Source organism: Anomaloglossus baeobatrachus, chromosome 3 (assembly GCF_048569485.1).
Source record: "Anomaloglossus baeobatrachus isolate aAnoBae1 chromosome 3, aAnoBae1.hap1, whole genome shotgun sequence".
Lineage (NCBI taxonomy): Eukaryota > Metazoa > Chordata > Amphibia > Anura > Aromobatidae > Anomaloglossus > Anomaloglossus baeobatrachus.
In genome coordinates this window covers 642,723,558-642,795,646 of record NC_134355.1, presented here as the reverse complement: position 1 = coordinate 642,795,646, position 72,089 = coordinate 642,723,558, and the positions used below count along the sequence as shown (strand labels likewise).

Below are 72,089 nucleotides of genomic sequence, written 5' to 3'. Positions count from 1 at the left end.
GAAAAAAACATTTAGAGTAGAGATTCCATCTTTATAAAAAAATGCTTAGTACAACGTAGTTCACAGGTAGACCAATGGCAGGTCTGCTTCGTCGCTCTGTACAGACAAGTTTCTCTACAGAGCAAGAAGCAGAGAGATCAATGCCAGCTCTGCTTCATCACTCTGTACAGACATGCGTCTCTACAGAGCGAGAAGCAGGGAGAGCATTGTTAGCTCTGCTTCATCACTCTGTAAAGACAAGCGTCTCTGCAGAGTGAAAAGCAGGCTGACACTGAGGGTATGATTCCACTTGCGTATGACTCGTGCGAGTCTGGCATTGCATCACCCCGCACGGCCTGACACTCTCCTGACATGAGCTTCTCAGCTGCATAAAAATACATGCAGCCGACCTGCTCCTGTCGGGAGAGTGTGCACCGTGCCGGCTTATGCGATGCAAGACTTGCACAGTGACAGTCAAAGTTCAATCGAGTCCATGAGCCATGGAATCGGGTGAACCCTGATGTCACCGCGAACACGGCCGAAAACAGCGAAAGACTGCCGAGTGACGAGCAGTGCAATGAATACCCCTGGAAGTTAACAGGACGTTCCATGATGTCATAGCCAGTCTGTAAGCCAATGTCTGTGCAACATTCACACCAGACTGGTCACATGGCTATGACATCATAGAAGGTCCTTTAGTCAGTGGTGGTCACCCAGGGGCACAGGAATGATCAGACGCGGATGCAAATGTGGCCGGGAGACAGAGTCTGCTGGACGCGTCGCGGGACCTATAAGTATAATCATAATATTTTTTAATAATGTGCTTTTTTTTACAGCCCCTGAACCCGAACTGTAACACGAGCTTCCCAGGAAAGCTTGTGTTCGGGATTGTGTGCATGAACACTATGTATGGACCAATAAACCAAAGTCTTCAGTTCTGTGAAGGTTTCTTAAGCTTATTGTTTCTTGTAGATAACCACACCAGATCACCCACACACACAGGTCCAGACTAGGCACATGTCTACAGTCAGATGCACAATTATACTTGGAACCCATGTCATGTAAATACTGCTGAACCCTCTCTGATGTAGACGATAATGTTGAGACCAATTGGTCTTCCCCAGGTATCCCTGACGTGTGACCCTCCTGAAATGTACAGAACTAGGGATGCCGACTATAGACACAAAAGAAGGAGATACACTAGAAGATTCATGGCGATGATTATTGATGGCAAATTTGGCAAGAAGAAGGAACAAGGACCACTCTTCCTGATTATCAGGAACAAAACAATGCAAATTCTGCTCCAAATTCTGATTCACATGTTCTGTTTGCCCATTACACTGAGGGTGGAAGGTCGACGAATGAGATAGTTTAATCTGTAACTGAGAGCAGAAAGCTCTCCCAAAGCTCTCCCAAATAAACTGAGTTCCTATCAGAGACAAGAAAGTCCGGGACATCACACCTCACAGACAAACAAAGTATAAACTATAGCTGGCATGGGTGGAATGTTTCAACCAGCATAAATAATAGGGGAGCAGATATGACAGGCCTCCCCATAGCATGTAATCAAAGGAACAAGCAGACCAGGAGATATTAACTCTGTTACGGTTGCTGTGGCACTGGAGTCTATGTCCAGATTTCTTGCTACTGCACATGTGCGAGCACTGGAGACTATGTCCAGATTTCTTGCTACTGCACATGTGCAAGCGCTAGAGACTAAGTCCTATCTTGGAGCCATTGCACATGTGCGGGTGACATCATCGCTGACACGAGGTCACATGTCTCTGACACCTTCTATGCCGATTGGCCGCTGGTCATGTGCTTGTGACACGTGGTCACATGTTTCTGACACCTTCTATGCCGATTGGTCGCTGGTCATGTACTTGTGACGCTTTGCTCGGTGATAGGCCAGCGTGACGTCATTCCTGTCGTTCTGGCAGCGGATTGGCTCTGGTGTCCTCCATCTTGGATGAGGCACAGAGTCTATATAAGACCCTGACGCACGCCGCACAGCGCTCAGTCCTCTTGGTTCATGCATGAGAGTAGACGCTCTGTGCACGTTCATCTAGGCATCTCTCTGTCTATGCTAGGTGAGCGCTACCGGCAGGGTAGCGTTCTTATACCTTACAGCTTCGGCTGCAGTCCGTATCCTTACCTTTTAGGGGAGCGGACATAGGCAGGTGCCTGAGGCACATGGTCCGGCTGGGCCTTGTGATTCTACTCATAGGTGGACGTTGCCGCTAGGGTAACGTTCCTTATACTGCGTCTGGCAGTTGTTCGTATCCTCGCACACTAGGGGAGCGAACAGAGGTAGGAGCTTTGTGTGGCTTATGCTGCTGTCCATCTCTTTTGCACCACTAGAAGAGCGGACCTAGGCAGGTGCCATATCTAGTGGTTCGTGTCCTCGCACACTAGTGGAGCGAACGCAGGTAGGAGCTTTGTGTGGCTTACGCTGCTGTCCGTCTCTTTTGCACCACTAGAAGAGCGGACCTAGGCAGGTGCCATATCTAGTGGTTCGTGTCCTCGCACACTAGTGGAGCGAACGCAGGTAGGAGCTTTGTGCGGCTTACGCTACTGTCCATCTCCTGGCACCACTAGAGGAACGGACCTAGGTAGGTGCCATTTCACACTCACTGCCTTTGTCTCTGTGATTATTAACAGAGACCATTCCACACACCCTCCAAGTAAGGGAGGAATTGCCTTATTTACTAATTATATTCCTCTGTGAGTTTAACAGAGGTATTGCACTCTGCCATAGTCTGCAGCAGAGTCTTTGCACGGTGGACCCTGACTGTCTGATACTCCTTTAGGTTTTATTATCAGACAGCCCCCTGTAACAAACTCTTGCTAGCCTGTCTATGAATCAGTACACAGCAGGTCGATGCCTGAATCTGGCTGTGTTGATTCCAGATACCAGAAGAAACATTGGACAGAGTGTCAGAATCTGCAATCTGAACAAAGCCCGAAGCCGTCATGACAGTTAACAAAGTTTGTGGAAAACTCTGTGTGACAGATGTACAATGGCAGTCTTAATGAATCAGGACCATTGGGGTGCCAGTGCCAATGGAGAGAGTGGACGATCATGTGAACACAACTATTTGTATACTTCTGGCCACATTCTGATTTGATGTGTCCAGTCTCAGTCAATTCATTTTTATTGAACATGTCTGTTCAGCACATGACCATATCTATGTAAATAGCATACTTGCAGCTTCATAACCTCCCACTCTCACCGCCGGCACCAGAGAATCCTGACAGCGTGCAGTGTGCACACTGTGAGAATTCAGAAGGCTGCAGTCACAGAGTGACACAAGGAGTGACTGCAGACTCATCACAAATTTGGACAACCCCTTTAATGCTCCTAACAATGTAAATAAAAACATAGTAACCCTTAACTTGTCAGACAGCACAAGACCTTGTTAAAGAGATTTTCCACTACTTTAAAATTAATGACCTTTCCTTAGGATAGGTCACCAATGTCTGACTGATCGGCGTCCGGCACTTGGCAACCCCGCCAATTCCCTACTCTAGGTGTCAGTGGTGGCAGGTGGCCGGAAGTGTTCAGTTCTGGATCTGCTCCGTCTTCTGATAGTGGCAGCAGTTTCCTATTAAAATCAATGAGGTGGAGGGGCAGTACCTGACCGCGGACACCATCAGAGGACGGAGCAGATCCAGAAATAAGCATTTCCGGCCACCTGCACCATAATCAGTCGATCAGTGGGGGTCCCATTGCACTCACATCAGAAGCAATGCGCAAGTGGGACTAAAGCCTAATGATAAGACATTGTCAGTATCACAAATAAACATTTACATTCAGGTACCTTATAGATGATGTTGTCTCTAGTCATTTCTTTCTATTCTTCATCTTGTCCTGACGCAATGATGACTTTTCACATTCACATCTCGTCTCTGCAGATTTCCATCTTCTCCGGTCTTCTGTAACACATCCCGACATGATGCCCCTAAAAGTAGCAGAATGATTATAATACTTCTACTTAAAAATATCTGCCCTACACTGTGCCCCAGAATAAATAACGGCCCCGCACAGTATTCTCTGCACAAAATATGACCCACATTGTCCCTCTTATGGTTCATGCCCTCCATATTCCCTCTCTTTCCAAACTGAGCCTACTGTTTACAGTGTCCTTTACACTGTTCCCTTATACTGCCTAGTCTTTACACTGTGCCTTCATCACACTCCCCCTCCTTGCTATAACCTCACACTGTCCTCCCATTTTGCCCCCTCTCCATACCCCCCCTCCACTACCCAGTCTTTATTCTGTGCCCCTCACATTCTTCTTATCCCTTACTGTCTCCTCACTACCTCCTGTGTGTCCATATTCGTTTCCCCCTCACTCCCCATCCTGCCCACTTGCTCCTCATACCAGGTCACTCTTTATTCTGTGTCCTCAAAATTTCTTTCCAGTTCGCTCCACATCCTCTCTGTCCCCATGCATCACCCCTCATCCTCTCTGTCCCCATGCAACACCCCTCATCCTCTCTGTCCCCATGCATTACTCCTCATCCTCTCTGTCCCCATGCATCACCCCTCATCCTCTCTGTCCCCATGCATCACCCCTCATCTTCTCTGTCCCCATGCATCACCCCTCATCCTCTGTCCCCATGCATCACCCCTCATCCTCTCTGTCCCCATGCATCAACCCTTGTCCTCTCTGTCCCCATGCATGAAACCTCATCCTCTCTCTCCCCATGCATCACCCCTCATCCTCTCTGTCGCTATGCATGAAACCTCATCCTCTCTCTCCCCATGCATGAAACCTCATCCTCTCTCTCCCCATACTGTGTCCAAAGATACTTCCCCACTCCCCATCCTCTCTTCCCACCATACTCTGTCCACAGATAGTTCCCTCCCCCACCTTCTCCCCCCAAACTGTGTATATAGATATTGCCCCCTTCCCACCCTCTGTCCCCCCAAAGTGTGTCCACAGATGGTTCCCATTCTCCACCTTCTGTCCCCCATATAGTGTGTCCACAGATAGTTCCCTCCCCCACCCTCTCCCCATACTGTTTCATAAATACTCCCCTCTCGCCCCATAATGTTCCTCCTCTGTGTCTTCAGCTCCACAGTGGAGCACTTATCAGCATTTCTCTGCCGCCTCTGCGCTGCGGCGCTGGCTTCCGGGTCAGCAGTGTGATCAGCTGACCTGATCAAATGAAAGCCATCGCGCTGACCCGGAAGTCAGCGTCAGGGATCACCGCTTCAGATACAAGGACAATTGAGCAGTGGGAGCCGCGCGCTGCACTTTCTATGAGTGCAGCTGTCAGTGTGACAGCCATGCTCAGAGAATAGCAGCTCCCACCCCGGCAGACTTCCACACCGCCGCATCAGGTAGCCCGACAGCACCCCACCAGCTCCCCCTAGATACGCCTCTGGCTTGTGCCTCCGCTCCACATGTGGCTAATTTGTATAGTTTACAAATTAAGCGGGCTTTACACGCTACGACATCGCTAATGCGGAGTCGTTGGGGTCACGGAATTCGTGACGCACATCCGGCCGCATTAGCGATGCCGTTGCGTGTGACATCGATAAGCGATTTTGCATCGTTGCAAAAACGTGCAAAATCGCTAATCGGCGACATGGGGGTCCATTCTCAAATCTCGTTACTGCAGCAGTAACGAGGTTGTTCCTCGTTCCTGCGGCAGCACACATCGCTGCGTGTGACGCCGCAGGAACGAGGAAGCTCCCCTTACCTGCCTCCTGGCCGCTATGCGGAAGGAAGGAGGTGGGCGGGATGTTACGTCCCGCTCATCTCCGCCCCTCCGCTGCTATTGGGCGGCGGTTCAGTGACGTTTCAGTGACGTCGCTGTGACGCCGCACGGACCGCCCCCTTAGAAAGGAGGCGGTTCGCCGGTCACAGCGACGTCGCCGGACAGGTAAGTATGTGTGACGGCTGTGGGCGATGTTGTGCGGCACGGGCAGCGATATGCCCGTGTCGCGCAACAGATGGGGGCGGGTACCCACACTAGCGATATCGGGACCGATATCGCAGTGTGTAAAGTAGCCTTTAGCCATGTGGACAGAGCCAGAGGTGCTCTTCAGATTTTGCAGTACGCCGTACCGCCACGTACCGCTGCAAAAAAGCACTGGATGTGCTGCCGATAACATGATCTGTATGGGCACAGAATGATCTATTAGTGATTGTTCAAACTTTGTCAGCCTTTTGAATTACTTAAAGGTTATGGCCTCCCTGGGAACCTTGCACAGATCCCTGCACAAGGGTTACATTGTGAATTCTACGGGACTCTAGGAATTCCCACTCCTCAGTTTAGCCAGAGCCAAGGCTGTTGAGACTCATAAAGTCCATTACTTTCAGGTCGTCCTATTGTCAAACATCAGGAACATCAGTTGTTAAATGGCTCCCCAATGGACAAAATAATAAAAGGTCTGATGACACCCAATTTCCATGGTGTCACCAACGGCACTGTGCATATATATACAGTCATGGCTAAAAGTTGGCAGCCACCCTTGAAATTATTTCTCCCAGAAAATTATTATAATCACACATGTTTTATTATGCATAGGTTCATTTCCTTTGTGTGTATTGGAACAGCACAAAAAAACAGAGAAAAAAGGCAAATAGGACATAATTTCACACAAATCCCCAAAATGGGCCAGACAAAATTGTGGGCACTTTTCCAAAATTGTGCGTAAACAACTTTGTCTTCAAGCATTTGATTCTCATTCAAACTCATCTGTGGGAAGCAACAGATGTGGGCAATATGGAAATCCCACCTGAGCCCAAGTAAAAAGTGCAGAGGTTAGCTCAATCATTTCATTGTGTCTGTGTGTGTCACACCAAGCATGGAGAACAGAAAGGGTGCTTTACACGCTGCGATCTCGCTAGCGAGATCGCTAGTGAGCGTACCCGCCCCCGTCTGTTGTACGTCATGGGCAAATCGCTGCCCGTGGCGGACAACATCGCTTACACCCATCACACGGACTTACCTTCCCTGCGACGTCGCTGTGGCCGGCGAACCGCCTCCTTTCTAAGGGGGCGTTTCGTGCGGCGTCACAGCGATGTCACACTGCAGCCGTCCAATAGAAGCGGAGGGGTGGAGATGAGTGGAACAAACATCCCGCCCACCTCCTTCCTTCCTCATTGCGGGCGGCCGCAGGTACGAGGTTGTTCCTCGTTCCTGCGGTGTCACAAATAGCCATTTGTGCTGCCGCAGGAACGACAAACAACCTCGCTACTGACCAGACAACGATTTTTGGTAAATGAACGACGTATTACAGACCAACGATTTTTTCCGCTTTTGCGATCGTTTAAAGTCGATCATAGGTGTTACATGCTGCGATGCTGCTAACGACGCCGGATGTGCGTCACAAACACCGTGACCCCGACGATCTATCGCTATCGATGTCGCAGCGTGTAAATGGCCCTTTAGAGAAGAAGAGGACTGTCTGAGAACCTGAGAACCAAAATTGTTGAAAAATATCAACAGGCACAAGGTTACAAGTTCCAGAGGTCCAGATGTCCACGGTGTGCAACATAATAAAAAAATTTACAACCCATGGCACTGTGGCTAATCTCCTTAAAACTGAAGAAAAATTGATGAAAGATTGCAAATGGCGGATAAGCAGCCCCACCAAGATGGTGGATAAGCAGCCCACTCAAGTTCCACAGAAATTCAAGCCATCCTGCAGGCTCAGGGTGCCTCAGTGGCTACGCGAACTATCCGTCAATATTTGAATGAAATTAAATACTATGGCAGGAAACTCAGGAGGACCTCACTGCTGACACAGAAATAAAAAAGCACACAGCTACAGTTTGCTAAATTCTACGTATGTAAGCCAAATTTCTTCTGGGAAAGTGTCTTGTGGACAGTTGAGACTAAGATAGAGATTTTGGTAAAGGAGATCATTCTACTGTTTAATGAAACCTAAAAGAAAATAACACAGTACCTACAGTCATATACAGTTAGGTCCAGAAATATTTGGACAGTGACACAAGTTTTGTTATTTTAGCTGTTTACAAAAACATGTTCAGAAATACAATTATATATATAATATGGGCCGAAAGTGCACACTCCCAGCTACAATATGAGAGTTTTCACATCCAAATCGGAGAAAGGGTTTAGGAATCATAGCTCTGTAATGCATAGCCTCCTCTTTTTCAAGGGACCAAAAGTAATTGTACAAGGGACTCTAAGGGCTGCAATTAACTCTGAAGGCGTCTCCCTCGTTACCTGTAATCAAGGAAGTAGTTAAAAGGTCTGGGGTTGATTACAGGTGTGTGGTTTTGCATTTGGAAGCTGTTGCTGTGACCAGACAACATGCGGTCTAAGGAACTCTCAATTGAGGTGAAGCAGAACATCCTGAGGCTGAAAAAAAAGAAAAAATCCATCAGAGAGATAGCAGACATGCTTGGAGTAGCAAAATCAACAGTTGGGTACATTCTGAGAAAAAAGGAATTGACTGGTGAGCTTGGGAACTCAAAAAGGCCTGGGCGTCCACGGATGACAACAGTGGTGGATAATCGCCGCATACTTTCTTTGGTGAAGAAGAACCAGTTCACAACATCAACTGAAGTCCAGAACACTCTCAGTGAAGTAGGTGTATCTGTCTCTAAGTCAACAGTAAAGAGAAGACTCCATGAAAGTAAATACAAAGGGTTCATATCTAGATGCAAACCATTCATCAATTCCAAAAATAGACAGGCCAGAGTTAAATTTGCTGAAAAACACCTCATGAAGCCAGCTCAGTTCTGGAAAAGTATTCTATGGACAGATGAGACAAAGATCAACCTGTACCAGAATGATGGGAAGAAAAATGTTTGGAGAAGAAAGGGAACGGCACATGATCCAAGGCACACCACATCCTCTGTAAAACATGGTGGAGTCAACGTGATGGCATGGGCATGCATGGCTTTCAATGGCACTGGGTCACTTGTGTTTATTGATGACATAACAGCAGACAAGAGTAGCCGGATGAATTCTGAAGTGTACCGGGATATACTTTCAGCCCAGATTCAGCCAAATGCCGCAAAGTTGATCGGACGGCGCTTCATAGTACAGATGGACAATGACCCCAAGCATACAGCCAAAGCTACCCAGGAGTTCATGAGTGCAAAAAAGTGGAACATTCTGCAATGGCCAAGTCAATCACCAGATCTTAACCCAATTGAGCATGCATTTCACTTGCTCAAATCCAGACTTAAGACGGAAAGACCCACAAGCAAGCAAGACCTGAAGGCTGCGGCTGTAAAGGCCTGGCAAAGCATTAAGAAGGAGGAAACCCAGCGTTTGGTGATGTCCATGGGTTCCAGACTTAAGGCAGTGATTGCCTCCAAAGGATTTGCAACAACATATTGAAAATAAAAATATTTTGTTTGGGTTTGGTTTATTTGTCCAATTACTTTTGACCTCCTAAAATGTGGAGTGTTTGTAAAGAAATGTGTACAATTCCTACAATTTCTATCAGATATTTTTGTTCAAACCTTCAAATTAAACGTTACAATCTGCAATTGAATTCTGTTGTAGAGATTTCATTTCAAATCCAATGTGGTGGCATGCAGAGCCCAGCTCGCGAAAATTGTATCACTGTCCAAATATTTCTGGACCTAACTGTATGGTGGAGGTTCACAGATGCCTTGGGGTTGTTTTGCTGCCTCTGGCAATGGGTGTCTTGGCTGTGTTCAAGGCATCATGAAATCTGAAGATTACCAAAGGATTTTGGGCCAGAATCTAGTGCCCTGTGTCAGAAAGCTGGGTTTGTCTCCTTGGTCATGGGTTTTCCAGCAGGACAATGACACCAAACATACTTCAAGAAGCCCCCAGACATGGATGGAAACAAAGCGCTGGAGAATTATGAAGGGGCAGCAATGAGTCTGGATCTAAATCCCATTGAACACCTTTGGTAAGATTTTAAAATTGCTGTTGGGAGAAGACACTTTAAAATATGACAGACCGGTAGCAGTTTGCAAAAGAAAAGTCCAAAGTTCCAGGTGAGAGGTATAAGAAGTTTGTGGACGGTTATAGGAAGCGATTGATGCAGTTATTTATTCCACAGGTTGTGCTTCCCTGATTGTTTCATTTTTTTTACATATGTCATACAATCCCAGAAATATGAGATTTCCTATTTAGTGTTAATCTTTATGATCTTTACAAGAGGGCACAACTTACAGGATTCCATGGTGGTGTGTCTTGAGCTGCTCTACATAATTACCTTGTGAGCTACGCTCCTTTGTAAAAAAACATAAAAATGCCGATACAGTTGAAAGCAATGATGATAGAGGGAGCGTTCCGCTCGCTCCATCATTCTCCCTCTACATCTGAGATCTTCACAGCTCAGTTCAGTAGGCGCGATGTTGTCACTTACTCGCGCCCTCTGAGAAGAGCAGTGAAGACTCAGCTGGGGACTATGGCCTGTGCATTATACTATTTTGAGAACTATCAGCTATGCAATATACAATATGAAGGACTATAGGGTGCATTATACTATATGGAGGACTATGGAGTGTGCATTATATTATATGGAGTACTATGGTCTTTGTATTATACTATATGGAGGACTATGTGCTATGCATTATATATGGAGGCTTATGGGGATACATAATACTAAATGTAGGACTATGAGATGTTCGTTATACTATATAGAGGTCTATGAAGTATACATAATACTATATGGAGGATTATGGGGTGTTTATCGAACTGAATGGAGGACTTTGGGTTGCATTATAATATACGGAGGACAACTGGAGGTGGATTATATATGGAGGGCAGTGTAGTGTGTATTATATTATATGGAGGATGCATTATACTATATGCAAGACTATGGGTGGGTGTATTATACTCTATGGTGGACTATGGGGGTTGCATTATATTATATGGAGAACTAAGGGAAGTACATTACATTTAATGGAGGGTTACGTGGGATCCATTATACTACTGTATATGGAATGCTATGTCAAGGCCATTATACTATTTGGAGGGCTATGAGGAAGCATTTATACATTATGGAGGGCTATTTTAGGGCCACTATACTGTATGCAAACAATTATACAGTGTGAAATATTGTGTGGGATCCATTGTACTGTACGGACGGCTGTGTGGAGGACATTATACTGTTTGGAGGCCTAGTGGGAGCCTTTAGGAATGGTGTAAAGTCCATTATACTGTATGTAGGCCCGGTATACTGCATGGAGGGCTGTGTGAGGGTCATAGCTGAGGATTACACTATATTGGGGTCACCATACATTGCTGGGATAATTGAGAGGGTACAGTAAGGTTATTATACTCTGTGTGTGCGTGTGTGTGTGTGTGTGTGTGTGTGTGTGGAGATTACTGTGGAGGAATATACTGTGAGGACATCATACAGTGTTTGCAGGGCACTTTTGCAATGAAAGGGGAATCTAGGAGCTTCAATAGGAGGAAAATTACTCTGAAAGGGCTGAAACGTGACATATGCTCTTATGTGACCCAGCTGAATATTAATTACATGTTTGGGGAGGGGGCCCCAATTAGAGCTTCTGAAATAGAACCCCATGATTTCTATGTAGGCACCATTCCTAGGGTTTTATTAAGCCTCTTTTCTATTTTGAAAAAAAAAACAAGGATAGGGAGTATAACATGCAATACATTTTAGTAAGATATAAATTATAATTGTCCAAATAACAAGGAAAATGTCCTATAAATATGACACAACAACACAAGTTCATAGTTATGGCAAAATAAGTGGTCAATATTTATGGTTAAAGGTGGACAGAATGGTACAGTTTAATAATGATGGTTAGTTTTTCAATATATAGCAGACTGTACATATAACAATGTCAAAGTGCATGTGCACGTGCATATATAAATCTCAGAACCAACCCCAAAATTGCCAAGTTAGCAAAAACATGGTTATTCAATATGCTTCTATTTATGCTAATAAAGTGCCAGTGCATATATAAGAATCTTTGCTCAAACCAAGGAAATGCCCAAGGCTACTCAGAGAGTGCATATCCACCTGCCCCCACAATATTAGAACCCAACGTACGTTTCGCTTTCTAACAAAAATGCCATGTAGTGTAGACGGCTTCCTCAGAGAGGACCATTCTGTCCACCTTTAACCACAAATATTGACCACTTATTTTGCTATAACTATGAACTATAGGTGTTCACTGTCTCTTTGTTTTGGTGTGTCATATTTATAGGACATTTTCCTTGTTATTTGGACTCATTAAAATTACAATTTGATACCTTAATAAAATTTATTGCATGTTATACTCCCTGTCTTCTGTTTTTTTTTTGCTATTTAATGTAGAGTTTATACATACATCTTATTGGCCCATCTAATAATGTGCCTATTTGGATTAAACAAAATGGTACTTGTGGAATTTTGGTTATTATTAAATCTTTTCATTTGTTTTGCTTTTCATTGATGTTTTTATGCCAAAAAAATAACACAAGCAGTTCATGAATTTTGCGCAAAGTAAAAAAATGATCTTTATCTTTGTCTTTAACATTTTTGGAACTTTTTAGGTTGCCTATTCCTCTAAAATGTTCCAAAAATGTGCGCTAAAATTCCTGGAGCACATAACGTCACTCAGGGGAGGGATTCTAAAATTGCTGAACCAGGTGGAAACTCTGCCCACAATGATGAACATAAAAGAAAAGAAAGATAAATAAGAATAAAAAAGAACAAGACGCAAATGAAAAAAAGGCGAAAAACACCAAAAAAGTGCAAATGCAGTAATAAATCTGACCCAATGGATATGTAATGAGTTTAATCATAGTCCCTGGTCATGATCACTGCTGTTTTCCCAGCTCTAGGCCCAGGTCATCACACTAATCTCCCAGGCAAAACTTTACCCTTTGGACCTTTTGCAATTTGCACTGAACTCCCAAACATAATAACTCAGCTGCTTTTTCCTGCCTATATAAATTCATGTCCAAGGCAAAAGCTCATTCTCTCCCTGGGACGCAAGAAGAAACGCCAGGATTGGCATACAAGGGAGATAAGGAGCTCCTGAGAGCTGTCACAGCTCATCATGGGCACGAGGACGCTCTTGCTCCTTGTGCTGTTCGCCAGCAGTTGCATCTTAGCTCGTAAGTAAATGGATCCAACTTCTGGAAATAATTATTTAGGGGCTTCAGATTTATGGGACCACCTTAAATTTAATGGCAAAATATAACTATATAAAAAAAAAATATTCGAAGAAAAAAAACAACACAAAAATAGGTGATAAAAGCAGTTTAATATATTTTTTGTGCTGTATTTCTCTAAAGGATGCAATGTAATAATTAATCACATTTTTATTTAGATTATTGTATGTTTGTTAAATTTCTATGTAATTTATTATTAAATATACATTTGGTATTTTGTTCATTTATTATATATATTTATATAAATATACACATATATATATATATATATATATATAATAAATGAACAAAATACCAAATGTATATTTATATTTAATATATATTTAATAATACATTAAATATATATACATATATATTTATATATATATATATATATATATATATATATATATATATATATATATATATATTATTTTTTTTTTCTTAATTTTTTTTTCTGGTAAATATATACATTTTAGTAAAGCATCATAGTAGAAAATATTCTATTAAATATATGACTGTAAATAAATAAATAAGTAAAAAATAAATATACTATAGTCTTTGCAATAATTGAAAGAAGGCAGAGGCATCCTCTATATACTATATATATATTTTAAAAAATAATATATATATGTGTATATATATATATATATATATATATATATATATAAACACACACATATAAATACACATATAGAGGTAGAACTGTATATATATATATATATATATATATATATATATACTCTATGTCTGCATCATGCAATTATTGGGTATACAAATATTAAAAGCAAAGGTTACACCTAACTCTTATTCATATCTTTCAAAACTGTAAATGCTGAATTGAGTTAAAGCGTAAAAGATTATATTAAAAATTGCATTGTTATGTGGCATTATAGATGTCCTTAAAGAAGGACACTGTATGGTTTGATTAGGAATATGATCTGGATAAGATGGTCAGAGATCTATTTTATTTTTTATAAGTTACTTACAATATTTCTATAGTTGCCGTATGGTAATTAATAAATTTGATGTAAATAAGATCTATCCTGCAACTAACAAGTATAGATGGCAGGATGTAAAGTCTATCTAGAGTATATATACACTTGATTGCTCTGTATATAAAAGTATACTTTGGTGCCCTCTAAATACCTCAACACACAGCCATTAATGTCTAAACCACTGGGAATAAAAGTGAGTACATCCCTAAATGAAAATGGCCAAAATAGGCAAAAGTAGCCATTTTCCCTCCATGATGTCATGCAACTCATTAGTGTTACAAGGTCTCAGGTGTGAATGGGGAGCAGATGAGTTACATTTGGTGTTCTCTCTCACATACTCTCTCATACCGGTCATTGGAAATTCAACATGGCTCCTCATGGCAAAGAATTCTCTGAGGATCTGAAAAAAAAGAATTGTTGCTCTACATAAAGATGGCCGCGGTTATAAGAAGATTGCCAACACCCTGAAATTGAGCTGCAGCACAATGGCCAAGGCTATTCAGCGGTTTAACCAGAGAGATGCCTCTCAGAACAGGCCTTGCCATGGTCAACCAAAGAAGTTTAGTGGACGTGCTCATTATCATATCCAAAGGTTGTCTTTTCAAAATAGAGCATGATTGCCTTCTTTCGGATGACCCAAAACACACCTTCAAGATGACCACTAACTTGCTGAAGAAACTGATGGTAAAGGTGCTGGACTGGCCAAACGTCTCCAAACCTAAACCGTATTGAGCATCCTCAACACAAGGTGGAGGAGTACAACTTCTATAATATCCACCAGCTCCATGAAGAAGGAAGAGGATGCAGCAGCTCCTGTGAGGCTCTAGCAAACTCCATGCCCAGGAGAGTTAACACTAGAAGTCCCAGCAATTTCGAGCTTCTCCCTGAAGTCCCGAAAGCGGGTCAAATGACCCTTAGTCCAAACTGAATAGAACTAACTAGAAACTAAATGGCTAAACTCAATGGAAAACAACAACCTCCTGTGGTGCGACAGTAATGGCCTTAATTACAGAACAAAAGATGGTGATTATAGGATGTTAGCTAAAATCCTTCAGGTCATTCGACCCATCTCTGGGTTCCAAAGGTAGAAATGTTAAATGACCCCTCTCTGGGACTTCTGAGGCCGTGCTGGAAAATAATGGTGACCACACAAGATATTGACACTTAGGGCACAAATTCGCTTTTTTTTTTAGGGGTGTACTCATTTTTGTTGCCAGCAGTTTAGACATTAATGGTTGTGTGTTGAGTTATTTAGTGGTCACACCAAATTTACACTGTTATACAAGTTGCGCACTAACTAGGTGTTAGATCATATGAATCCAAGGAATTCTGATCGCCAGGAGCAGTGGCTTTTTACTGATAAACCGGGCTGAGATATACAGTGTATTGTATATATATATATATATATATATATATATATATATATATATATATGAGAAAATAAGTGACAGTCGCACACTGCAAAACCACAATCAATTTTACCTAATAGATATTTTTGGAGGTATTTAGAATATTAAAATGGCCATTGTAATACTAGCCCTGCGCCACTTCGCGGCGCCCTCCTTTGCTTGGTCCTACGCTAAACTGCATCTTTTCTGGGTTTTAAAAACCTACTGATGATATTGTGTTTTTTATTGTTATAATTGATATCATTTTTATATATACCGTATATGAACTAAGATTTTTTTGTATTGCATTTGCAGAAGAAGATGGGACGGAAAACCAAAATCCCAGCTGCTCAAGTAAGATTACACTTTTTTTGGTTGGTGGTGGTGCTGGGAGATTACACTTTATGAATAGCATTGAATACAATAAAAGGGGTGCATAGAAAACCTCACTAATGAAAACCTAAAATATGATTGGGGGTAAATACAGATGAGGTGACTTCAGTCTTGCGTCAGCGCTTCCTTCAGCTTTTGGACTGGACTCTGGTACCGAGTCCGAGTCCTGACTGGTAAACAGCAGGCGGTGAGGTGACTTCATCCCTGGCCTATCAGTGTGGATAATTATTTATTGCAGATAATCTTCCCAGAGATCATGTACTGTGTGCTTAACCTTTGTACTGGAGGCTGGAGGCCATTCCTGCTACCTGGAAGAGATACATGTTGTTCTATATAGGACAAAGTGTGAGAGAAATTGGGAAATGATGGCGGCTACCTCTGTGTAACGTGAGGGAACACTGCCCTCTTGTGTTCACTTGATAGATTGCAATTGATATAGTTCTTATTTTTTTTTTTCGTCACTGTCTAACGGAATTGCTCTAAAAAGGTTATCGAGAAGCAGTAAACATCAGATAATTCACCTCGTCTAAATAACTTTTATTCGGTCGCATTCAGAAAAATGATTGTGAAGTATTTCATAATTTTATATAGGCTAACTTTAAGAGAATGCTGATTTACTAAATCAATACTTATGTCAATCTTAGTAGAGAACCCAAAGATTTTAATCTGAACTATGTAATTTTTTTATTTCACCCGTGGTGGCGCTATAGAGAAATTTACAAATTCCCCGGGATTATAGCTCATCACAAAAGTAACTGTTTATTAAGGGTTTAATGACCAGACCCCCCAAAATTTTTGTTTTGTTTTTTTTTTCCCGGTTTGTGGCTGTTTGTAAAATTCGGTGTAAATTACTTTTTTTTTTCTTGTTTGCATCACAAATATGTAAAAAAAATGTTTGCATCATTTTTTTTTTTATTGTCATTTTTTACATATTGGTCATTTTTAACACCAATTATTTTGGGTTAATATAATTTTACAATGGCTAAACAATATTTTTAATGTAATATATGTGTAAAAAAATGTATTTTACACTAATCAATTTTTTGTATTTTTTTTAGATATGCTTTGATTTTTAATTTCAATTTTGAGGGTTTTTTTTAAACATATGTCCAGCTAGACTTTATTTCTTACATTATTTTTAGAAATCCTATTTTTTTTTACACATACATATATATCCTATCTTTTTTTACGTATATATATATATATATATATATATATATATAAAAAAATATAGATATATAAATATATATATAGATATATATATATATATATACTGCCCAAAAAAATAAAGGGAACACAAACATCAAAATGGTATTTATTTTTTAGAGCAGTACATATATATGTATACATATCTCTCTCTCTCTATGTATATATATATATATATATATATATATATATAGACACACATATATTTTAAAAAAAATCACATTAAGGGACTTTAGTGTAGCATGTGTATTATAATACATTATTATATTATTGTGTCTGATATGGTTAGACTAGGGGACACCTTTGAAATGGTAAAAAAAAAGATTTTTACATTTTAATGGCTACATTTAGTTAATAAAATTATACTAAGTTTTAGTCAGCAATTTTCATTAATTTATTCATTCATTTTCATCTCTCCGATATGCAATTTGCAGCTTCATTCAATTTCACGTTTTTTTTGTGTGGGAGTTTCTCTCTCAGTAATATAGATTGGATGTAGGTTGAATGTTTGGATGTAGGGTCTTTGTATATCCAAGGTGCTGTTATAGTTATTAGCTCATAATTCAGCACAGCTTTTATCCAGAAAAAAAGTGGGAATCCGGCAACTTACCTTCTAAAAATGCAACATTTTGTTATCCAAATATTAAAAATAATTTGGTGCAAAAAAAACAGATAAGCCGCAGGAGTCAAAAACAGACGTATTTTTCCCAATGACTAAGAAATAATATCCGAAATGCGTCTGTTTTTGACGCCTGTGTCTTATCTGTTTTTTTTGTACTACCGTCTATGGATTGTGTTTAATATTTGAGTAATAAAATTTTGCATTTTTAGAAGGTCGGTTGCTGGATTCCCACTTTTTTCCTCCATATTGCACTGTTTGGCATCACAGTGTCCGTGCATTAGATTCTCTATGGGTGAAGGTGAGCTGAGAACTCAGCTTTTATCCTGCACTTACCTCATTTCCTCCTTCTCTACAGCTTGCTTTCTATGCCCTCCTTGAGATTTCCTACTTCTCGCCTCTCCATATTGTGTAGATCTCGGCTCCTTTTGCTATCTCTAACACTGAGAGAAGGGAGGGGAGAGCAGAGAGAGCTGTCAGAACCTGGAGCGGGATCATTGATGGATTTGTAACATTTTTGCTGATGACTCGAGTTCGATAAAATTTTTTTCAAAAGTTCTTCAGCAGAAAATAGTAGAACTTATTTGATGAAGACTATTTAAAGTTTCTTAACTTTGAATTTAAGATGCAAATGAGCAATAAAAGAGATGTACATTAAGCTATACATAGCCATTAAGTTGTCCTACTTGTTATGAGGGTTCCTTGGCAATAAGCTGGTCATTCGAGGAGACTCAGCAAGTGTTCACAATCCAATCACATCAATGGGTTCCCTATACAATACAGGACAGTAGAGGTCCGTAAGAATTAGACGATCTTAATAAGTGCTCTATAATCTCTTCAAGACATGTGGAGCCTGGACCAAGGCCCCTGGATTAATTTTGAATTACATCTTAGCACATATGAAAAATTTTGATTTTTTTTTTTTTATTTTGAATTTTTGAATATTTTTTTTTTAATTGGAAAGCCTCTGTAGACTAAATATTTATCATTTACACTGGCTCTTACATTTCTTTCAGGAGATACAATAAAGTTTAGACATCTTAGGAAATATACTTATAGTTATGACGCTACTACATCCACTAAGGTCACCGGTACAGCCGACTCAGAAAGTGGCTCCAAGTTCAGCTGCAAGGTAAGTGATCAGGGCACCGCCACGTTCTGATATTTTTTCTCCCTCCTTTTCTAAATATTCCGATATTTTGTCTACTAATAGGTAGAGCTAGAAGTACCGCAACTATGCAACTTCATCCTGAGGATAAAAGAGTGCTCACTGGGAGAGGTGTACGGAGTCGACTCCGAGGGCAAACCCATCTACAGAAAGGCACAGAACTCTGACGACTTCTCCACCGCTATGTCCAAGTAAGCGGGAAAGACCATCTTAAGCCTTACTATTAAAATTTCTCTCAAGGATTTCAATTATAAATCAAAGATCAATATTCTGATCTACACAGATGAATAGAGATGGGGGCGCTGTTGCCATGATTTCTATAGGAACAGGATTTGCCAGCAGTGGTTAAAAGTGGTACTGCAAGTGCCTGATAAAAATCAACGTTTCATGATAGAAAAGAGGCATTTTTCAGAAATGGTAGAAGGTGGTATTCTGCATAGTTTAATCAGCAAAAAAAGTTCTACAACAAGAAGGTATTCTTATATGAGATGCTGTAACCCCTTTAAGGACAGTTACTACCGGTACATGTCCGATGGAGGGAAGCACCAGACCTCTATGGTCTTATACTATCATTTTTTTCCTAAAGCTCAGGACAAAGGTTTGTTTTTCCTATTCTTGAAGTGATAACACTGCTTTTTACTCCACATTTACGACGTTTGGTTATGTCCCCCTTTAGGTATGAAGTCAACTTCAGTGTTCAGGATGGGAAAAAGGTCATTTTATATCCCAAAGAAGAGGAGCCGGGGAATGTACTAAATATTAAGAGAGGCATCATTTCAGCTCTTCTTGTTCCAGATGAGACACAAGAAACAAGTAACATGGTAAGAAGATCTAATATGGCCCTGGAATAGTAACCGCAAACCTCTGACGTTCCAGCAGCTGTAAAACTACAACTCCCAGAATGCAGTGCCTGCTGAACAACAAGTGGGAGAACTGCAGATTTAATACAAATGTGCCATGAATTTCACCCCATGCATTGTAAAAGGCAGGGGCATGCATAGAAATCATGGGCCCAGTAGCAGAATATATTGTTATAATATTCACCTGCATCACATAAGGTAAAATGCCAATAAAAGTGCCCCACAAACACTGTATGATACCCCCATAGTGCGTTCCTCCACAGTACCCTCTACACACACAATATGGTGACCCTTCTATACCTCACCATAGTATGGTAACCCCAACACAGTATGATCCCCAACTGTGACCCGCACTCAGCCCCCCATGCACTATAATGCGACTATATACAGTATCGTGGCCCTCAAATAGCCCTCTGTACAGTATCATGGCCCCCACACAGACCTCCGCACAGTATGATGTACCTCACACAATCCTTCACACTGTATAATTGCTTGCCTTCAGTATAATGAACCTCAAATAGCCCTACATAAAGTATACAGGCTCCCTCATTGCCCCCCAAATATTATAATGGCCTCCACAAAGCTCTTCAAATGTTATAATGACCTCGACATAGCCCTCCAAATGTTATAATGGCCCCTCATAGTCTTCCATATAGTATAATGCACCCCCATAGTGTTTCATATAGTATATTGCATCCTCCATAGTCCTCCATATAGTATAATACACACTGCATAATCCTCCATATAGTATAATCCACTCCCATAGTCCTCCATATAGTATAATGCCCACCATAGTCCTCCATACAGTATAATGCATACCGCATAATCCTCCATATAGTGTAATGCACCCCCATAATCCTCCATATAATATAATGCACCTCCATAATCCTCCATATAATATAATGCCCCCCATAGTTTCCATATAGTATAATGTATACCCTATAATCCTCCATATAGTATAATGCACCTCCATAATCCTCCATATAGTATAATGCCCCCATAGTTTCCATATAGTATAATGCACACCCTATAATCCTACATGTAGTATAATGTACCTCCATAATCCTCCATATTGTATAATCCAGCCCCCATAGTCCTTTGGCGACTGCTGTTTTAAAAAAAAACTAAATACATTTTCCCCTCTCTTTGGTTCTCCGCTACTCCGGTGTTCGTGGGACTGTTCTGCACATCTCAACACAGCGGGCGCACAATAGTGACAACATCTTTCTGTGCTGAGACGTCCGATCTCAGATGCTGAGAGAGAAAGATGGAGGAGGGAGCATGTGCGGAGAGTGAAGCACACCCTATTTCATGATTGCTTTTTAGCTTCTGCGATGCCGCCACCCTTGTCCATGCTATGTCAGCTGGGATCATATGAATACTATTTTTATATTGTATTTGTGTATTTTTTTTATTATTAATTCTTCTTTTTCTTGCTCTAAATGACAGGACACTGTATATGGAACATGCAAAAGAGAAATCAGCGTAGGACAGGAAGGAAGTGGTGATGTCTTCGTCCGCACAAACCTGAAGACATGCGACCAGTTCACACCATCCAGAGACTACGTCAGCCCCATCGCTCTCTTTAAAGGACTGGTATGTACATACTGGTATCTGTGGTATGATACTTTTTGGTTTATCAGTCCATTGTTTATAAGATTTCTTATATTTTTCTCCCAAGAATACCCCATTGTCCACACTGGTCAGCAGCAGCCAGACTTGTAGGTACACCCTGGAGACAAAACGAAGACATGTGACCGAGATATCTTGCGATGAGACTCATCTCTTCCTTCCCTTTTCCTACAAGTAAGTAATATACATGATGTTTTATAAAAAAGAAAAATATTTTTCATGCTGGAGCGTTTTTTTTTCCCGAACAATTGTTCATATCCATAGTGAATGCCTATGCTGCAGAAATCCCCTTTCCACGGGTCCCACACATTAGAATGTTGACGAACAACTGAGGGATCACATAAACATGTTACATGATAACCAAAAATGAAGGGAATAGTGAGTCGTTAGGGTGCACTGCAAATAAAAAACCCAGGGATCATGTATAAAGTTGAGTGATAACCAAGCAATGAAGGGAATAGTGAGTGCCTATGCTACAGGAATCCCCTTTCCACAGGTCCCACACATTAGAATGTTGGTGAACAACTGAGGGATCATATAAACAAATTGGTTGACAACCAATAATTGAAGGGAGTAGGGAATCGTTAGGGTGCAGTGCTAAGAAAAACCAAGGGATTGTGTATACAAGCTTGGTAATAACCAAGCATTGAAGGGAATTTGTGAGTGCCTATGCTGCAGGAATCCCCTTTCCACAGGTCCCACACATTAAGGTGCTGAGGAATAATGGAGGGATCACATAAACATGTTGGGTGATAACCAAGCATTGAAGGAAATAGTGAGTGACTTTGCTGCAGGAATAACCTTGACATAGGTACCAAACATTAGGGTGTTGATGACTAATTGAGGGATCATATAAACAAGTTGGGTGATAACCAAGCAATGAAGGGAATAGTGAGTGCCTATGCTCCAGGAATAACCTTTCTATAAGTCCCAAACATTAGGGAGTTGATTAATAACTGAGGGATCATATAAACAAGTTAGTGACAACCAAGTATTAATGTGAATAGTGAGTCATTAGGGTGCACTGCTAAAAAAAACCCCCAAAGGATCATGTATACAAGTTGGATGATAACCAATTATTGAAGGGAATAGTGATTGCCTATGCTGCAGGAATCCCCTTTCCACAGGTCCCAATATTAGGGAGTTGATGAATAACTGAGGAATCATATAAACAAGTTAGGTGACAACTAGTGATGAGCGAGTACCAAAAAGCTTGGGTGCTTGAGGCTCGGGCAGAGCATCCCAAGATACTCGTGTACTCGGCCCGAGCACCGAGCCCAATGTTATCCTATGGGAGACCCGAGTATTATTCTGAAATGACCCCCGGCAGCATGTTGAAACCATAAAATTGTAAATTAAAAAAAAAAACGTGCGTGTGTGTGTATGCATGTATATATATATATACATGCGGAGTGAAGTGCGGGAGGGGCCTTAGCCGAGCGGGGAAGTGTCGGGCTAAAGGCACGGTCATGCTGTGAGGGCCGGCCAATCACTGCAATTCCACAACTAACAGGGCTGTGGCATTGCAGTGGTCTGCCAGCCAATTCCTGCATGAGGGCTGGCTCTCAAAAGAGCGCCAACATGCAGGGATGAAGACCACGAGTACAGCACGAGTATCGCGAGATTACTCGGTACCCGCCGAGTAGCCAGAGTACAGTGATACTCGTGCGAGTACCAAGTAGTGACAAGCATACTCGCTCAACACTAGTGACAACCAATTATTGAAGGGAGTAGGGCATCTTTAGGGAGCAGTGCTAAGAAAAACCAAGGGATCGTGTATACAAGCTGGGTAATGACCAAGTATTGAAGAGAATAGTGAGTGCCTATGCTGCAGGAATAACCTTTCCATAGGTCCCAAACATTAGAGTGTTGATGAATAACTGAGGGAACAAGTTGGTGACAACCAAGTATTAAAGTGAATAGTGAGTCGTTAGGCTGCACTGCTAATAAAACACCCAGGGATCATGTATAAAGTATAAAGTTGGATGATAATCAAGCAATGAAGGGAACAATGAGTGCCTATGCTGCAGGAATAACCTTTCCATAGGTACCACACATTAGGGAGTTTTGGCAAATAACTCAGGGATCACGTATACAAGTTGGTGACAACTAAAAATTCAAAGTTTTCTCTTCCTTAAGATTGATAGGGAATAACTTACTAATTATTGGGGGTGCGACAAAGGAGCTGTATGATGTCCCATCTGAATTGATCAGTGAGTGTGATAATGCAAATCTGAGCTAGAAGGGGGCTTTTTTTTACCTAAGAGTCCCCATCACCTAAATGTACACTACCTACAGAGGAATAAGGAGTAATTAATTAACCTTCTATATATGGAAATAATTAACTTTAGAAATAAAACTAATGTCCTCAGAAGTTGTTGAAATACTTAAATAATTAAAACAATAATATAAGTTACGCAAGAACATAAATACACACACAAGTAAATACTATGGTATATGGCAACACATCCGGGGCAGCTGTTTCTGCCATAGGGCTCTGTAGAAATAAAGTAACTTGGAAAAATGATGGATCAATGCGAATGGTGCAAGTTCCGAGGTGGCAGAGAACAGGCATCCCCTATGTCTTATATCGCCACCTCGGACCTGCACCGACCGGCAAGAGCGCATATGTATAATTTCTAAGTTTTTATATATCTGTCTAAATTTATTTTAGAAATCAGTATGGCATGACGGCAACAGTGTCCCAGAAGTTGAAGCTGGACGATTACTCAAAGACGAACAACAGAGAGTTTACAGGTGAGAAGCTGTATAATTTATAACAGCGTAATTCCTCAATCATCCAGCAGGCGGTGAACCATCTGGCGGTATATATATATACAGATCACTATCACTGCATATATGTGATCCATGTCCCTATATTCTTCGTAGATTCAAAGTTCACAAAAAGCCTGACCTTGGAGGCCGCAGAGTCTCCTTCTTCCAGTGAAGATGGCGTTTTGGAAAACCTTATGGAGCTGCAGAGATTATCATCTACGGAACAGAACCAGCAGAGAGCAAGCAGATTCTACAAATTCGTCACCGCCCTGCAGGTCCTAAACAACGAAACCCTGGGGCCCCTGGTCCCAAAACTGATGCAGCTATCAAGGTATTTACAGAGATTGTTTGGGATAGAAAACCCCTTGTCTGATTTATTTGAGTAATTCCTGCACCAATTAGACAGATCAAACAACATAAAACTCCTACTGGAGATCCCAGCACATAAATACAGCTTACTGACCTCATGAGAGCAGTGTAATACTCCAATTCACCTGAGGAGGCACTGTGGGGAAATTGCACACTTGTTTCTGCATTTCTACTGCTGGTTTCTTTAGGTACCACAGGTGGGTCCTCCTGCAGGACATCTCCAGGTTTAGGTGGGATCCGAGATCAGCCCCCTTTTTTTTTTTATTTTTTCTTCTCACCATCCAAATCCTATATTTTGTTTTACATTTTTCAGTCCATAGAGTTATACGATAGTTAATTTTTTTGGCATGAGCTGTAGTTTTTTACATTTACATTACCATTCTGGGGTCCTACGACTTTCAGATCCTTTTTTATTCTATTTTCTTTTTGTATAGAGCAACCATTAAATAGAAATTCTACCATTTTATTTTTTTTATTCTATTTTATATGGCGATTGCCATAAATCTCCTATAGTTTATATATATATATATATATATATATATATGTATCTATCTATCTATCTATCTATCTATCTATCTATATATATATATATATACTGCTCAAAAAAATAAAGAGAACACCAAAATACAAAATCCTTGTTTAAGTGTTCCAATATTTTTTTGAGCAGTATGTACAGTATATATATGTGTGTATATATATATATATATATATATATATATATATATATATATACAGGTTGGTCCAAAAGTGGCTTATCAAGCATGGTGTAAAGTGAAACTGACCCAGTTGCCCTTAGCAACCAATCAGATTCCACCTTCCATTTTCCAAAGAGTCTGTGAAGAATGAAAAGTGGAATCTGATTGGTTGCTAAGGGTAACCGAGTCAGTTTCACTTTACACCATGTTTGATAACCCTATCACACATACTGTCCACCTACTTTTGGACCACCCTGTATATACATATATATATATATATATATATATATATATATATATATATATATATATATATATATATATATATATATATATTGTATTTGTTTGTACAGTTACACATATGCTATTTTTTTTATTTATTTCTTATTTACATATTGGGAAGAGGAGGGTGATAGGAGCTTTTATATATGTATATTTTTTAAAATATTTCTCATTGTTTTTTGTGTGCATTGAATTGGACATTGAAATTTCCCAAACTAACTGGCAGTGATACAATTGACAGCGTCATCCAAGGAGTTAAACTAACGGGACTTAGTCTTAAATGATGGCTGTAGAGCACAGCTGGCACCTGGGCTATGTAGACTCAGTGGCTCGGTCCTTAGGCTAAGGTCAAAAGTGGGACAATTTTTTTCTCAGTGGTCGTCCATATATCATCCGCGTGCAATCCGTTTTATTACTCACCTGCTGTTAATCTTTTACTGGACCATTTATGGGATTTACAGGATGGATTGTGAGGACTAGTGCTGAATACAAGGCGATTTGTCCACCACCTACAGCAATAATTCCTGATCAAAGATATTCCAAGTTTTTGTATTGAAGTTCCATTCCTGACCACTAGATGTCAGTATTGCACCACACTGAGCCGCATCCCACTGCACCTTTGTGAACGATTTCACAACTTTCTTGCATTTTTATCAATATTATTACTATTATTATTAATGTTGAATATTGTAAGAACGGGTTATATCGATTAGAATTTAACATTTTTTTCCCCTTTTGTTATATTTACAGTCCTATCGCGCTACAAGCCCTGACTCAGTGTGGGACTCCAGAATGTTTGGGAGCGATTCTTCAGATGCTGCGCACCGGGGATGTGTCACCTATACTGACCGATACCGTCACATACGCACTTGGACTTTTGCCGTCACCGTGCACCAAGCGTGTACGAGAGCTTCTGAACATGGCCCAATATACGCAAAGCAGAGCTTCATTTTATGCCTTGAGCCACGCTGTCAGCAGGTCAGTTTTCAATGGTATAACATAGAAAATAGATTCTAAAAATGAAATCTAATTAATAAATATTGATTATATAAGCTCCTATATAAACCTCGTCATATGTATACTCTTAAACGGCTAGATACCCCGTGTCTTATATTATATAGCATGTATAGCATATGATAAACCCCCCTCGAAAAACCATGGCTACCACTTTTGGGGACTTTGAGTGACCATGAACGGCTCTCTGAAGGAATTGGATGAAATGTTACTGGTTGTGAAAGTTCCCCAATTTCACTAATATGTGGGGTCTTGTGTCCCCTGATTGAAACTCCATTAAAATTCTACGAGAAGTGATGGATATAGCTCAGAAAACCACCTGGACAGTTTGCTACAATGTATCAGCGCAGGTAGAATAAAGCAGCTGGGAGAAAAGGAAAAGTGGAAGTTAGAAAGTTTTTTAACTGCCAAAGTTCTAGAGAAGCGAAGCGCAACAGTGACATCTGGTGGTGACTATATGTATTACACATCACTGTAATAAATAGAAAAAAAGGCAAAAGAGGAATATGTCTCTCAGTAATAAACAAATATTATAAAAGAATATCCATTTCTTCCATAACTTATCTCATGCATTGCCAGATATTGATTTGTGGCATGTCCTGCAGATATATCCATAGTTTTGACTATAAATTCTTATTTATATGATGAACAATGCCAAATATAATATCATCTGTGCAGGAATCGCCGCTTAATCCTTTCAATTTCTTATGTCTCCAGCTTCTATGCAGAGAGGAACACAATCACTCCGGAGCTGAGGGACGTCGCTGATTTCATGACTTCCCTCATTGCCAATGACTGCACCGGAGATCAAGACAAAACCTTCCAGACTCTTAAGGTATTGAATGTAAAAAAAAAAGTCAGCAAATTCTGAAATCATTTATAGTCTGCAGATCACTAATTATTGATTTTTTATTTTTTTTTTCACCTCAGGCCATAGGAATTATGGGGAATGTATTGGAAGCAGCAAATCCACAGGTCAAGGCCTCAGTTCTGAGATGTGTCAGGAGCCAATCTTCACCATCGCCATCATCGGAGGTGCAGAAGGCGGCCATTCGGGCTCTACGGAAGATGTCCATCATTGATGATGTAAGTTACACCCACGAATTGCCCTGGTGGCATCAAATAGACTCCTATTAACTGTCTGAGATATAACATGATTGTGAATATATATATATGTATATATATATATATATATATATATATATATATATATATACACATTCATGCTATATATATGTTATGTTGTCATGTTATATATATATATATATATATATATATATATATAAATATATATATATACACAGGGTGGTCAAAATCTAGGTGGACAGTATGTGTATTAGGGTTATCAAGCATGGTGTAAAGTGAAACTGACTCAGTTGCCCTTAGCAACCAATCAGATTCCACCTTTCATTCTTCACAGACTCTTTGGAAAATGAAAGTTGGAATCTGATTGGTTGGTAAGGGCAACTGAGTCAGTTCCACTTTACACCATGTTTCGATAACCCAATTACACATACTGTCCACCTACTTTTGGACCACCCTGTATATATATATATATATATATATATATATACACCACAGCATTGTGTACAGCATGTACTCAAATAATAGGCTGTTGCAAACACAATCTAGTGAAAAGCTATAGAGCTATAATATTTTCACATGTAGTATGGCGCCACCTGGTGGTTAATATGTACAGCAATGTGCACATCCACCAGTCTGAGCTAAGCCATCAGAGAGCATTTTATATCCCTGGTGATTGTTTAACGCTTGAAACACCAGGTGGATCTTTACTATGTGCCCTGTTCTTGTCAGCAGACTTTTTTTTTGTAGCATCATGTAACTTGCAAATACTATTCATTTTTCATGATCTATACAGTGGTAGTGATATGTAATGTAACAGGCGGTTACTTTCCAGTTTTCAGAGATCACTTCTCAGCAGTCTCATTATCAGCACAGACAGGATTACCTTGCATAGCTTCATAGTGTGTAAGGTTGAAGGTAGATTTAAGTCCATCGGGTTCAACACAGTTTATTTACATACAGTATATATATATATATATATATATATATATATATATATATATATACACACCTGTGCAGGGAGGTAGAGGAGGTGAGCTGTGACACCTATTCCGAATATATATATATAATAGATAGATATTTCACATATGCATTTATCTATCTATCTATTTTATATATATATATATATATATATATATGTATATATATATATATATATATATATATATATATATATATATATATATATTCGGAATAGGTGTCACAGCTCACCTCCTCTACGTCCCTGCACAGTGATCTCTGCACAGGTCACAGAGCATGCTCAAATTAATCTCCCTCAAAAAGTCAAGTGACATCTTCAGTCCAGTGTTGCATATTTTGCCTACTGTTAAACAAGATAACCGACCATAATCGTGTACAAAAAAAGTATAAAACAAATCTACCATTAAAAAAAAATATTTTTTGGTGTCATGCCTTATTCTCTTTATTTTGGGAGGAGCTTTCTCCTGGGCTCATTGGCGCCCCCTGCTGAGTAATGCATGTTATCATTTTTATCACAGGCTCGAACTGCACTTGTCCAAGTCTTCCAAGATGGAAAGTCACCGGTCCAGAACAGACTGGCAGCCTACCTCATGCTGATGAGAAACCCCTCACAGTCGGACCTCCGTAAGGTCGTTCGGACCCTCTACAAGGGCGACAATCTGCAAGTGACGAACTTTGTTGCCTCCCACATCGTTAACATTCAGAACTCCCGCGCACCAGAAGTGCAAGAGTAAGTCCAGTAATTATAGCATAGGTCACATTATTAAAACCGAATGCCCATCCTTGAATGTCATTTAATTTCTAGGTCTACAACTATGGGCTAATTAAAGGGGTTGTCCATCTTTGGGGGCATTTTTTTTTTTTTTTTACTTGAATGCATGTATCTGGGGCTGCAAATAACTTTTTGCATTTGGATTTCAATCAAATTTAGCAGTGTTCTCACTAAACAGCCTGTGGGTTTCACTGTCTATTTCTGGCTGCAGAATGAGTTAACTGAGTGTCTATCAGTGAGCCCTCTATACTGGTCTGACTTTTTTATCTGTATTTTCTGAGCTCCGCTCAGCTGATTTATGACATCAAAGTTGAATGTGAATCTTTATGGACTTGGAGCTCTGTATCAGCCATTGTGAATTGAACCAATATATAATTTTGGATTTATTTTCATCACTTTACTCCATTGCTGTCATCATTAAGTCTACTGCGGTCCTCACTCACCTGCCATCTTTATTCCCAGGCTGAAAAGCAAACTAGAAGAGGCCCTCAAATCAAACGGCGTTCCCGCTATAATCCGCGACTTTACAAGCATGTCTAATAATTACCAAATCTCCAAGACTGTGGATGTGCCAGGATTGGGGGAGAATTTAGGATTCAAAGTGGGAGGAAACATCATTTATGATTCTACTGCCTACTTGCCAGCAGAAGTCCTGCTGGAGACCACGCTGAATGTGTTTGGAAAGACTGTGGATATGTTTGAGGTAAGGAGAATGCTTGTAAAGAGCATAGCCACGGATGCCAAAAATGGCATAGCCATATGGGAGCCTGAGACTGTAGTAGTACCCAACTATCATAAATATCTGGGGGGGGGCTGACACAGATTTTGCTCAAGTGCTTCATGTTGTACCATTGGCTATAATTTGCCTAATTATTTAAAGGGGACATTTCACTGGATTTTTTTAATCTAAACTGAGTGCCTCCTCCAATTGCCGCTGCTCCACTGATTCCAGAACAGTTTCTCTTTGTCGGCTATGCTCTTTCTGTCCAAAGTTATGCCCCCAGTAAAAAAGGTGAAAATGTTTTCTTATATTTTGTGGGCGTTTACCACAGAGATTCTGTGTTTTGATTGGCCAGTGTCAGTGGAGATAAAGTAGATGTCACTGGAGGATTTCTGTGGTAAGCTCCCAATTGGTTGAAGGGAATACTTATGCCTTTATATCCAGGGGGGCATACATTTAGAACGGAAGGACACAGAAGAAAAAGGAAAACTGTTCCAGAATCGGTGGAGTGGCACCAATTACAAGCAGTACTTAGTTTAAAATAAAAAATCCGGAGAAAGTTCCCCTTTAAATGGGTTTAAACTTATCACACAATAAGTAATAACTTAACCTATAACCTATCTAACTGTCTCAACACCCACCATTCATGAAAATGAGGGTCCCTGGGTCCTCTGTATAAATGGAGAGATAGCGGTGATGTGTGACCACCTTTACAATCATTAATCATAGGGCTGACAAAGATAGGAAGATAGGGAGCACTGTACTTGTCTATCTCCATATATATATATATATATATATATATATATATATATATACATATATATATATATACAGTATATATATATTCTTATTGATACAGTATAGCTATATATATATATACTTATTAATATTTATTTATCATTAGTTTTTATTATTCAAAGTGTATGTGACCTGATACACTGTACCTATGGGAAAACTATGAAACACATTGTGATGTAGCAGAGCTAACCTAGTTATTGGGGGTTTTTTTCTACGCATCATAAGGGAATATATAGACATATGGATGTATGATTGGTTACCCAAATTTGGTTACTTTCCACAGATCGGACTTGAAGGTGATGGTTTTAATCCAACTGTGGACGCTCTGTTTGGTAGGGAAGGTTTCTTCCCAGACACAACCACAAAGGCCTTGTACTGGGTGGATGGAAAAATTCCCGACAAAGTCAACGAAGTTTTGTACAAGTGGTTTGGAATCTCCAGACAGGACAAACAGAGCGTGGTAGGATATGATGCAATACGATGACTGACCATAGGAAAGAACAGAAAGTATGGTATATGATATATGTGATCTTATACTGCAGGACCTGAAGAAGGCTGTCCTCGAGAACGTCGAGAAGCTGGTACGCCAGGTCCGCTCTAGTGATGCCCCAGAGGCCAACGCTTACCTGGAGATCCTCGGCAAAGAACTGGGTTACTTGAAGTTGAGCGACTTCAAGACGCTGGGAAATTTGATGCTGAAGAACTTCCAATCTGCACAGAACCTCCCTGGAAAGGTAGAGTGCAGCTATACGCTAGTGCGACTAGTCTAGTGGAGATGCCATAATTTAAAGGTGTTGAATATCATATTTAATGTAGAGATCCTAAAAAATTGCAACATTAAGAAATGATCCAGTCACGAGATATGACTTTTTCTTACACACTATGGCGCCACCTGGTGTTCAAATTGTATAGCACTGTGCACGTCCACCTAATGAGCTGGTCACACACGCTCAGTCACCCTCTTCATAGCTAGATCTCTGCATTGTGAACCAATAAGAACAGCTTTCTGCCTGCTTGGTAGGGAAGGAATATATCCTCTGCCATAAGATGGCAGTATAGCTTGTAAATGTATTTTCCCTACAACACTATGCAAATTAGATATTGATACAGTCAATCATGCAGAGACATTTCAGGTCCGGAGATGGCAGAACTGTAAGTGCTACATTACATTCTATATTGAGGTAGAATGTAAAGCAAAAAAATATACAGCAAATACATTGATAAATGCAGACCCCCGCCTACTGCTAAGAGTGATGTCTGCAGTACCAGGATTTGAACAGCAGATGGCAGACGTGAAACCATATTGTTATCCGATACTGTAAATTGTGGACTATTCAAGGGCAGGATTTGCATTGTGATTTTCGGTTTATGAACACAAAACTTTTGACAGGATGCAAATCACATTACAACCACTAGGTGGCCCCATGTAGACACATAGAGCCTCAATCACAATTGCATTTGCGCCTGTTTTTTCCCAGTTTTTGGTGTTTTTTTTTCTATTTTTGTCATTTGCACCTTACGTTTATTATTTTTCCCCCTTTTTTAAGTCAATTTTCTATGTTTTTCATCGTTCATATTTTTTTTATGTTCATCATTGTGGGCGGGGCTTTGTTTTCAGCTGATTAACCAATTATAACTTTTAAATTTTTTTTTAAATCTTTGCACAAATTTATTTCAACTGCCTGGCATAATCTTTGTCACCTTTTAGCAGAAAACACGACTTTTTTTCTCAAAAGAGTAATGATAGACACAGAAAAGGAAGGGCTTAAAAGATGCAATTGTGAATTTCTTCCGAGAATTTTTTTCTTTTTCCTTCTTTTTTTTTTTTTTTTTAATGTTAAGGTAAGAATTTGAATTAAAAAAATATATCTATATCCTTTACTCCAGATTGCACAGGTTTTCTCCGGCGGGGCCGAGAGTGACCTCTTCCTCCATTACATCTTCATGGACAATAAGTTTTCCCTCCCAACTGGATCCGGTCTTCAGCTCCAAGTATCTCTGTCAGGAATAATTGCCCCGGGTACAAAGGCAGGAATAAAAGCTAGAGACACGAATGTAAGTTATCTATGGATACTTCCTTTCTTCCTGGCAGCAGGTAGCCTCTTTGTCTGCAGCGCCCCCACAGAGAAAAAGAGGCATTACACAATTCTCATTGAAGTCAATGAATGCTTTGAGTCCTCCACAGTGAGAGATAATCTCTAATGTAACTCTCCGCTCCGGCTAATAGACAAGAGTCAGTCTTGAATGGGAGACTGTCTTTAATTACACCACAATTTACTAAACCATACATCCGCTTCCATGTTCTCGACAGGTGAAGGCATTTTCACTGAATCCAGCGGTTGCAGTAGAATTTGTTACACAGTTAGGAATCCAAATTCCGAAGTTTTCCAGACATGCCGTCCAAATGAACACCAACATCTACCACGAGTCCGGAGTCCAGGCGAAAATCTCTATGAGAGATGGAAAGTTCAAGTTCTCCATTCCTGCACCCGCTACACCAACAAAACTCTTCAGCATCAAGTAAATTCTAGGGGGAAGGATGGGTGGATAGATAGATAGATAATAGAAAGATAGATATATAGATAGATAGATAGATAGATAGATAGATAGATAGATAGATAGATAATAGAACGATAGATAGATAGATAATAGAAAAATAGATAGATAATAGAAAGATAGAAAGATAGATAGAGGGATAAATAGATAGATAGATAGATAGATAATAGAAAGATAGATATATAGATAGATAGATAGATAGATAGATAGAGGGATAGATAGATAGATAGATAATAGAAAGATAGATAGATAGATAGATAGATAGAGGGATAAATAGATAGATAGATAGATAATAGAAAGATAGATATATAGATAGATAGATAGATAGATAGATAGATAGATAGATAATAGAACGATAGATAGATAGATAATAGAAAAATAGATAGATAATAGAAAGATAGATAGATAGAGGGATAAATAGATAGATAGATAGATAATAGATAGATAGATAGATAGATAGATAGATAGAGGGATAGATAGAGGGATAGATAGAGGGATAAATAGATAGATAATAGAACGATAGATAGATAGATAGATAGATTGATAGATAGAATGATAGATCGATAGAGGGATATATGGATGGATGGCTGGAAGGACAGATAGATAGATAGATAGATAGATAGATAGATACTGTAGATAGATCAATAGATAGATAAATAGATAGATAAATATATAGATGGATGGATGATAGATAGATAGATAGATAAATAGATGGATGGATAGATAGATAGATGGATGGATAGATAGCAGGATATATTATTTTTTGCAAAACTGTAGTTAACAATTTATTTGATTTCCAAATTTAGCAACAAAGTCAATTTGATCTTTGCATCGAAGACGGAGGTCCTGCCTTCCATCGTTGAGAACAGAGAGGAGAAGACGACTTGCAGGCCTTTTCTCACGGGGCTGAACTACTGCACCAGCATTGCCTACTCTAACGCCAGCTCTATAGACAGCGCTCCTTACTTCCCACTCACTGGAGAAACCAGGTAACCAATATTTTTGCAATCGCTTAAAGTTGCACATGAGCTTCTCTCCTTTGTTACCAAATTCCTGGAGGAGATGGTTAATCAGTATGAGCTCCCTCAATCGGCAGCTACACAGAATGTTTATGACTAAGTGAAATCAGGATCTCAGTTCTTCAGGCACCTTAGCAGTTGAGAAGGGCTGTCCCTATAGAAGACATTGATAGCCCATATAGGTTTAAAAAGGAGGAATTTTGGGGAAAAAGAGTACATATATATATATATATTTTTTTTTCTCTTACTTTTTTCAAGGTATGAACTGGAGCTCCAACCAACAGGAGAGGTGCAAGAATATTCCCTGACTTTAGGGTACAAGGTGAACAGAGAAGAACGTGACCTGGTGGACACTATTCAAGTATCCGCACAAGCAGAAGGTAATAACATTTATAGAGGTTTTCTATGGATTGTTAAGACTTAGGACATCTTTTTTTCCATAGTGCGCCACCCTTGGGTTGTGTCTTGTATTGCAGTTCCTTTACAATAAAGTCAATGAAATGGAACTGCATTACTGGACACAACCGTTGGACACGAGTGGTTCTCCGAAAAATAGGTTGAGTATTTCGATAATATAAAATCTCAATTAATGTTGTCTTTCAGGAGTGAAGACGTCAGAGGCACGGCTGACCATCACATATAACCGGAACAAGATTATTTTGACGAGTAACATGGAAATCCCAAATGCCGACATCAATTTTGGTGGCAGCATAAGAATCAAGGATGAATCCAATGATTTCGAGAGATCGTTCGCTCTTGTCGCGGAACTCAACAACCAGCAAGTCTCGGAAGTCACTTTCACAGGGAAAATAAGGTAACTTGCCATTTTAAGGCTTTCATTAAGTTAGAAAATTACATTTTTGAGCCTACTTTTGAAAATTTGATAATTATATGTCAAGTTCTGTACATGTTGTGACTTGTGACCTTTTATGCCATAAAAGTGATCTGAAACACTTGGTACATTTTTCCTGTAGTTTTTTTTTGCCATTTATAAGATATTTTCATAGAGTTTTGAGGCTTAGCTGTCTCTTGGGGCTCATTCAGATGTCAACGGCACAATTTGTTTAGAGCCGCAGAGCTCAATGATTGGTGGCAGCGCTGTTGAGGTGACGTCGGCGCTGCAGAAAATAACATATACAGAATACAGTAGCAGAAACTACCCCCAGGGGTTATTTTTTTAACTGGAAAGACCCTTTAACTCTATTTAGCGCCAAACTCCTCCCCAGGGGAGAACTGGTTAACAGAAGTGCTCCATTCTGGACATGTGTAGGGGTCTCCATCAGATGTAACATCCTTTTTTAAGGCTGGAATACCCCTTCCACCTCCTCGTAAACACTTCCAACATGTCGTCTACAGCAATGACCAACACTTACCTCCATCATTTTAATGGCCAACCTCTTTGTTTTCTACGTACAGGTATGATGGCCGCACTGAAGGGGCCCTTAGTGCCGAGCTTCTTATTCCAAAACTACAAGTGGAAGCCAAAGCCGATGCCATCCTTAGGAAAGTACTGAGTGACTTCTCCCTTCAGGTCAAATCTTCTGCCAAAGTCTGTGCCCTGTCTGGATCACAAAATCTTGTGTTCACCTACGGTAAGTTCATTTTTAATTGGTGTCATTGAAGATGTAAGTGTCCCTGGTAGATTCACAATTTACTAGTTTACATGTATTTATTGATTTTGACTCCATTGGACTAAACTTCAACATTTATTTTGTGCATTAAGATAATGAAAAGATTGAGTTAGAATGGAGCACAGACTCCAACAGCAACGTGGAGAAGATCATCTCAAAATTCCCAGACGTCAGATTTTCCGACCTCACCGACTATCCCGAATCTCTAAAGAGCTACGCCAACAAAGTTATGGACCACAAGGTGGCTCAGACAGACATGACTATTCGCCATATTGCTTCTCAGTTCGCAGTGGTAAGTTTTTATTGACATCGTGCCTATGAGGCTGGGATCTTTGGAAGCAAAGAACGTTTCATGAATTAAGTCCTTCTACTTTGTATTGGTGGAGATCACCACTTCTAGAAGTCTTAATGACATGGTAGAAGAAGAGAAAAGGTTTAAAACACGCTAATAATTGTGTCTTAACATGTACTTGGTTCCATTCAGAGATTGATTATGAATATGGCTGGTAAATTATGGACCTGGTTCACCATTTCTAGAGTTTCTGGTCCTGAGTAGTAAAAGGGGATAAATGTACTGGATATTTTCTGCTGATCTTGGGCGATATAGAGGCCACTGATACATTTCAATTACTCCTTGTGATTTTATTTTTATGGGTTGAAGACCTAATGCTACCAAGAACTATGGTTTTTAAGGAACCTAAATAACCATTCCACCTGTTGAATGAGATTTTTGCTCCTTCATTGGGTGATTGACACCTTTGTTAGGATGTCTTATTACCGAGAAATAAGTGTTAGGAAGTAATTTGTGTGGTCCTCGGGGGAGGGGACTCTAAGGGTATGCTCACTACTCACATGGAGCTGAAAAGAGAAAGCACGATGGGTCCTACCTGGTTATACAGGTGAATGTGCTGTCCTATATGCTCACCTTAAAGTTGTACAATTGGGCCTGTGAACCACAGGTGCTGCAATTCCACGGGCCCCATGAGCCTGGAAATCGATCCGTAAGGATAATTCATGTCTTGCAAGGATGAATCCATGCGGTTTAAAAAATGGCTATTTATTGAGTCTACGTATTTCGGAGTCTCCGAATTTTTCATCACATATGTGTTTAAAGTCCTGATGAAGAAGACACAGTTCGAAACGCGTAGACTCAATAAACAGCCATTCTTATACCCCATGGCTCCATAATTTTGACCGCAACACAGGTTAACAGACACATTTCACTACTCACATGGGACAGATATGCCGCAGATTTTTCCCTTTTCAAATCCGCAACGAAACCCACGTCACTTAGTGAGGCTGTTGCCCCTGTGGATTTAATTATGGAAACTCCACGGTGTATCAGCCTTGTGCGCACATACCTTTATGTACATACCTGTACAGACTCTGAGCCAGGAGTGAACACTTGCAAATATGAGTTCAGAAATAAAAGAAGGGTAGCAGAATTATGAATGCTGCTCTGAAGGAGTAGAATATAGAAGGTTGATTTGATAAATATTTGCAAATATAGTTATATTGAATCAGGTATGTATTTGGGAAGCTGCTTTATGTCTTATACAGTATGTAATTAAATGATCTCTTTCTTTTAGGCTTCCAATAATTGGTTGCAAGCGGCTTCAAAGGACAGTCCATACGCACAAACTCTCAGCAAAAAGTTGCAAGCAATGAGAGATCTGGACTTGAAGGAACTTGGTGTGCCGGCTTTCCCTGATAACCTTTTCATCAATAGGTAATTGATGCTTTATACACATATAGCAGAGTTAAGATTGAGACTTTGCACAGCACATAGTGATATCTGAGGTTTTTCATTTTTTGTGGCCAGATGTAAAGTAGTGTAGAGTCAAAACAGCTCTGCCCCTATTGAAGTGAATGGGAGCTAAGCAGCAGTATCAACAATGGCCACTACAGAGTGTATGGAGCTGTATTCTTCTATACATTGTATGTATCCCACCATGGTGGGATGGAACACACTTGCTTGGTGGGGTGCTCACCAATCTGATATTGATAACCTATCCAAATGACTTCTTTATCTTGACAAATTTACCTACTAATGGTTGTATTATTTTTAACCTTCATTTACAGAAGCCTATGAATAATTACTCTGTTCATTTTTTGCAGCAATGGAAAGATCAAATACACTTTTAACAAAGAAAGTATCACCATTAATATCCCACTACCCTATGCTGGAAAGTCGTCTCACCAACTGGTGGCCAAAACTTTGAGGTCTCCATCATTAGAACTACGATCGGTGGGATTAAATATCCCAGCACGGGAGTTCAAAGTCCCGGCCTTCACCATTCCTGAGTATTACCAACTAAAAGTACCTCTACTGGGAATGTTGGATCTGTCGTCTAACATCAACAGCAACTACTATAACTGGTCTGCATCGTACACGGGCGGAAACACTACTAGTGATATCCAAAGTTACGCTCTGAGATACCAAATGAGAGCAGACTGCATTGTGGAAATTCTTTCATACAACATTTATGGTAAGACATATCTCTATTATCATTAATATTATGTACAAATCTAAGTAGACATAGATGATCTTAAGTCACAAAATTGTGTGATGACTTCTATTGAAGGCATTTTCTGATCAGAACCCTTTCAAAATGCATAACAGCTCACTTTATCCCTGTCCAAAAGCGATTCCACAACTTGCCAGATGGGGAAAATAATACATGGTGGACAAACGAGTTTTGCTTTAGTCTACCAGAATAAGTCATTCCCAGTTAATGGTCAACTTTTTTGATGTCCATATACCCCAATAGATGTAAAATAAACTCAGCGCTCAAAAATGATGGTGAATAAACTATTTTATTTGAGTAATTAGTGTGCACAGCCAATTGTTTGGGTAGGTGCTGGTAGATGGGATGTTGGATCCCTCGTAGTATGTAACAAAAAAGTTTACCGCACTCTTCAAAATTTTTCATGCAATAGTGTTTGGTTTATTTGAGACCGACAGATGGTGGACAGTTGGAAATAGCGACAGGAACGTTTCGACCCATTGGGTCTTTATCAAATGAGTTGCTCATTGTGTCATGGCAGGGGTGCTCACGCGCTTGTGTCTCAGCTGATCTGTCAGTGTCAGCTGAGATCAACTGAGACACAGGCGTGGGAGCATCCCTGCAATGACACATTGAGTGACTCATTTGATAAAGACCCAACGGGTCGAAACGTTTCTGTCGCTATTTCCAACTGTCCACCATTTGTCTGTCTCAAATAGACCAAACACTATTGCAACTTCCCAATATTCTTTCCTGTTCAGCTGCTGATCCTCGTCGCAGACTTGGAGAATCCCACAATTCACACACAAGTCTCTTGTAAAACAATTCAGGAACCAGTTTATTGGCGTTCACGACTTCTTCCTTATTTTTGGCACACAGGGCCACTCGTGCTGCCACTGCTCTCCCGGGCAGGTGGAAGAGTTTCTAAATTGCTGGCACTCACTCGGAGTTGCTATCCTCCAGCAGACGAGTCCAGTATGTGCTTCCTCCCCATAACCTTTCCTTGTGGCTGCCATGTCTCACTTGGGCACTCGGACGTCGTACCAGCTTCCAACCAGTTCATGGTCCCGCCGGCGGTCTCCATACCATGAAATCTCACTGGTGTCAGGACGCTCTACAACCCATCCGTAGGGTGGGGTTTTGAGATATAGGAGGATGCCTCCCGTCCTGAACAGGCCCTCACTCTGTCTGCCCACTTGAACCTCTGCTGCTTAACTAACCACCTGTCCTGCATTCCAGATCCTTCTGTGCTCACTTCTCCCTCCTTGCTCCGTGGTAACCACTTGAATATTTACATCTGTTCCTGCTCTATCCTAACAAACTCACTAACTACCACTGACACCCCACTCCTGCACACTTGGTCCCTAGTTACAGTACACTAAAACATCCTACATTAAATACAATACACTCTTATATACATTATATTTATAATACAATAACACTTCCCCCATAGGAGTGGACATAGCTCGTCCACCTCCTACATGACGACCATCGCGTTACCACTTCACTGACTTCACTGACACTTCATACCACCCAGCAATCAGCTGATGTCCTGATTAAGGTCCCTAATTTGGGATCGATACATCAAAGATTTTATGTTTTGATTGCCATTACAATTTTTATTCACTGTCCCTTTTGAGTGCCTTGTTTATTTTATATCATTGAATGGACTTAAGGCCTACTCAAGAACCGTACTCTATTGTTTTAGTGGAGTGACGTTTATTTCTTTATCACATATACCCCAAAAGGGCACGAGGACAGGTGTTGACTACTTTGACCAAAGCACTGTGTTTTCTTTTGCAGTGCCAAGGCTTTTTTTGTATTATTAGTAATGATTCTGGGATCCAGGGGAGATGCCATCAGTCATTACAGATCACATTTATCTACACCATTAAAAAATGTATGAATGCAATCAAAAAGAAAAATCCACAACAGATGCAGCCAATATCAAGTAATATGCATTCAAATAAACCCGATCCATTACATATGGATCATCGACCCCAGAATAATTCTGTATGTTGTTTCATTGGTTGCTGATAAATAGTGAATAGTGAAGTTGCCATCTCTTATAGTTGACCTATCACCACGCCAAAAGGTGACAGCTATTGCTCTTCTTTCTTTATTGCTGCCCCCTTGAGTCCCTTGTATTTTCCACTTTGCTTTTTTAAATTCACCATATGGTTCCAGTTACATAGCTCTTTTTATTTAGTGCTAAGTTTCAAGGTCTTTATAAAGGGACTTAATTATGAGGATCCTAAAGACACGCCCCAGAGGATCCTGTAAGTCACACCCCTTTGATAAAGAACAAAAAATCTAGCACCAAATAAAAAGGGATATATTTTTGGAACCATGTGGTGAATTTAAAAAAAGACAAAAAAACAAAATACTAAGGAAACAGTGAGAATCAAATAAGAGAAGAAACTTTTGACATGGTGACAGGTCCTCTTTAAAAGTGGTCATGGCATTCAAAATGTTCACATTCACTATTATTTATTCTTTTTCTAGTCTTTGCAAATATATATGCATTGTCATTGTTTTCTTTATTAATGGGTCTATTTTTGCTATTACAGGTTCTGCTAAGGGATCCTATGACCCAATAGGCACAATAACCAGGTCTTATGATGGAGCTGTACACCACACTCTTCTCGGTGCCAGCATAAACCTCAGTGAATTATACAACTTGCAGAGTGACCAAGTGTTTAAAGCATCCTATTCTTACCAGGCCAGAAGCGTCCTGGGATTTGAAGCCTCGGGAATTTCCTCAGTCACGACATCAGTCAACAAGCCAATGGTAGTGACCGAGGCCGATGTCAAAAATCAACTAAATGTTGCTTCCCTTTTTGCAAACACTAATCTAAAATTTGTGGCCACTATCAACAAGGACACCCTACAGACAAAAATAGACTCCAACTATAAGTTTGATTCATCTTACTTGAAGGCAACTAACAAATTATCAGGAATGTTCTTGACAGAAGTAGCAACATTGACCACAACCACAGATTTGCAAGATGGAGCTCTTGTCAACACAGTGACTGTAGATTACAGAAACAAACAGATGATGCTGAAGTCAGAAACGAATGGAAACTACTACAACCTAGTTGGGCTGAACAAATTCGAATTCACATTGTCGAAGCAGATGGCTGCGATCCGTTCAGAGTATCAGGCGGACTATAAGCGAAACCGATTCTACACCCTCATGTCTGGCTCCCTTAACTCCCTTGGTCTTGAATTTAATACCGATGTTAGTTTTAATAACCCAGGAAGTCGATCTGCTCACAAGGCTACTTTGAAACTCAATGGAGATGGTCTTTCCACTAGTGCTACCACGAGTATCAACTTTAGCCCACTACAGTTGGAGAGTGAGTTGAATGCTGGAATTGGACCAGCAGGAGCAGTGATGAAAATGATGGCGGGTGGAAGATATCGAGAACACAGTGCCAGGATTTCTGTTGATGGAAAGGGGGCCTTCAGTGAACTTTCTCTGGGTAGTGTGTATCAAGCTACTCTTCTTGGTTTGGACAGCAAACATCTATTGAACTTTAGGGTTAGCAAAGAGGGTCTGAAGTTTACAAACACTTTAATAGGCTCATATGATCAAATAAGACTAGAAAGCAGCAATGACCTAAGTATAGTCGGATATGTTCTGCAATTTACCTCCAAATTTGAGAACTCTTTGAGCTCAGACAGATTCCACAAGCACAAGTTTGACTTCCAGATGCAGCCCTATACCATGACTGCCGTGCTGAACAATGAACTGCAATATGGCGTCCTAGAATTTACCAACAAAGGACAAGTGCAGCTCGAAGCCTTCAAGGTGAATATCAATGGCAATATAAGAGGGGCTTACAACAAAGATGAGATAAAGCATTCCTATGGCTTCTCAGCTGGTAACTTGGCTGCCAATGTTAATACAGACACTATCGCAAATATACAAGGAACTGCCCACACTCATAGATTCACACTGGATGTTGCTGGCCTCTCTGTTTCACTTAGCAGCAACACAAATTGTGATTCCAAAGTAATGAGGTTTACTAACAGAATTCGCTCAGTTGTGCAGCCATTCACCATTACCATTGACTCACGAACCAATGGAGATGGAAGACTTACTTACTTTGGGCAACATTCCGGAAATCTTTACAGCAAATTCATTTTAAAAGGAGAGCCTCTTTCCTTTAGTTTAGTGCATGATTACAAGGGATCGACAAAGCATATGCTTGCAGGAGACAACACTCATGAAACTGTTCTAGATTACAACATCAACCTGTTGTTCACTCCTTCTGAACAGTTGAGCGCATGGAAACTTAAGACTCAGCTGAACCAGAATACGTACACCCAGGATATCAGTGCGTTCAACAATGCTGAAAGTATTGGAGTTCAACTAAGCGGGCAAACTCTAGCAGACCTCTCTGTACTGGATAGAGAAGTCCGTCTGCCTTTTGGCAAGTTTAATCCAATTGATTCTCTAAACTTAAGAGACAGTGTAAACACACCTCAAGAGTTCAGCATTTCTGGATTTATAAAGTATGACAAGAATGAAGACATGCATATCATCAATTTGCCTTTCATCGAGAACATGTCTTTATATTTCGAGAAAATGAGAACTGCATTATTGACTACTCTACAAGCTCTGCAGAATTCTCTGAAAGACCTTGATGTTGACCAATTGGTCCAGAGATACAGACGAGCGCTAGATACAGCTGGCCAAAAAATGAGTGACTATGTTAACAGTTTGGACCTAAAAAACAAAGCCAATGTGGCAAAAGAAAAAATCCTATCGTTGGCCAAAGGATTTAAGATCACAGCTGACGAACTTCAATCTGCTGTTAACGATTATTTCAGATATCTACAGAAATCCTTGCTTGAACTGTACAAATATATCAGAGAAAATTATGACATTGAGAAGCTTAGAAAAGCCATTGAGTTGTGTGTTCAGAAATGTATGGACAAACTGAAAGCTTTAGACAATGAATACAAAGTACGGGAAAAGATCACGGAGATTATTCACAACCTCCGGGTTTTAATTGAAAAAATAAATGTTAATGATTTAGGACAAAGCTTTGCTGCTTGGATTCAAAATGTCGATGAACAATATCAAATCAAAGCTAACATCCAGAGATTTTTATACCAAATCCAGGATTACCTACAGAGAATGAATGTTGATCAGATGGCTCAAGCTGCGATGAAATTCATAAGATCCGACGAAGTAACCAACTTTGTCACACAACTCAAAAATCTTGTGCCTATTGAGAAAGTCCGACTTTTTCTCAATCACATACAAAACCTTATTGTCACACAATTAGAGGAATTTCAAGTAAGTGAAAAAATCAATGCAGTCGTTGACAAATTTCAAGACTTTGTTTCCAAGTATGACATTGACAAGAAGCTGGAAGAGCTCATAGAAAAGTTTATTGAATTTCTAAACCAACAGAAAGTGAAAGAAACCATCCAAAAAGTGACAGACATGCTAAATAACATTGATATCAATATGCATTTAGGCAAGATGAAGACATTTGTTGATGCAGCAGTCAAACAAGTAAAAGACTATAATTTTAGGAAGCTAATTGATGACATCAACTATTACTTGGATCTCCTAGTTCAGAAGATGAGGGCTTTTAATTACGATAAATTTGTGGATGAGTGCAACAATAAAATCAAAGAGCTGACAGAAACCGTAAACAATAAAATGAGGGCACTGGAGCTGCCGCAAAAAGCTGAAGCTTTAAGACAATATTTGAACAACGTGAGGGAAGTGGTCATACAGTATCTTCAAGAGTTAAGAGACACTAGGTTTGCCGCTGTCGTTCAGTGGTATGAAGATATCATAACTTCAACAGTGTTCATTGAATGGAAGACCAGAGCAATTGAACACCTTGAGGATGTCAGAGACAGAATATATGCTATGAACATAAAAGAAGAATGCCAGAGGTATCTACAAAAGGTAGAGCAAGCTTACCGACGACTAGTGTCTTTCGTAACAGAGCAGTGGAAGACCATGACAGCTAAGATTAACGACTTTGCACAAGAGAACAATATCCAAGATTGGGCTGACAAATTGAAAGTCTTTGTAGAAGAAGGATTTGTTATGCCAGAATTAAACTTAGGGTTCATCAGGTTCCCTGCCTTTGAAATTAGCCTGCGAGCACTGAGAGAAGCAACATTCAGGACACCATATTTCATTGTACCATTAACAGATTTGACGATCCAGTCTATGGAAATTAATTTGAGGAATCTAAGAAGCATTGAAATTCCAACCAAATTTGTTACACCTGAGTTTACTGTTTTAAACAGCTATAAAGTACCATCCTACGTAATTGATCTGAATGAAATAAAACTCAAGGTCGTGAAATTTATTGATCAAATTATTTCCAGTGACTACTCATTGCCATCTCCGGACATACTATTCAGAGATATAACAATGAGTGACATGGGTCTTCCTGAATTTTCTATTCCTGAAATTTACATACCCAACATGCAGTTTCCTGACTATAAAATCCCAAAATTAAACTTGGAAAATTTCCAAGTCCCTGACATAAGGATTCCTGAATTCCAGCTTCCAAAGATTCCTCACTCTGTTTCTATTCCAACATTTGGCAAGCTGTCCAGTTCATTGAAGGTGGTATCTCCGTTTCTCACAATGTCTACTTTAGCTGAAGTCAAAAATGCCACAGTCTCTGAAAAAACACCAGAAATTGTTGCTTCTCTTACTGCAGAGTCAACTTCAATGATTGAAGCTTTGGCTTTCACCTTTGGAGCTGATGCTAGGATTTCTGCTCCCTTGATGGAACAGTTAGTTCTTAAAGAAACTGTGTCACTGTCAAACCGACATGTAAAGCTGAATCATTTCAGTCAAGTTACCTTTGCAGCAAGTGAAATCCAAACACAAATCCAAACTAAGGCTGATTTAAAGACCGAGAAAAACTCAGTTGAGCTTCAAAACACCATTATTGTCAAAGTGCAGAAAAGAATTACAGCAGATGTTTCTACAAAATACACTCATAGACTGAATATGCCACAGCTTGACTTCTCAAGTCAACTTGACCTGCAAAACGATGTTGATACAACAGTGGAAATGGGACGAATTTTCTTAACATCTACCGGTAAAGGAAACTGGAGATGGGCTAGCCCTCTCTTCACAGATGAAGGCAGCCACCAGGCTGATGTCAGGTTTAATCTGAAAGGCGGCAACATTGACCTTGTGGGCAGTAACAAAATAAATGATAAATATCTGAAACTGGATCAAAGCCTCAAGATTGAGTCCGTGTTCCTGAACTTCGCAAACATTGAGGTAATGTCAAAGGCTGAAGCTCCTAATGTTGGAAATAGCATTGCTACACTAAAAGGAAAGGCTCAACTTAGTGAGATGAGGGTAGAACTTGAAGCAACTCATAATGCAGAACTTTCAGGTCAGTCTACTGGAACAATAAGCAACAAGTTTGCCTTTTTGACTAGAACCTTTGAAATCAAACTGTCTACTGCAAATAATGGAAATCTAAAAGTTAGTTTCCCATTAAAACTAACAGGCAAGATTGAATTTCTAAACAACTATGACTTTACCCTCAGCCCCACTATTCAACAAGTGTCATGGCAAGCCAACGGAAGATTCAACCAATATAAAGTGTCCCATATAATATCACTGGGTAACAATGAAGACACTATTGAGGCTGCATTGGCCATGAATGGAGAAGCTAACCTGGATTTCTTGACGATACCAGTCTCCATCCCTGAAATTCAGATCCCTTACACATCAGTGAAGACACCACAGGTTCGCGAATTTTCTGTATGGGAAAAAACTGGCCTGAAGAATTTAATGACAACGACTCGTCAGAATTTTGATCTGAACATAAAACTTCAGTATCAGAAAAATAAAGACAACCATTTGATACCGTTGCCACTGGATGCATTTTTTGATGCCATTAATACAAATATGAAGACCTTTAACAAAAAATTTGAAAATGGAAGAGATAGAGCAATAAATGTACTGGTAGACTCCTACAATAAAGCCAAAGTGAAGTTTGATAAGTATAAAGTGGACAATCAAGTTAGTAAAATACCAAGAACATTCAGAATTCCTGGTTACACCATACCCCTGGTGAACATTGAAGTTTCTTCCTTCTCTGCTGAACTTCCAGCCTTTGGTTATATTGTGCCCAAAGAAATAAGTACACCAAGCTTTGTTGTGCCTATGATTGGGTTCTCTATCCCATCTTACAAATTAGTGATGCCTTCAATGGAAATGCCTGTGCTGCAAGTACCCAACTCTTTACGTAGACTGTCTCTTCCTAAACTTAAGCTGCCAAGTGGACAGAATGGTATATTAATTCCGGCACTAGGAAACCTCACTTACGAGTTTTTCTTCAAGTCAAATGTGCTTTCCATCACCACTAGTGCTGGAATTTACAATCAGTCTGATGTCTCTGCAAGAGTAAGTATAGCCTCAACATCAGTTATTGATGCTCTTCAGTTCAGCGTAGATGCAACAACTGGTCTTACTAGGAAGAGAGGCCTAAAACTGGCCACGGCACTGGCATTGAAATCTGTATTTGCTGATGGAAAACATGAAAGCTCTATATCATTTGGAAAGAGAAATGTGGAAGCATCTGTGATAACAAATGCTAATCTGAATACCCAGTTAATAAAGGGTACATTAAAGCAAGAACTGACAGGTAACACAAAGACAAAGTCTTCCGTGTCCTCCAAGATCACGCTCACTTATGATGTTAATGATATGTTTTTTGGAAACACAGCAAAGGGAAAACTTGATCATGCACTAAGCCTTGAAGGACTGACATCCTACTTTTCAATGGAGTCAAAAATAACTGGAGATATAACTGGAATTCTTCTAACTAATCAAGATTTTAGTGGACAACTAACTAATGATGCAAACACCTACATGAATTCAAATGGTCTTAGATCTACCATGAGGCTTCTAGCCAGTTCTAGGGCAAATGGTATAGGAGTCTTGGACTTAACGGAAAACCTTGCTGTTGAAGCATCACCAAGTAGAGTCTATGCAGTTTGGGAACATAAGGGAGAAAATTATTACAGAATCACACCACTGTTTACATCAACCGGCAAGCAGAGTGGTAAAGCCACCTTAGAACTGGCCCTCTGGAGTCTACTAGCAGACCTCCAAATGACGATCAGCCAACCCAATTCATTTATTGAGGCAGCATCACTAAACCAAGGCATTACTTTGACTGTTAATACTGACAAGCAAGAACTAAGCTTGAGTGGTCAAGGTATTCTGGAATCACTAACTGTAGCTCACAAGATTAAGCTATCCAATGATCAGACAGATGCAAGAGTTGAAGCCGGAGGCTCATTGCAAGGCCACGTAGCTTTCCTGAAGTCAATTGTGCTACCAGTATATGACAGAAGTCTGTGGGATGTCTTGAAACTTGATGTTACAACTAACATTGACAGAAAACAATACATTAATGCATCAACAAGTCTTATTTACACAAAGAGTAACGATGGCTTCTTCTACCCTATTCCATCTGAAAGAATCGGAGATGGTTCCACCATAACTTTCCCAGGACTGACACTACCCAAAAACCACCATAATAATTTTCCAGAAATAAAATTCCCAGCAGCTGACATCAAATTGTTGTACACCACAGCAGAAGGCTCCAATATTCCCCTTGTTGAAGTGTCTGCACCACAATATCAAGTGACACTCTCCAAATACACGCTTCCTAAACAACTCTACAGCTTGGATTTCAACAGTATCTTCAACAAAATCGCCGATATTGACCTGCCAACAATTGAGATACCAGAACAGAAGGTTGTGATCCCACCAATCAAACTGAGAGTGCCGGCAGGAATTTATATTCCGGCTTTTGGTTCAATATCTGGGTCTGTTCAGTTTGCTTCCCCGGTGTACAACCTCACATGGACAAACAAGCTGGAAAACAAACCAGACTCTTTAGTTGGCTCCATTGATGCCACCAGCAGTTCAACACTACGGTTTCTCGAATTTGATCTTGATGGTGAGTTTAATTATTTATATGTTTATTTGCTTTATACATTTTCTCAAGCTTGTTTTCAACACTTTTTGATTTTAGTACTCACGTGTTTTTTTAATTATATCACCTTTAATGTATTGGGGGAACATTGGTAATACTTTAGATTTAGGTCAAATGTCATTACAAACAATTTACAAATGTGGTTTGTTTGTATTTTCCATACAGCTTCATTAGCAGGTTCAATTAATGAAAGAACTCTGAATCTTATTGGACAAGGAAGTCTGGCCCATGTGGATTTAAGTACAATTTGGAGGGAGGAGATTTCTTTCAATGGCCTAAGGTAAAAAAAATACATCTTTAACATAAAAGAGAGGTAAATAGACAGACATTAGATAGATAAATAGATAGATAGATAGGTAGAGAGACAGATAGATACGAAACTAAAGCAGCACATATGTGTATGATCCACACGGAGGTTCATCGTCTACCACCGAATTTCAAAAATAAACCAGTCTAGAAAATTTTTCCAAAAATTGAAAAATTGTTTAGCCCATGTGTAGTGGTGTTTCATACCCCTAAAAAAAATAGCCTTTCTTCCTGCTTGAGGATGATTCTTTATTTTTTGAGCCAAAAACGGCACCACGTGTGGGCTAACTCAGTTTTTGTAATTTTTTCTTCAGTGCTGTCCATTTTTGGATTCTAGATAGATAGCTGGATAGTGTTTTAAATAATACTTTTTCTATACATTAAAGCCTTTACCATGAAACATATTGTTTTCAGGCTGCCACGACACAACTTACAAGTGGATATTACCAGCCCTACATTCTCAAATGCCCAGATACGTTGCCAGCATGATGAAAATGGTATCTCCTCATCTGTTTCATCACCGTCCACCGGTACTCTGGGTCTACTCCTCGAAAAAGATTCCAAGACAATCAAAGTGAAAATGTACAGTCGTTCTGCAGTGAGTATCGCATCAATTAATCATACTAAAATATAATTTATAAGTATATAGAATTTTTTTATGTAGTGTCAGATGTAAATGCTTTGAGAGCCACACTCCATCATGTAGAACATGCACACATCCAATTGTCTACCGGATATTTCATCTACAAGTTCTCATCGTTTTGGGGGAGGGTATTATCCTATGGGAAACAGACTGGTCAAAATTAGTAAAATTGAATAGCTTTAAAGTTAGTATAAGACATAATAGGTTTTTGTATGACATTCTGTGCCTAATATTCCGTACGAGCCTGAACCTACTAAGCTATCCTCTGATGCTTTGGTTGGCATGTCTCACCATATTTACATTTTGTTATGTAATTTATGATATTTACTACGGCAAAGATGAACCCTCCTGATGAGGATGACTTTATCCTAACACAATTGCTTACTTTCTAAGGCCTTTTTCACACATCCATGAAAAACCACACACGTTTTGCATGGATGTGTAAAAGGTATATATGGCCCTCCATGTAATTTTGGCACAGGAATGCTCTCCGTGTACTATCCATGATAATACATGGAGAACAGAAACTTTTGCTCACCGATCGTAGTGCTGCTGTCCATGGTGCTGATGTCTTCCACTCTGCGGTCTCCGCCCCTGCTGACTCCCCGCTGCTGCTGCCTCTGGTCCTCTGTGCAGTGAATATGCGATGAGCATAATGAGTGGGGGTCGGAAGTAACAGCAGCGCCGGAGACAGCAGCGCTGGAGATGGTGAGTGTAGAAATTCATTTTATTTCACAGACACATGGTTTTCTCCAGTATGTGTCACACTGATGTCACATGGATCACATCCATGCAGTCCGTGTGACACCCATGCTGCCAGAGAAAAATAGACATGTCTACGTGTAGAGCACATGGACACACTTATGCTCCACATGGACAGACGGGCCATGTAAAAACACACACGTGTGCGCAGAGCCATTGATTTTAATGGGTCTACGTGTGTCAGTTTCTCTGGTTCGTGTGAAAACGGACATCACACGGACCGGAGACACAGATGTGTGAAGGGGGCCTAAGTGATAGCACAAAGAATATTTAATTATGTTGTACCAGAAATGTTCACTTCAGTGATTGCTGATCCTGAGATTCCGGAGTTTACCTTTAGATGAAGATGGTCCGTTGAGGTCCCTTTACACTGCACTATTATTATTGTGAAGGAGAAACTTTCCTGGGAGTATTTGTTTCCCGATAGTTATGCAGTCTAAATAGGTTTCTGATCACTCGATGATTAACAAATACACCTGTTCATAAGATGAAATGATCTTTAGTGCTGCAGGAGAGATCACCGTTCTCGAAGCAAATCACTCTGTTTAAAGATTAGATTAGAGTCTATGCACACTGAATGATCTATTACCGATCTAACACCAGTTCAGCCTGTGCAAAAAGGCTATAAAATGGCTGCCGACTAGTGAACATGTTGCCGGTGGGCAGTCATTAATCACTGCACATTGCACAGTGTAAACAGACCCTGAAGGAAACATTGGAGGTAGAAGATACATGGAGTTTCAGATGTTACATTTGATACTGATCCTTATATTTGTATTCCTTTTCATAGGCATCACCTGAAGAGGAAATACTTATCTTGAAAAATGAGTTATCACTGAAAAACCCAGACAAGATTCAAAACAAACTCAACTGGCGAGAAGATGCCGCCCAGGATGTAGTGAATGGTCTAAAAGAAAGAATGCCCAAAATGTCTGATGCCATCTACAATTGTGTCAACAAATACCACAAAGAACATCTAGGCATGGACATACAAGAAGCTGGCTTAAAGATGAAAGAAGGTCTACAGAACAAGGTGTCTTCAGCTTACAATAGCGCATCTAGTCATATTGACAATATGGAATATAGGCTTAGGTCAGCAGCAAGAGGTGCCAGTGGAAAATATGCAGAAGCTGTCTCAAAAACTCAACAATGGTACCAAGACCCACCCGATATGTCCTTCCTTCTCAATGATGTGGAACCGTTGTATGAAGACACCGTACTTGCAATCCGAAAATATCAAAGTACAATGAAAGAGGTGATTGATGCAGCCATTACATTTTTGAAAAACACAAGATTTCAACTACCAGGCCAGACTCGGAAATATACTGGTGAAGAACAATTCACCATGGCTGTGAAATGGGCACTTAATACACTAGAACAATTTGTTCAGGTGATCCAAAAGGTCTTCGACAACATCATCCAGTCCATTAATGATGTCAGTTTCACCATCCCTGGCACAAACTTTAAGATTGAGAGCAGACAAGTTATCCTTGCTGTTAAAGACTTTTTGAAGGAACTACAAGAGTTAACTAGGAAGGTATTCAATGATCTCCAGTACATAAGTCTTGAAAGAAACTTACAGCAACTTAAAGGATTAGTTCAGGAGATTTCACAAAAATCAGAAAAACTTATTGAAGCCTTGAAATCCAGAAATTATAGAGACATACAACTTCAGGCACAACAAATGTATGATGATGCCATTAATTCACAACAAGTGCAATACCTTAGCAATCTTGCTGACAGAATCAGAAAGAGCTCCAACCAGCTGCTGAAGGTTTACCAGAATGTCTATGAAGAAATTTTAGAAAAATTAAAGCAGTTACTTGTTTATGCTAAGGCTTTGAGAGAAGAATACCTGGACCCAAATATTGTGGGATGGTCTGTGAAATATTACGAAATTGAGGAGAAAGTCATTCAGCTTTTCAAACTCCTCATTGACTCATTGAAGGCACTGCCTTCAAAATACGGCGTCGACGTCTCAGAGCTTACAGACCAAATGAAAGAGTTGTTGAGGGAGTATTATGAACAAACCAGGGTCTTATTGACCAATGCCGAAGACAAGGGAAGAAAGCAGGTGAGAGAATTTTCCATGAAATTAGAAGAAAAAGTAAGTGATTGGTCAAGAAATGCCAAACAAGCTGCAGCAGAACATTCTCAGACTGTAAATGCAAAACTCCACGAGGCTTATAATCAACTGTTAAGCTCTTATCAGACATTCCTTGATGAAGCAAACAGTCTCATCGATCTGGTCATCCAAAAATATAATGCCTTTATACAATTCATCTCTCAAATGCTACAAAATTTGCAGAATTCTGCGAGTGAAGAGGTAAAAACCTACGTATCAACAGGAAAAGGTGAGATTCAAGTAGACATCCCTCATCCCTTCGATTGGAAATCCTTTGACGAAATTCCCCAAGTAAGAAAGGATATCATAGCTAAGAGAATGGAAATTGCACGTTCTATGGTATTAGAAGGTATTGAAAAAGGCTCTAAACGATGGGAAGAACTGCAACAATACATTGAGAAACAAGTTCAGGATGGAAAACAAACCACACAGGAGATCATTGAAAACATCAAAAACTGGAAAAAAACTAACTGAATGGACATTAATATTGTACTGTAGCACCAAAAAATTAGGATTTTACTCAGGCGAAAAATAACAACAATCAGTGTTTATTATATTCTAAAGCTATTGTTGTATCTTGTAAGGGGAAAAAAAGCAAACCCCCCAAAAACGTAAAAAAACCCCTGTCATTATTTCTAAAACATTAACTAATAAATATTGTTTCTTATAAGCTGGTATTTTAAGTAATTTTCTCTTTTTTTGCAAAATACAAAATTAAATTGAATCATCATATTTGTTTTCAATGACTGTTCTTTAAATAACTATAGAAAAAGATTATGACTATTGTGTAAAACAAGACTTGCCTTTTTGAACCCTGAGTCTAGTTTATAGTAAGGTGAATAATTATTATGTGGTGCATCCACAAGATACAATCACAAAAAAAGTCTAACTATCATGCCGGCAGGCACAAACCTAGGCAGGTGCAAAAGCCAACCTGGCGTAGAAGGGTTATGATGATCTGGGTAACCATCTGTGACTGTGTACCCCAAGGGGGAACATCAACTTGGAACTGGTACTACATATTCTGCCAGAAACAAACACACACATTGTGACCAGTTTACCATTATTTGAGGAGTTGTCAACCATTTTTAACTTGGTCCTCAACCTTGAAAAGCCTGAGCCTAGCTACTTACTAAACATAATAACAATCACATGGTTCATTCATAAAATACAGTGACAACTAAGTCTAACCGTCAAGAAAGCAGACGCAAGCCTAGGTTGAAGCTAAGGCCAACTGGTCTTGGGAGGATCATGATGTATGGCCCTCTGTTACTTGTTCCCAAGGGATGACAGCAACTTGAGCTGATACTTGGGTAGCTTACACTCCTGAATTCTGGGAATAAAATACCCAGAAAACAGATTAACCCAGATTAATTAAGACTAGTGTTTACTACACCAATCTTCATTAAGTGTGTATAAAAATAAGATGCACCCAATTCATTAAGATGTGCACATTGCTTAACGAATTTAGCACATCTTATCAGTGACGTGTATGTCTGTATCCCTCACCAGTATTATTCCAGTCAGATATAAGAGTAACATTTCCGGAGTATGAAATGACAACACTTTCCATTAATTTGACAAATAGGGTTAACCACTCCTTATCCCACCCCTATTCCTTCTTAGCCCGACCATTTTTATGTCCGTTTTCTATCTTAAATACTTTGGGACAAAAGACATGCAGACTAATTTATTGGAGTGTGTGGCATATGGTCAAAGCTCTGTCAGACGGACCCCCCCACCCCTGTATCCTCTGCAGACATGCTGGCAGCGCTCATACATCTATTTTGAAAAGACAGCCTCTGGATATGATGCTGATCACATGTACTCAATGTCTTTGATCGACTGTGATAAGGTCTCTTCTTAGTGGAACTTGTCTTGTTAAACCGCTGTATGGTCTTGGCCACCATGCTGAAGCTCATTTTCAAGTTGTTGCCAATCTTCTTATAGCCTAGTCCATCTTTATGTAGAGCAACAATTCTTTTTTCAGATCCTCAGAGAATTCTTTGCCTTGAGGAGCCATGTTGAACTTCCAGTGACCAGTATGAGAGAGTGTGTGAGAGAGAACAATAAATATAATACCCCTGCTCCCCATTCACACATGAGACCTTGTAACACTAAGCCATTGAGGAGAGAAAATGGCTCATTGGGCACAATTTGATAATTTTCACTTAGGGGACTCCTCACTTTTGTTGCCCACGGTCTTGACATTAATGGCTGTGTGTTGTGTAACTTAGAGGACACCAAATTTACACTTCTTTGGTGTTGTCCCATGAGAAGATAGAATAAAATATTTACTAAAATGTGAGGAATTTACTCACTCTTGTGATATACTGTATATATATATATATATATATATATATATATATATATATATATATATATCCAGTACAGACCAAACGTTTGGATACACCTTCTCATTCAAAGAGCTTTCTTTATTTTCATGACTCTGAAAATTGTAGATTCACATTGAAGGCATAAAAACTATGAATTGACACAAGTGGAATGAAATACTTAACAAAAAAGTGTGAAACAACTCAAAATATGTCTTATATTCTAGGTTCTTCAAAGTAACCACCTTTTGCTTTGATTACTGCTTTGCACACTCTTGCCTTTCTCTTGATGAGCTTCAAGAGGTAGCCACCGGAAATGGTTTTCACTTCACAGGTGTGCCCTGTCAGGTTTAATAAGTGGGATTTCTTGCCTTATAAATGGGGTTGGGACCATCAGTTGTGTTGTGCAGAAGTCTGGTGGATACACAGCTGATAGTCCTACTGAATAGACTGTTAGAATTTGTATTATGACAAGAAAAAAGCAGCTAAGTAAAGAAAAATGAGTGGCCATCATTACTTTAACACTAGAACTACTGGACTCGTGACACCTATATAGAAATACATGGTGCAAAGTAGTCAAAATGACTACCTCAGTAGTTCTAGTGTTAAGAAATAAAGGTCAGTCAGTGCGAAAAATTGGGCAAACTTTGAAAGTGTCTCCAAGTGCAGTGGAAAAAACCATCAAACGCTACTAAAAAACTGTCTCACTTGAGGACCGCCACAGGAATGGAAGACCAAGTGTCACTTCTGCTGCGAAGGATAAGTTTATCCAAGTCACCAGCCTCAAAAATCGCATTTTAACAGCAGCTCAGATTAGAGACCAGGTCAATGCCACACACAGTTCTAGCAGCAGACACATCTCTAGAACAACTGTTAAGAGGAGACTTTGTGCAGCAGGCCTTCATGGTAAAATAGCTGCTAGGAAACCACTGCTAAGGACAGGCAACAAGCAGAAGAGACTTGTTTGGAATAAAGAACACAAGGAATGGACATTAGACCAGTGGAAATCTGTGCTTCGGTCTGATGAGTCTAAATTTGAGATCTTTGGATCCAACCACCGTGTCTTTGTGCGACGCAGAAAAGGTGGACGGGTGGACTCTATGTGCCTGGTTCCCACCATAAAGTATGGAGTAGGAGGTGTGATAGTGTGAGGGTGCTTTACTGGTGACACTGTTGGGGATTTTTTCAAAATTGAAGGCATACTGAACCAGCATGGCTACCACAGCATCTTGCAGCCGCATGCTATTCCATCTGGTTTGCATTTAGTTGGACCAACAGGACAATGACCCCAAACACACCTCCAGGCTGTGTAAGGGCTATTTGACTAAGAAGGTGACTGATGGGGTGCTACGCCAGATGACCTGGCCTCCACAGTCACCAGACCTTAACCCAATCGAAATGGTTTGGGGTGAGCTGGACTGGAGAGTGAAGGCAAAAGGGCCAACAAGTGCTAAGCATCTCTGGGAACTCCTTCAAGACTGTTGGAAGATCATTTCCGGTGACCACCTCTTGAAGCTCATCAAGAGAATGCCAAGAGTGTGCAAAGCAGTAATCAAAGCAAAAGGTGGCTACTTTGAAGAAGCTAGAATATAAGAAATATTTTAACCGTAGTTGTTTCACACTTTTTTGTTAAGTATTTCATTCCACATGTGTTAATTCATAGTTTTGATGTCTTCAATGTGAATCTACAATTTTCAGAGTCATGAAAATAAAGAAAACACTTTGAATGAGAAGGTTGAGAAGGTGTGTCCAAAAGTTTGGACACACCTTCTCATTCGAAGAATTTTCTTTATTTTCATGACTCTGAAAACTGTATATATATATATATATATATATATATATATATATATATATACAGTTAGGTCCAGAAATATTTGGACAGTGACACAATTTTCGTGAGTTGGGCTCTGCATGCCACCACATTGGATTTGAAATGAAATCTCTACAACAGAATTCAAGTGCAGATTGTAACGTTTAATTTGAAGGTTTGAACAAAAATATCTGATAGAAATTGTAGGAATTGTACACATTTCTTTACAAACACTCCACATTTTAGGAGGTCAAAAGTAATTGGACAAATAAACCAAACCCAAACAAAATATTTTTATTTTCAATATTTTGTTGCGAATCCTTTAGAGGCAATCACTGCCTTAAGTCTGGAACCCATGGACATCACCAAACGCTGGGTTTCCTCCTTCTTAATGCTTTGCCAGGCCTTTACAGCCGCAGCCTTCAGGTCTTGCTTGTTTGTGGGTCTTTCTGTCTTAAGTCTGGATTTGAGCAAGTGAAATGCATGCTCAATTGGGTTAAGATCTGGTGATTGACTTGGCCATTGCAGAAGGTTCCACTTTTTTGCACTCATGAACTCCTGGGTAGCTTTGGCTGTATGCTTGGGGTCATTGTCCATCTGTACTATGAAGCGCCGTCCGATCAACTTTGCGGCATTTGGCTGAATCTGGGCTGAAAGTATATCCCGGTACACTTCAGAATTCATCCGGCTACTCTTGTCTGCTGTTATGTCATCAATAAACACAAGTGACCCAGTGCCATTGAAAGCCATGCATGCCCATGCCATCACGTTGCCTCCACCATGTTTTACAGAGGATGTGGTGTGCCTTGGATCATGTGCCGTTCCCTTTCTTCTCCAAACTTTTTTCCTCCCATCATTCTGGTACAGGTTGATCTTTGTCTCATCTGTCCATAGAATACTTTTCCAGAACTGAGCTGGCTTCATGAGGTGTTTTTCAGCAAATTTAACTCTGGCCTGTCTATTTTTGGAATTGATGAATGGTTTGCATCTAGATGTGAACCCTTTGTATTTACTTTCATGGAGTCTTCTCTTTACTGTTGACTTAGAGACAGATACACCTACTTCACTGAGAGTGTTCTGGACTTCAGTTGATGTTGTGAACGGGTTCTTCTTCACTAAAGAAAGTATACAGCGATCATCCACCACTGTTGTCATCCGTGGACGCCCAGGCCTTTTTGAGTTCCCAAGCTCACCAGTCAATTCCTTTTTTCCAGAATGTACCCGACTGTTGATTTTGCTACTCCAAGCATGTCTGCTATCTCTCTGATGGATTTTTTCTTTTTTTTCAGCCTCAGGATGTTCGGCTTCACCTCAATTGAGAGTTCCTTAGACCGCATGTTCTCTGGTCACAGCAACAGCTTCCAAATGCAAAACCACACACCTGTAATCAACCCCAGACCTTTTAACTACTTCATTGATTACAGGTTAACGAGGGAGACGCATTCAGAGTTAATTGCAGCCCTTAGAGTCCCTTGTCCAATTACTTTTGGTCCCCTGAAAAAGAGGAGGCTATGCATTACAGAGCTATGATTCCTAAACCCTTTCTCCGATTTGGATGTGAAAACTCTCATATTGCAGCTGGGAGTGTGCACTTTCAGCCCATATTATATATATAATTGTATTTCTGAACATGTTTTTGTAAACAGCTAAAATAACAAAACTTGTGTCACTGTCCAAATATTTCTGGACCTAACTGTATATATACAATCAAAAGAAAAACTAAGTACACGTTCTTTGCATTTGAATTCCATGGTCTTACATATCATCACAACAAAATAAACTATCTTGCAATTATGTAAGTACAATCTCAAATGACCGACACATGACACAGTGGCTGGACATATGCAGAAGCAGTGTGTAAAAAATTCAGTATACCTTGCTTGCTTCCATAGGTATTAAAAGGGTAAGCAGCAGTCTGGTGGTACCAATCAAATTATCTGCATTAATTGTTCACCAGCAAATGTCACCACATCTATAAAAGCAGAAGTTTTGTTAGCTTGCTGGTCCTGAGAATTCAGCCATGTGTTAACAGAATGTCAAGAAGGAAAGATATCAGCTATGATCTTAGATCTTATCATCCAACAAGCCGACAAGGATTATAGGATTGGATTATATTCCAAACAATTTTGAGTCCATCATTATATAACTATAAAAAATTCAACACAGTTGACAATCTTCCCATCAGTTCCACCAAATTCACCTATCAGATCAGTCTATGCATTGCTCAGAGAAATTAAAAAAATATATATGAGTTAAAGCTAAAATTTTAGGCTTCAGTGTATTACCGTAAATGTTCAAGTTCATGGCAGCAGAATTAGAATAAGATTGAACAAATATGGATTGTTTGTTAAAGATGCCAGGAAAAAACTTCTCTATTCTAAAAATATTGTGGCAGCACAGGTAAAGTTTGCAAAGTTGCATCTTCTGGAACAATGTCTATAGACAGATGAGACTAAAGGGCACGTTACACGCTACGATTTATCAAATGATATGTCGTTGGGGTCACGTCGTTAGCGACGCACATCCGGCCTCGTTTGACATATCATGGCGTGTAACACAAATGAGCGACTGTGAACGAGCAAAAATACTCACCTTATCGTTGCTCGTTGACACGTCGCTCATTTTTAAAAAATCGAACGTCCTTCTGTGCTCTGGGTGTTCATTGTTCCCGAGGCAGCACACGTCGCTCCGTGTGACACCCCGGGAATGATGAACTGCATCTTACCTGCGGCCGCCGGCAATGCGGAAGGAAGGAGTTGGACGGGATGTTTACGTCCCGCTTATCTCCACCCCTCCGCTTCTATTGGCCAGCCGCTGTGTGACGTCGCTGTGACGCCGAATGTCCCTCCCCCTTCAGGAAGAGGATGTTTGCCGCCCACAGTGAGGTCGTTTGGAAGGTAAGTACGTGTGACAAGGGTTTACGACTTTGTGCGACATGGGCAAGAAATTGCCCGTGCCGCACAAACGATGGGGGCGGGTGCGATCGCACATGCGATCGTACGAGAAATTGAAGCATGTAAAGCAGCCTTAAAGTGGATATATTGGGTACAATGCCCTGCTCCACATTTGAAACTCAAACTCAGCTAAAGAGCACAAACATCTAATAGCAAATGGCAACTACAATGGTGAAGGGGTGATGATTTCGACTTGCTTTCTAAAGACGGGACCTGGGCATCTTGCAATCACTGATTGGACCACAAAGTCCTCTGTATACCAAAATATTCTAGAGTCCATCTATTCAAAAACTGAGTCATGCAGCAGTACAGTGATCTCAAGCACAGCAGCAAATCTACATCAGAATTGATGAAAAAGAGAAGAATTCAAGTTTTGCAATTACCCAGTCACAGTCCAGACCTCAACTTAAATGCAATGGCTGGACTTTTATCAGGTTGTCAGACCAAGAAATACAAAAATGTTTTTAAACTAATCTGTGCAGTATTGTAATATACAGTAACAAACAAAAGGGTAACAACGTTCTGAGCTTTAGACTTTCAGGCTCCAAATCTCACCATCCACTACAGCATTGAACATGAAACTATCTATCTTGGCTATCTCATACATAAATTTGACAGGCGGGTGAGAAGTCAGCGCAGGAAGACGACCAGGTAAGGAACATAAGAAATGTGCTTCGTTTTTGACCTCCGAACTACCCGGGATCGACTGGAGCCCATCACAGTGGAATCCAGCACTCAAAAGGCAGTCACTGACATGTCGTTTTACCTCGGAACCTGCTACAGTGAGTAAAAACCTTGAGACTGCATCCCTGTGTCGTTCTGTTATACGCCTGTGTCTTCGGCCCTACACCCCCACCATCTCCAACTACTACCCCCATCAGCCCTGGGGCCCAGCTCTACCTGTGAAGAGCTATACCAACTCAGCTGCGTCACCATCTGCCCCAGAGGCCCCATCCCACAGCGTCAGCTATCTGTGGCTGAGTACCACAGGTGGCATCACGAATAACTATCATCATCCCTTGTAAATAATCCCTTTTTTTTTAACGACACCGCTGGGGTCACGGAAAAGGGCCTTGCCAACATCCCACCCAAGGCAAAGGACCGGCCTGGTAACGAGTGCCCCACGGCCCCGATGCGGGCGTGTCAACTTGGCGTCACGAACAGGATCTCGTGCCCGTTTTAACGGGTACTGTGCGCCTTAAAGACTGTGTAAAAAGGACTGTGCACTGGCGTCCATTGAAAAAAGAACAGGTGTCATGTGTAATCAGATGGCCTTGGTGTATTCGCCCTTCGTGGGCTGGGTGGTGGTATGGCACGAAAAGCCGTACCCGCCACCGTCAGCTGCAGAGGAGAAATGAAACTTACCAAAATGCCCAGAAGTCCCGCCTTCCCACGAAGTAAAAGAACATGGGATAACTGCACAGAAGGACTCAAAACACGCCATGGCGAGCAGCAACCGGAGCAACCTGGAGAGCAGGGTGGAAGCGACGGGCTCCCCTGGCTGTCCAGAAGTTGCACTGGTACCCCGACCAGTCCTAGACCCGAACGTCCTAGAGTAGGAGGTAAAGCGGCTGGGAAACCGTAGACCTGGTGACAAGAAATAAGCATGCTTAAGAAAGAACCTAAAGAAATGTAAAAATAGTTAACTGGTTTGAATGTTGCAAATAATGTGTTTTTGTGTTACAAATGGACAACTGGATCACTGGACTATGGGTGATCAGGATTGCCTTTGTATATAGTTTTCACTGGTTACAGTGCCCTCTAGCAGAATTCAAAGACCACAGGAGTTAAAACCTGTCTGGCGTGCTGAAGTAATGAAACGTGGTCAAACAAAAGGGTGACAATGTTTTGAGCTTTAGAGTTTCAGGGTCCAAATCTCACCATCCACTACAGAATCGAGTTTGAGACTATCTTCATTTTATAGACAATCATCTTGGCTATCTCATACATAAATTTGACTTGTAGATGTTCAGGCAGTATTGAAAGCCAAAGATGAATTACAAAATAATGAAAATTTAAATTTAGATTTTTAGCAGCAATGCAGTACCAATGCAGTGGCATTACAAGAATCTGCATAACTAATCATATGCTAAATAGTTGCAAGTCAAATTTATGTATGAGATAGCCAAGATGATTGTCTATAAAATGTAGGTCGTCTCATGTTTGAAGCTGTAGTGGAGGGTGAGATATGGAGCCTGAAAGTCAATAGGTCAAAACATTGTTACTTTTTTGCTTGTTAGTGTACAACACCACTATATATTTTGTTTTTTGTTTCTACTTTTCGTTCCTCCTGAATTTCACTTAATTGCCTGCACCTATATTGTTTAGTTGCGGCTTTACCAAGCTTGGCAGCTCCCTGGGCTTTTTTTTTTTAACCCCACAGCCAGAGCTGGCACTGCCCGGCCCAAGTGTCCAGTCACCTCCCTCTGCCCAGCCACTACATTGGCTGTCAGTAATCTGCCCCCATGTTGATTTCTATCATTAATTTCAGCTTTGGAAATAACATAGCAAAGAAACCTGGGACATGTAGCACAATCACTCAACTCCACACCCACAGGGTGATAGAGCTTTATATAGTCCATGTGAAAAGAGACAGAAGGCACTCACCAAATATGCGGTAAAAAAAGCTGTTTTATTTGACCATCAGGTCAGGGGGAAAGGCGTGAGGGAGGTGGGAACACACAATCCGTCGGACGACGGCCGTTTCGCGTCTTTACAACCGACGCTTCCACGAGTCCAACAGTACAATCATGGACTTGTGGAAGCGTCGGATGTAAAGACGGATTGTGTGTTCCTACATCCCTCACACCTTTCCCCCTGACCTGATGGTTGAATAAAACATCTTTTTTACCGCATATTTGGTGAGTGCCTTCCGTCTCTTTTCACATGGACTATATGGATTGTTGTCTATTGGAATGAGCACTGTGGCCAGAATTCAAGGAAATTTACAAGCTAAATAATGCGTGTATAAACCTGAAATAGGAAGATTGAGCGGTTAGCTCGCTGAATGGTGCCAGTGTTTCCTCCTTTCTCTATTATGATAGAGCTTTATATGTACCCACATTACCCCTGACATATGTATATTATGAAGTAAAACGTCTATACTGATGTGTGTCCAACAGGGTAAAGGCTCATTCAGATGGCCGTTCAGTTTGTCCTGGTTAGTTCTTTTTTTTTTGTGGACCTACTGACAAGATCATCTTTTCAATGTGTTTTGTGTAGGATCGAATGGCACATAGAAGAGCTTGTGACATGCCCACACCGGAGCCATGGGGCACTCATTACCGGGTCGGTCCTTTGTCTTGGGTGGGATGTCGCAGTGGCAAGGCTCGGTTCCGTGACCCTGGCGCTTTCGTTATTAAAAGGGGATTATTTGCAAGGGATGATGATAGTTATTCGTGACGCCACCTGTGTTACTCGGCCAGATAGCCGATGCTGCGGGATGGGGCCTCTGGGGCAGATGGTGACACAGCTGAGTTGATATAGCTCTCCACAGGTAGAGCTGGGCCCCAGTGCCGATGGGGGTAGTAGTCGGAGATGGCGGGGGTGCAGGGCCGGAGGCGCAGGCGAATAACAGAGCGATACAGGGATGCAGTCTCAAGATTTTTACTCACTGTAGCAGGTTCCAAGGTAACATGACTAATCAGTGACCGCTTTTGGAGTGCTGGGTCCACTGTGATGGGCTCCAGTCGATCCCGGGTAGTTTGGAGGTCAAGACCGGTGCACCCTTCTTATGTTCCTTCCCTGGTCGTCTTCCTGCGCTGACTTTTCGCCCTCCTGTCCCACGCCTACGCACACAGTGCCCTCCCTGAGCCGGTGTCCACGGACCCTACAGGACGGCTTGAAGCTCTGTCCCTTAGGCCCTCTATGGTCACCTTCCAGTGGATTCATGTGCGGAGTTGGCTTCAGTACTAGCTGTATCCTTAGCCTCGAGTTTTACTAGATAAGCGTGTTGGTTCTTCTCCTCTAGCCTAGGGACTGAATCCCCGTCTCCAATATGTTGTATGTGGAACGAGACCACGGGTGTAGGGCACACTCCCCTTGGGCTCTAAAACTTCTTCTCTCTTGGGCCTGGGCTGAGCTGCACCAGCTCCAGACCTCTACTGCTTTTCCTCAACTCTCCTTACTTTCTACAGGCTTCCACCAACCAGGCCCTCAGCCTGGCCTCAGGCTGTCACTAGGCCCTTACCATGGTCTGATGAGGTGTTGTTGAGTGAGAGTGTTTGTGTTTTGTGTATACCGGTGGATGACCTCTTCCTTACCCATGATGGGGCACCACAGCTCTGGCTGAGATCCAGTACCTCTGTGGCGACTGAAGCTTCAGGGATGCCACACTTCCGTGTGAAACCAGTTACTACAAAAAACACATCAGATGACGTATCATCATTTCAGTTATTATGGAACATGTCCTATTATGTTCTGCAATTGCGGACTGTGACACAATACAGGTCAATGTGTCCGCAAAATCACCGGAAGACACACGGAAGCACTTCTGTGTGGCTTCCGTCCTTTGGTGCCCCCGCAGTCTACGTCCCATTCCCCCACCAGCCCCGCAGCTGCTTGCACTGCAGTGTGTCAGCATCTGCTCGCACAGCAATGTGTCAGCAGCTATGAGGATGACGAGCACAGACATCAAGAGGTTAGCTAAGTTCATTACCTGCGGTGATGAAGTCCGCTGTTCTCCTGACATCAGCGCTCTTCACTGAGTTCCATGGCTGCAGCAATATCATCTCAAGTTTTGCAAGCGACCCGAGGCTGTGACTAGTGGTGACGTCATGGGTTCCCGCGAGACTTGAGGTGAGATCGCAGCAGATATGGTTCTCAGTGATGAGCGCTGACGTCACAAGTTCAGCAGCGTTCATCACCTCAGGTAATGTACCTAACCTCATGACATCGGCACTCGTCATGTCCTGGCTTGACCTAATGATATCAGCTCAGGTCACTGCACTGCTCTCCCAGCCAATAGGAAACATTCTGTTCTTTATTGACTGGGACAGTGACTATGGATCATCGTGGGACCCCCATAATTGGATTACGTTGGATCCAGATTTGTTTTTTCTTTTGAATAAATTGGTGAAAGAGGGAATGTGTTGGGTATTGTTTTTTCAAATAAAAATTTGTTTGTCGTCTATTATTTTTTATTACTGACTGGGTTAGTAATGTCGGGTATCTGATAGACACCATGACATCACTGATGCCAGGGCTTGATGCCAGGTGACATTACACAGCTGGTATCAACCCCATATATTACCCCTTTTGCCATCGCACCAGGGCAAGGGTCCAAATGCCATGATTGGCGCATATAATGGATGCGCCACTCCTGGGGTGGCTGCGGCCTGCTAGTTTTAGACAAGCGAGGGTCCAATAACCGTGGACCTCCCTAGTCTTAGAATACCAGACCACAGCTGTCCGCTTTACCTTGGATGGTGATCCCATTTGGGGGGGATCCCACGTTTTTGTTTTAAATTATTTATTTAATTTAAAATAACAACGTGGGGTTTCCTCTATTTTGGATTACCAGCCAAGGTAAAGCTGCCAGCCGTGGTCTGCAGGCTGCTCCTTTCTGCTTCCCCTTATCTGGCTACAAAAAATAAGGGGGACCCTACATCGTTTTTTAAAATTATTTATTTATTTTTTGGCTAAGTACAATGCTAAGCACCCTTTAGTACCATATGAAAGTCACTGAAGGGTGCATGATTACAAAATACAGGGGAGTGGGACATTATATATGGCTTTCTTATCTATCAATTATCTATTTATTATCTTTTTATTATCTATAATCTATCTATTATCTATGATCTATCAATCCATTATCTATCTATCTATCTATCTATCCAGCTCTCTATCTTTCTAGCTTTTGACTGTGTATAACCCTTCTTCCGGTTTTTGTGCAGTCTGCAAAAATAATGGAAGGCACATGGATGGCACACGGACAATATACGGAATGGAACGGATGCGGATGTGTGACGCCCTGGCCTATCAGGTTGTCAAAGAGTATTGTGCAACCTGCCCTTCTGTACAGTATCCACATCCTCCTTGGTTACAGATCCCTGTTCTTTGGTGTTGCTAAGATCAGAGCCAGTCAAAACTCTAGGAACACTTTGCACCACCCCCACCAGACACACCATTGGGGGCCTGAAGGAAATAGGGCCGGCCATTTGGGGGTTGGTAGGGGAAAGCGAAAAGTGACAGGAGAAGTGAAAAAGGAGTGGAAGGAGTAAGAGTGTGGAGTAGTGACTCTCAGAAGGAGAGGAGGTCACTGGTTAGGAGCAGGGCTCCTGAGGACTATTAGGTGGCAGACGTTGGTCTGGGCCTGGTAGGAGCTGGAACCACGGTCGCAGGGGATCATGTCAAGGGGCACGGATTGCCGAGGAGGGTAGTCTTGAGCCATCTCCGGGCAGGGGCCAGGGCACGACGGGGTACGTGGGCCCTAGGCCGGGAAGTAGCTTCAGGCGTCCTGGTAATTTACCCGATGGGGGTGAAGTCTTCAAGATTCATCCCTTACCCACTCCAAAATCGGGTTACTAGTGCAACGAGGGGATAGGACTTTTCCCAAAACACAGTCCATCAAATCCCAAGCGTGAACACTGAGAGCAAGCTCACTCCATTGGCCATACGGGTAAGCGGGACCCGATTAGTTACCCACTATAGGGTCCAACAGTGCAGAAGGTGCCACAGAAAAGGCCACAGGCTAACAAGCAACACCAAGTGTACGGATCCAAGCGTACTCTCTCCTTCCTGCAGCGGTGCTCAGAATTCTGGTTTACAAGCTGCCGATGTCAGTATTCTTGGACTGAGTGAGTACGCAGAAACCCTTTCCTTTTCCAATGGCACCCCTTCACTACCACCACTGGGCCCCTGTGCACAACCCCTACCCACGGAGGGGTTAGACACCTTGCTGCCATACCACTGCCACCGGGCTCCCCAACAGCAGCGGTGGTACTCCATCTTACCACGCACCGTGGGTGGCGTCACTAATTTCCTAATCCCCTGTACATACTGCAAAAACAGGAAAGTCATCTAAATATGTGTGTTTGTGTATGTACAGTCATGGACAAAAGTGTTGGTGCTCTTGAAATTGTTCCAGAAAATGAAACGTTTATCCCAGAAATGTATTGCAATCAGACTTTTTATCATAGACATTTATTTCCTTTGTGTGTATTGTAACTACACCAAAAAAAACTGAGATAAAAGACAAATTGGATATAATTTCACACAAAACCCTCAAAATGGGCCAGACAAAATTGTTGTCACCCTCAGCTTAATATTTGGTTACATAGCCTTTGGAATAACTAACTGCATCTATAGCTTCTAATCATGATCAACAAACTTATTACACCTCTCACCTGGAATTTTACACCACTATTTTTTACACTGTGCTCCAGGTCTCTCATACTCTCATATTTGAAGGCATCTTCTCTTCTCCCAACAACAATTATAAGATTTCTCCACAGGTGTCAATGGGATTTAGATCCGGACTCATTGCTGCCACTTCATAACTTTCCATCGCGTTGTTTCCATTCATTTCTGGGGGTTTCTTGAAGTATATCTGTTTTTCATTGTACTGCTGGAAGACCCAAGACCGAGGACACAAACCCAGCTTTCTGATACTGGACACTACATTGCTACCCAAAATTCTTAGGTAATTTGCAGATTTCACAATGCCTTCCACACAGTCACGGTGCTCAGTGCCTTGAACCATCTTTGAGTCTCCACCATATGTGACTGTAGGCACTGTGTTCTTTTCTTTGTAAGCCTCATTCCATTTTTGGTAATCAGCAGAATGATGTGCTTTACCAAAAAGCTCTATCTTCATCTCATCTGTTCACAAGATGCTTTCCCAGAAGGATTTTGGCTAATTATCGTAAATTTTGGCAGAATATAGTCTAGTTTTATTATGTCTCTGTGTCAGCTGATGGGTCTTCCTGGATCTCCTGCCATAGCATTTAATTTCACTCAAATGTGGACGGATAGTTCTCACTGACACTGATGCACCCTGAGCCTGCAGGGCAGCTTGAATTTCTTTGGTTCTGCATTGCATCAATTTTTTTCTGTCATCTACGTCAAGGGAGATTAGCTACAATGTCATGGGTTGTAGATTTCTTGATTATGTTGCACACCATGGACAAAGGAACATCAAGATCACTAGAGATGATCTTGTAACCTTGAGATTGTTGATATATTTCAACAATTTTGGTTCTCAAGTTCCAAGACAGTTCTCTTCTCCTCTTTCTGTTCTCCATGCTTACTGTGACACACATTGCAAAGACTGAGTCAACTTTTCCCTTTTTTATGTGGTTTCGGGTGTGATTTTCATATTGCCCACTCCTCTTACTTGCCACATCTTTATATTATGGCTCTGTTGGATGCTCCATTTGTCCACTACCATGGATGTGTCAGTCTACCCGGACTCTTCTATCGCAGTCGTGCTTTGCCCTTCTTTCCTAGAATGTGACAGCAGGAACCAGCAGTATAGGGTCATCCTTGAGACTTTCTTATCCCAATGAACAACTGTTAATTGCAACCTAAAACTTAGAAGCAAAACAGATTTTATCTACAGATACCATTTTTCCTCGTATCAAAGTAGATTTTTTTTGCAAACCAATGAATCATGTTAATTTAAGGGAAAATAAAAACAGCAATTCTGTCTTCCCTGTGATTAATTCTTGGCTAATGTCACTTTTTACGATTTGAGACCACCTCAAGAGAAAACGTTTTCAGCAAGTAGGTCATCGGAACAATATAAAAGAGGATATTGTGTTCTCCATTTTTATGATTGTCCTTTTGTGTTTTTGGCAGAGCGAAAAAATATGATAAACTCAAAGATAAATTTGAGCTTGGAATCTAAACCCAAATTGAAGGAAAAAAAACGCACAAAACTATAACTACAGTATTTTATCTTCCTACATGTCGGTAATAACAAAAAAGGTCACTGAGTTTTCAGAAACCTAGAAGTCTTCAGAAAGCTGGAGGTTTCTTAACCCCGAAGAACAAGTCATATTATTCATTCGAACCCATGGCACATGTGGCAACACTCCATGCAGCCGCTATGTTTCTAGACAAATAAAACATGTTTTTGGGGTTACTAAGCAATGCAAAAACAACTGTATACAAACTATAAATGTGAATATTTTTTTATTAGCTGACTCAAGGCGCTAGAATGACAACCTCGGTATATTACAAAAAGTCAAATGATTTTGCAGACATTAGTTTATTTCAAAAATTAATTTTTAATGGGCTGTAAAACTCATTATTTGGTTTTATTTGGCTCAGTGGGGTCTGGATTTACCATTAAATTATAAAGTGAAAATTGTCTTTTTTTTTTTACTCCCTAAAATTGTACATGATTGACTCGCACACCTTATAGCAACAGCTGCCTTTTGGTGAACCTATGCTAAACAGTACAAAATTGAAATTGCAACATCAAGAAGGAAAAGTCATGGAGTTATGGAAATAACAGGATGGATTGACCGGTTAGGCCTAAGCCACATGGCATGAAAATCGGACCTAGTGGAATGCAATAAAACATCGCATTCCCCTCTGACCAATATTAACCTATGTCCCAGCACCCATGAGCGATTATTTTCTCGGCCCCAATCGGACCGAGAAAACAATCACAGCATGCTGCAATTGTAATCCGAGACTCTTTCTCTCACACCCATTCAAGTCTATGGGGCGAGAGAAAGATAACACTGCACTCGCAGTACACCGGTGTACTGCGAGTGCAGTGCGAGAATGGCAATAGCCGGCTACAGAGTACAGAGGGAAATAAAGCCCTCCCGCCCCTCCTCTGTGCTGGCACGCCCCTCTTCAGTGTCGGCTCGTCCCCCGCAGCTGAGGTCCCATCGCATGATCGGACCTCAGTCGCAGCGATACTCGCATGACACTCGGCTCCTGCTGTGCTGTCAGCGTGAGCCGAGTGTCATGCGAGGATCGCATTAGTCCCCGGGTGGCCCTGGCCTTACTGGTAGACCGTCGTGAAATAGGTTAGTTTTACCCTACTGATGATATGTTGTAGCAATAGCAATCCTGCTCAGCACGATAGGAACTGCAGGTTCAGACATTTGGTGTTTGTGTTTGGCTGAGGAGCCAATAAGGCAAAGCTACCGTCTGTGGGATTATGACTGAACCCCTCTAAACAATAGGATAAAGAGTTGCACACCAGTCACAATGTATAGGGGAATAATGAAAAGCAGGACTGCTATGGGAATACTAGACTGAAAAATACAATAGACTATCTGAAAAAGTGAAAAAACATGAAAATGGAATATGCATATCTGTCGCCCGGGGACAAGGGGTACTCAGATCCGGGCCACAGAGTCACTTCTGTGGGTATCACGGTGGCGTGACCCGGTCTGTGATCCCATGCTCCACAGTAAGAAGGGGATTAGGTAAGGGAGATTGTCCGTGACACCACCCGTGGTGTGCGGTGAGGTAACGGAGCACCGCCGCTGCCGGTTAATGGATCCCGGGGATGGTGGTGGGCAGCAAGGTGGTGATTTCCCTCCACGGGTAGGGTGTTGGTGTTCCGGGACCCCGGTGAGGTGGTGCAGGGTGGAAATGGAGACGGTCTGAGAGCTGTGCATCCGGTTGGACCAGGGGATGTTGTTACTCACAGTTTGCTTTGCAAGGAAATTCACACAGAGTCAGGAATTAACCAGAAACTGCCGGAGTCCGCAGCCTTCGGTACGGAGGGTGTTAGTGTCCCACACACGGTGCAGCAGCGCCTGTTCTTTCCCTTCAGCCAGGTGCCTCTCTCTCCACTCTCTTTCTCTTTCCTCCTCAGCCGGGAAAGAGGAGTCCGCTCCCCTGCAGTGATCCAGGATCTCCTTCAACACTGGCTTTGCCAGGGCGTCACACATAACTGCTAGGAATAATAGGAATGAGAGATGTTTAGCCATTGTATTGATCAATGCAAAGGAGCCGTAAAACCAAACGCCAAGGTAATCTCTATTTTTGGGGTCCCTAACCTACGTGTAACCTCACCTGCAGTTAAAAAACATGCTCTGTATGGGAAGCAAAGGACCAAGCTATATATGTGAAATAAGACACATGGCTATGGGTGGGGCAGGGTTCTCAGACAGAAAATGCATAATAATTAAAGAATGTACGTCTGGAACACCAATGGTGTGAACAAGGTGCAAGACTCAAAAATATACAGCTAAACAATAGGATAAAGAGTTGCACACCAGTCACAATGTATAGGGGAATAATGAAAAGCAGTATTTCAGTATTGCCAGTGCCACATAATCTTCTTTCCTCGTGATGGCATCTATTTTGTGAAGTGCACCAGTCCCTCCAGCAGCAAAACAACTCCACAACATGATGCTACCACCCCCATGTTTCCCAGTTGGGATGGTGTTCTTAGTCTTCAAAACTTCTCTCTTTCTGCTTCATTATGGCCAAACAGTTCAATTTTAGGTTTGTCAGACCCCAGGACATGTCTCCAAAAATCAAGGTCTTTGTTCCTGTGTATGTTTCTTTTGGAGTAATGGCTTCTTCCTGGCAGAGTGGTCTTTCAGCCCATGATAATACAGTACTCATTTCACTGTGGATAATGACACAATCTTATCAGCTTCCACCAGCATCTTCACAAGTTCTTTTGCTTTTGTTCTATGGTGGATATTCACATGTCTGACCAAAGCACATTCATCTCTGGTACACAGAACCTGTCTCCTTCCTGAGTTGTATGATGGCTGGACATTCCCATCTTGTTTGTACTTGCATATAATTGATGGTACAGATGAGTGAGGCACCTTCGGGTATCTGGAAATTGCATGCAAGGATGAACCAGACTTGTGCAAGTCCACAATTCTTTTCCTGAGATCTTGGCTAATTTCTTTTGACTTTCCCATGATGCTACACAAAGAAGCAATGTGTTTCAGGATGTGCATTAAAATACATCCACAGATGTGTCTCTAATTAACTCAGATGTTGCCAATAAATCTACCAGATGACATCAACATATTAGGCTGTCCCATATTGTTTAAAGGCATAGTACACTTAGTATTATTACACCAAAATATCCCAATAATAAATAAAGCCAATATAAAAGGAGTTTTTTATTAATGGTAAATATTTATTAAAACCATACATGGAAATTTACATATAATTAAAACCTACATAAAACCCAAAGGCAGGGAAAACAGGCTATGCAACCCAGCATGGACATGAGGTGTAATGTTTATATATATATATATATATATATATATATATGGGGAACAGTTAAAGTATACTGTAACGCCCTGGGCAAGCCAGGGGTCACAGGTCACAACACCACCACACCCTACACCCCAGTTAGGAACACCAAAGCTAACCCTAAATCCTTGTTGCCTTCCTCCAGGGGCTGATGTTCACACCAGGGGGTGGGCCAGGTGGTTGGCTCCGCCCACCGAGGGGTACACAGCCCTGGAGGCGGGAAGAACCAGGCAGTTCAAGCTAGGGAGTGGAGGAGTAAACAGTCGAGTTTAGTGCAGTCGAGAACAGAGATGAGTGAGGGAAGTGAAAGTGAGAGGAAGCAAGATAGAGTTTGGAAGTGGAAGTAGTAGTAGAGCTAAAGAGTGAAGCTGAAGTCAAGTAAAGTAACAAGCAACAGT

General features: G+C 40.9%; 1 protein-coding gene across 1 annotated transcript; it reads left to right on the top strand.

The window, feature by feature from the left end:
• The first annotated feature begins 12,932 nt into the window (after window positions 1–12,932).
• Window positions 12,933–53,128, top strand: APOB (apolipoprotein B). Its single transcript, XM_075341151.1, has 29 exons — window positions 12,933–13,032; window positions 15,770–15,808; window positions 18,689–18,804; window positions 18,886–19,031; window positions 19,517–19,661; window positions 21,150–21,296; window positions 21,382–21,506; window positions 24,007–24,089; window positions 24,222–24,438; window positions 26,204–26,431; window positions 27,185–27,302; window positions 27,398–27,553; window positions 29,050–29,261; window positions 29,766–30,006; window positions 31,106–31,282; window positions 31,365–31,556; window positions 32,710–32,877; window positions 33,134–33,342; window positions 34,185–34,367; window positions 34,656–34,777; window positions 35,001–35,211; window positions 35,814–35,989; window positions 36,121–36,320; window positions 37,618–37,757; window positions 38,147–38,517; window positions 41,106–48,524; window positions 48,726–48,840; window positions 49,281–49,464; window positions 51,062–53,128. Exons 1-29 carry the CDS (start codon window positions 12,975–12,977, stop codon window positions 52,868–52,870), a joined length of 13,707 nt encoding a protein of 4,568 aa, XP_075197266.1. The 5' UTR covers window positions 12,933–12,974; the 3' UTR covers window positions 52,871–53,128.
• The last annotated feature ends 18,961 nt before the right edge of the window (window positions 53,129–72,089 follow it).

Bases quoted from the DNA above. Each gene is read 5' to 3' on its own strand.
- APOB (XM_075341151.1), top strand. From the start codon at position 12,975: ATGGGCACGAGGACGCTCTTGCTCCTTGTGCTGTTCGCCAGCAGTTGC. The intron at 13,033-15,769 runs GTAAGTAAATGG...TTGCATTTGCAG, and splicing joins CAGCAGTTGCATCTTAGCTC to AAGAAGATGGGACGGAAAAC. The intron at 18,805-18,885 runs GTAAGTGATCAG...GTCTACTAATAG, and splicing joins GCTCCAAGTTCAGCTGCAAG to GTAGAGCTAGAAGTACCGCA.